At 29.7% G+C, this 60966-nt stretch overlaps 6 protein-coding genes and 1 long non-coding RNA gene across 13 annotated transcripts; 5 read left to right on the top strand and 2 right to left on the bottom strand.

Moving 5' to 3' along the window:
- The first annotated feature begins 2646 nt into the window (after positions 1 to 2646).
- On the top strand, positions 2647 to 3168 carry LOC112687234. Its single transcript, XM_025559825.1, has one exon. The coding sequence runs from the start codon at positions 2647 to 2649 to the stop codon at positions 3166 to 3168; it is 522 nt and encodes a 173-aa protein (XP_025415610.1).
- A 1353-nt stretch (positions 3169 to 4521) lies between these two features.
- Positions 4522 to 6590, bottom strand: LOC112687223 (tRNA-dihydrouridine(20) synthase [NAD(P)+]-like). Its single transcript, XM_025559812.1, has 6 exons — positions 6306 to 6590; positions 6106 to 6244; positions 5702 to 6034; positions 5348 to 5635; positions 4718 to 5038; positions 4522 to 4632 (listed from the first exon to the last, which is right to left on the bottom strand). Exons 1-6 carry the CDS (start codon positions 6481 to 6483, stop codon positions 4527 to 4529), a joined length of 1365 nt encoding a protein of 454 aa, XP_025415597.1. The 5' UTR covers positions 6484 to 6590; the 3' UTR covers positions 4522 to 4526.
- A 1975-nt stretch (positions 6591 to 8565) lies between these two features.
- LOC112687226 lies at positions 8566 to 11414 on the top strand. Of its 7 annotated transcripts, none has more exons than XR_003148947.1 (5): positions 8566 to 8891; positions 8958 to 9533; positions 9593 to 9665; positions 10463 to 11154; positions 11251 to 11414. It is a non-coding gene; the product is annotated as an uncharacterized LOC112687226 (long non-coding RNA). The 7 variants fall into 7 exon arrangements; XR_003148949.1 differs by having other exon boundaries at positions 8578 to 8891; positions 10463 to 10806; positions 11034 to 11414; XR_003148945.1 differs by having other exon boundaries at positions 8600 to 8891; positions 10463 to 11414.
- A 9034-nt stretch (positions 11415 to 20448) lies between these two features.
- On the top strand, positions 20449 to 23333 carry LOC112687222 (mitochondrial Rho GTPase). The gene is made up of 13 exons (XM_025559810.1): positions 20449 to 20653; positions 20714 to 20925; positions 20992 to 21042; positions 21100 to 21201; positions 21269 to 21310; positions 21375 to 21543; positions 21733 to 21853; positions 21910 to 22099; positions 22177 to 22309; positions 22368 to 22501; positions 22568 to 22771; positions 22847 to 23040; positions 23177 to 23333. Exons 1-13 carry the CDS (start codon positions 20449 to 20451, stop codon positions 23331 to 23333), a joined length of 1914 nt encoding a protein of 637 aa, XP_025415595.1.
- Positions 23334 to 27929: 4596 nt separating this feature from the next.
- Positions 27930 to 31707, top strand: LOC112687232 (male-specific lethal 3 homolog). The gene is made up of 11 exons (XM_025559822.1): positions 27930 to 28236; positions 28306 to 28374; positions 28467 to 28576; positions 28640 to 28880; positions 28951 to 29099; positions 29228 to 29377; positions 29453 to 29535; positions 29602 to 29671; positions 29734 to 29903; positions 30684 to 30768; positions 30899 to 31707. Exons 1-11 carry the CDS (start codon positions 28132 to 28134, stop codon positions 31002 to 31004), a joined length of 1338 nt encoding a protein of 445 aa, XP_025415607.1. The 5' UTR covers positions 27930 to 28131; the 3' UTR covers positions 31005 to 31707.
- On the bottom strand, positions 31693 to 32556 carry LOC112687233. The gene has a single exon (XM_025559824.1). The coding sequence runs from the start codon at positions 32200 to 32202 to the stop codon at positions 31738 to 31740; it is 465 nt and encodes a 154-aa protein (XP_025415609.1). The 5' UTR covers positions 32203 to 32556; the 3' UTR covers positions 31693 to 31737.
- An 11204-nt stretch (positions 32557 to 43760) lies between these two features.
- Positions 43761 to 58160, top strand: LOC112687231. Its single transcript, XM_025559821.1, has 4 exons — positions 43761 to 44094; positions 52575 to 52808; positions 54448 to 54636; positions 56617 to 58160. The coding sequence occupies exons 1-4, from the start codon at positions 43776 to 43778 to the stop codon at positions 57330 to 57332; spliced, it is 1458 nt and encodes a 485-aa protein (XP_025415606.1). The 5' UTR covers positions 43761 to 43775; the 3' UTR covers positions 57333 to 58160.
- The last annotated feature ends 2806 nt before the right edge of the window (positions 58161 to 60966 follow it).

Below are 60966 nucleotides of genomic sequence, written 5' to 3'. Positions count from 1 at the left end.
TGTTCTTTTCCAATCCACATTTAATAGCCAAACTTTTCAATTTAGCTAATTGAGTATAGAAATCGCCCAGTTCATTTTAACAAAATCTTACAGGATAAATTACACCAATTTCAGCTATATCCCTTTCGATTTCTGCTAACAAATCCATTTTTGATTAATATTTGATAAACATATACTAGCAATAGTAAATAGTATGTTTATCTTCCACGCCGAGCACTGATGAAATGAATTATAACACTAAAAGCATTAGCTTTTACATTATCAATATGAAAAAAAAAATGTGAAACAGAAAAATACACAATGAATTTTGGGCTATCTAGTTTTTACAGTTGAACTAAAATAATGAATAAAATAAATAAAATAATGTGAAAAATTAAAAAAAAACTTCAACCTGAATGCGGGTTTCGAACACAACATCACCTTGTAATATATTAATATTAGTTATTTTTTTTGTTTTAAACTTCATACAGTCTAATTGTTAAAAATTGCACAAAAAAATGTGATATCATTAATCGTAGTAAAATGTAGTCACATGGCTAAGACGACAATGTTAACGTCAACAACATCGTAAACGATACCTACCTTATCCTAAATTTAAATTATTTTTATTATCACTGACGCCTTAGCCCTCTAGCCCATGTGACTACGAAACTTAAACTATCAATTACTACTATTTAAGTATGAATTGAAGTAAGATTTTATTTCATAAAAGAATATCGTGTCATACTGAGTCCAAAATGTACAAAAAAATTATATATGTAGAAGGACATTCTTCATCAAATTGTTGTTTTTCTCTGAAATAACAAAATTATTAATTCTTAGTGCTGTGATCCATTATGTTATACATGATCGTTGTGTATGAACTCCTGATACTGTGCTCGATTATGTTTTTATGAACTCCTGGCACAGTGTTCGATTATGAAAAAACAGACTCAAAACTTTCAAATAGGTTTTTGAAAAAATCATGAGCCGGTAGAAAATTTAATTCATAAATGTTGCTCTGATTTTTCCTCAATTACATTTTATAAATAAAAAACGTTTCATTTGAGTGTAAAATTAACGAAAAAGGTTTGTTTGAATTTGTGTAGATGAGAAAAACGTGACATACTGAGTCCAAAATCGTGAAAAAGTGTCATATTGAGTCCAAAATCGTGAAAAAGTGTCATACTGAGTCCGTAATTTACGAAAAAGTTTTGTGCGAATTTGTGTAGAAGGGAAAAACGAAAAATCTGAGACGGACTTTCTACCTAAATTTGGTGAAATTACCGTGCTATGACATTTTTACATTTTTGGAATTACAGGGAAAAACGAAAAAAGTTTACCGTGGTGCCGTCGGTCAAATATTTTGAATCTCCCTGTAATGGAAAAAATTATGGACTCAGAACATACAAAAACACTCTACTAGGGTGTCACGGAAATAGGTCTAAAAATAGATGGGTTTTTCTCGACGTAGGCTGTGTGTGAGTAAGTCGGAAAGATCTCATTCGATCCGTTAGATAATGCCATTTAGTTTTCATAATGGAGCAGTGGAGTGTCGTTTACCGCGTGTTCTCGTACGACTCATTTGTCAAAAACAACGAATCGGTAGTAAAAGTACAGCGTACATTCAGAATTAAGTTTAACCAGTGGCGTAACCAGAACTTTTAATGCCCGTGGCAAAATAATCCAATCGAGCCCTTAGTTTTATAAATTTGGAAGAACGAGATATGAGGAATATCCTTCAAAAACTAACCACCTATACAATTCTACCCTTTAAGGCTACAAACAATAAAAAACATGTTTAGTGTAATATTATTTTTATAGTAAAATTTTACTAAACATTTTTTGGTTTAAAAAATATATCCGTGAAAAATATAAACAAATGTCAAGTTTTACAACAAACGTTGACGAAATCGAGCTACGATCACTTTTTGGATTATTATTTTACACTGCTGTTTTTAAGTCAAACCATGAAAACTCGGAACTTTTATTTATTACTGATGGTCGTGAGATATTTCGTTTAGTTATGAGTCAAAAAAGATTTTTATTTTTAATCAACTGCTTACGTTTTGATAATCCGAATACAAGAGACGAAAGAAAAGAAGAGAATCCCATTGCTGCTATTTCTGAAATTTTTGACGAATTTATAAATAATTGTAAATTAAATTATTCACTAAGCTCATGTGCTACAATAGATGAAATGCTAATTAGCTTTCGTGGGAGGTGTAAATTTAAAATGTACATGCCAAATAAACCTGCGAAATACGGGATAAAATTAATGTGCATAACCGATTATCGAACTCATTACTTACATAATGCATATATTTATGCTGGTCAAAACACTGATGGAATTACACTAGACCCAGTGGAAAGAAAGTTTCCAAAACCTACTCAGGCAGTTTTGAGATTGTCTAAGCCAATACAAGGGACACATCGAAATATCACAGCAGATAATTGGTTTAGTTCCATTGAACTAGTCGAACATTTAAAAAAAAGGGGGTTAACGTATGTTGGCACTCTGAGAAAAAAATAAGAGAGAAATACCACCAGAATTTATACCAAAAAAAAAAAAGTATTGTAGGTACAACGACATACGGGTTTACTAAAGATTTAACCCTTATATCGCACGTAACTAAACCAAGTAAAGCAGTTATATTAATATCTTCTATGCACCATCAAAAAGAATTTGATGAAGATATACAGAAGCTAGAAATTATTTCATATTACAATAGAACTAAGGGAGGTGTGGATGCATTAGATGAAAAATGTTCGGTGTACTGTACCGGTCGTCGTACTCGCCGATGGCCATTGGCAATATTTTATCGTCTTTTAGATATCTCTAGTGTAAACTCATTTGTCTTACACAATTCATTTAAAAATAATTCTATATTATCAAGATCTGATTTTATGAAAAAACTTGCATTTGAACTAGTGAAGCCTGAATTAGAACGGAGATACGAAAATGGTTGCATTTTGCGAGACATAAGATTTAGTATAGGAAGAGTTCTAGGAAAGAGTAAAAATCTAAAAGACACGCCATTATACGAAGGTAAATTGAAAAAACAAAAAACTTGCCGCATATGTCCGCCTAAACTAAAAAGGAAAACGACATTCCAGTGCTACCTTTGTGGAGACCCAATATGTCTACAATGCTGTAAAACAGTTTGTTCTAAATGTATGGGATGCTAAACAAATTAATTCCATGTTCTTGTTTTTTAACATTCTAAATTTTTAACAAGAAATTTATATTTTTATTTTTAAATTTAGTTAATTACCATATATTATATTCAGTTATTTATTTTTACTACTATATCTGAAGTTTCTTGTATTAATTTTTATTTTCAAAGGTTTAACATTTTGTTTATTTATTAAAATAAACATTTTAATTTAAGTTTGGTCTAAGTTATTTTTACCTAAAAAATGATTTTTATTGTTATTTTTTTTTTTTTATCTTATTCTACAGTATGTCTTCTACTATAATATATAGGTTTTAACTTTAAAAACTAATATTGAAAAATTCTAGAATAAAATAAAAGATTCAGAAATAATCGTATTACAATTTTTTTTTAGTCACAATTCATTCAATGAAACACAAAATATTCATTTTTTTGAAAAAAAAAAAATCAGAATGATTATATAAACTATAACTATAATTAATATGATTAAAAATATTTAAGAATTTAATCTGAAAAGTTCCAAATATTGTTATCAAATGAAGCGGTATGCTACACCGCACTGTAACAGTAACGTTTTTGTTTTTCACTATACCAGTTACGGGTTAATATCTTTAATCAATGATGCGAGGTATGACATTATATATCATTAATAAACAGTAGAAACTTATAGCAGTTCTAGGCTTAAGTGATGATGGTCAGCATTAAAATTAATTTTTAACATTGTTATTATCATCAAACATAACATAGAACAGAGTATGGAAAAAAAAATTTAGTAAAATAATAATAATAATAATAATAAAATTAACACTTCTACAAACACAACAAATGTAAAATATAAGACGGCATAAAACTTTTAGCCCAACTTATATAAATTGTATGAAAGTGAGTATAATAACCTATAATACAATTTTTTTATACCACTAAGTGAAAGCAGTAAATTCATGAATGGTAACAGATGTATGCTCAAATTAATATAACCTTTTTAAATAGGCGTACCTAAATTATATATTAATGTATTTTTGTATCTATTAGATTTCCACTGTTGTATGGAATTTAAATCTGTATTCTATCTACATATACCTACTAAACATAATATTTACATATTATGTCTTGTTCATTTTTGAAAAACAAATTTTGATTTCCTGCCAAAATAATCTTTAATTAAAATGTTAATCACTGAATACCAGTAATTTATTATAATTTATGTTAGACGTGGGATCATGAAGAAAATTGTGAACATTTATTTTAAATACATATAAAAAGTGATGATCTCAAAAGGTAAATCAATACAAACAACTAAAAAGTAAAAACTGTAAATAATATAAAATATTTAGTTAATTTATTATTTATTAATCATCAAAAACTATTTTACTAACCAAGAATTCCATTTAATTTTAAATAATCGGTATCATAAACATTTAAATAGTGTAGACAAACAATTGCAGAACCTTGTTCTGCCCATCGTTTATTTTTCTCCCTGAAAAATACGAATACATTGATTGTTTATTACATACAATACTAAATAAATAAAAAATAATAAAATTAATATACACACGGCTTACCAAAAAGATGATGAATATTTTTTATCATCAAATGTTACAGTACTTTTGAATAGTTTTTCAAATTGTTCTGTATGGTACTTTGGTAATGATTTATGGTGTTTTTTTGCCCAATTTAACAATTTTGTTTTTGGTAAGTCTTCAGGTCTTGGGAACAATGCTCTTATATACATACACTTTAAACTATTTACATCATTTGAATCTTCTACTGGATTGGGTTTAATTCGTTTTTGATCACAACACGCAACATCTCTTTCTTCAAAACGAAGACAATTCATTTTTTTCTGATTTTGACGACAATAATCGCCTAATTTCCAGAGATCACTAAAAATTAATACAAATATAAAACACTTGAAAAAATGTATAATCCACAAAACAGGTTCACATTAGTACAGTATTTAATGTAAGCAGTTAAATCAACATATTATGGGTAGTTTATTGTAAGTACTATTAAGACCCTAGACAAAAAAAGTAGCTAATGATTAAGATTTAAGATCAACAATGTGAAGACAAAATATTTAGTAATGAAATTAAGAATGGATATGAACAAATAATATTTGTTGTAAACATTTACTTGCCATAAATATAAATTATAAATAAACCGATCTAATGTGAACCAGATTTTAAACAAACCATATTTGTTGCAAGGTTGTAGACTCCAAAAAGGTTTTTCCCTGCTCAGTTTCTTGGATATTTCGTAACATATTTTGAATACAGTATTTTGTATTTGGAGCAATATTATCATAGTCAACAGCATGACGCAAATAATCTCTTATTATTGTAGCTAATTCCAATTTACTATCATGTTTAAATATAGAACAATTTTTTTCAGCTGTTCGTGCTATCATAACACTAGAACAGCCAGTTATATTTTTAAACTTTGCAATATCATCATATACTTCAATTTCTTTAGATCCTCCACTAAAATTTATTTTTAAACACTATAAGTATATTTTCTAAGAATTATAAACATACATTAATATTAACTTGGCAATGACTGGTATATCTAATGCTTCCGAAATGGCTTTAATGAAATGGTTCCTATTAGGATGCATGGGTCTCTCTTTAACAGTACGGCCATGTACACCAATGGCAGCAATTCCAGTAGCCGCTAATTTTTTACACAATTCAACAGTTTCGTGAACATCAGGCAACACTCGAATTTTGCATGTAACAGGTATACTAACAGCGGAAACTACTGCAGATAGAATTGCACATGCTTTGTCAGGATGAAATAAAAGAGCTGCCCCCATTCCTCCTTTTAGTGAGAAATCTTTTGGGCAACCCATATTGATATCAATCCCAGCTACATCTTGTTCTCTAATTATGATAGAAATAAATAGTTAGTGTAATTAATAATTATAACTTGCAGAGGTTCAAATTGTACTTACACTACTTTAGCAGCTTTAGCTGCTCGTTCAGGATTGCTTGTCCCGATCTGAAGAACAACATAAGGTTTTTCACGTGAGCATGTTCGAAAGACTATAGTTGCATCACTTTTGTCAATAAAATCTACACTTTGTAAAGTGTCTAATAGTAAACAAAAAACAATTACCCAATGTGACTACAACTATTTAATTTAAAAAATTACCATTTTCCTTACGACAACACCGGATCAGCCTATGATCTATCAATTCTTCAGTAAAAACAATATCAGCTCCATAGTCCAATGCTAGCAAACGCATCGGCAGTGTGTTTATTCTAACCATAGGTGCTAATATAACCTTGTTTTCGTAACATAATTGCTTATTGTTTTCCATGCAGACCATTTATAAGCAACAAATACAACTCAGAAGACTTAAAAGAAATATTGTACACAAATAATAATTATGGATGAGTAAAGTAACTAAAACCATTAATTTTATACTAAAACTTGTGACATGAGTTAAAATTTAATATTAATAACTTCTTACTCATTATCACCAAAGAACAAAATAATTTTGTAAATATAAATTTTGTTAATAATTATTATCAGGATGTATTTGTAACTGATAATTATATTGTGGCGGACACACTGCCACATATTCCCTCACCACGCTCGACGCCGCCGGATTGGTCACACTGCCTGATCCCAGCACGACCGTCCGAGGCGACCATTGAACTATATGATAACTGGAATGCTTACTATAGTCGGGGACACGAAAAGTGGCGTGTGACCGACGCGATCCAAGCGGTTAAATCGTCTAATGGGTTCTTAAACGACCAAAGCCAATTGCCGCGCTTTTTAAAAAATATTTTCATATTATTTATAATAATAAAAACCAAAACAACAAAATCGTACTATTAATATAAAAAATTTAATTTGAAAAAATCTTATCATTTATATGCTTATGCTATATATTTACAAATTATTATTTTAAAAAAATACTATAAACATTATATATACAATTTTAATTTACCTAAGTAAAGTCGAAATTAGTTACCAAATATGTCTTATATAATATATATATATATATATATATATATATATATATATATATAAATAGCTTAATCATCATCATTATCTGTGTCATCATCACTCGAATCACTATCACCTTGTAATATGGTTAATATAATGGGTTCTAATATGGCATCCCTGTGAACTTCTCTTTCATAGTCTTGGATTGAATACTTTCTGCATGTCGTACACATTTCTCCCAATCTTTTATAGTCACTGAATCTAACGCTTCATGAGTCAAACGTTCAATGTCTACCATCTTGAAACTGTTATTTTTTTTGGCAACTTCATTTTTAACTTGAGCCTAAATCAACTCGATAGCGTTATACTGGCAGTGATAGGGAGGAAGTCGTATCACCTCATGACCTCTTTCTAATGCCAACTCATCAAGGAGATACGATTTTTCACGTGGCATCATATTTTTCACCTTCATTTTGAGTTCGGCCTATGTTTCTAAATTATTGTAGGGAATATTTCGTTCAAATACTATTAGGTTATTAGAATATAATATTTTTTGCTCCGCAAATATTTGTTAGTTTTTGATTGGGTGGTAATGAGTATATGAGAGTATATGTATTCAAATAATTTACAAATATTTTACAAACAAGACTGGTTTTACATATTATGAATTTTTTAAATCATTACCTTGAAGAGAACAAAATTTTAAATTTATTACTTCTAATCCTTCACTTGATGACATTGTAATTTGTACTAAATAAATTAATAATTAATATCTTTAATATCTATCTATCATATTAAAATAATTCCCCGACCGGTGATTGGTCGGAAAAACTTTTAAATCCCGCGGACGCTTTTTCCTTTCTCCGTCGACCGTTTCCCGTAGACTTTTGTCTTCTCTTTCCATTTCGGCGGTCCGTTTGATTTTCCGACCCACCGTTTTCCCGATGCGACCGGATGAAAATCCAAGATGTCCGACCATTAAGCACCAGCCCAATCGGAGCGTTCTGTACCTATGCCCCTCGCGCCGCCGTGACGTTTCACCCGCACGTGACGTCACCGATCGGTCTTCCGTCTACCTTACGTCCCCGTCGAACGGTTTAAATGCCCAAATCTTTCTCATGGTTTCCAACTCGATAGATAGGCAAGTCGTAGGTATAGGTCCTATTAGGTCCCCGTATGTCCAGGTTCAATTCCGAGCCATCGCCGCCCGACTTCTTTACAGGATTTTCCACTGCCGCCGTCGATTCGTACGGGCGTCGTTTCCGCTCCCGCGGAATCTATTTTCGTTTTCCGTCCGTCGCGTCCGATATTCGCCGCCGCCGTTTGTTATCAACTACCGCCGCCGTGTCTTATCGACGGGGGAGCGTTGTTGATCCCGCTCGCGGTTTCTTTTCTATTCATTTTCCGCCGTCCGTCAAGTCCGTTTTTTTCTTTTCGTTTCAAACTTTTTTTTGTGAAATGTTATTACATATTCGATTTGTTTTACCGAAAATTATTTATCCGTTTTTCTTTACTCATGTTGATTTGATGTGTAACGTTATTGTTGAACGCTTACACATAGCTGTGAAACGAAGAAAACATAATACGTTTAAAATATAGTTTGTTTTTTATCAGCGTTAAGTACGTTCAATACGATTTGTTTTGCCAAACGATATAGGGAGATAGCTGTTGTTTGATTTATTTATACTTTTTTTGAACGGAAAGGAATTGAATTCAAAGGGTCTTCGGTGCTAACGATACTGTTCAAAACGTTCACAGCTATAAAACAACGAGTACTCGGTATTTATTACATTTTGAAACTTTTTCGTTCCACCGCTTATTGAATGTTATTTTTTTCGGTTTTAGTTATGAGTGTTACAACATCAGTCGTTACACTTGGACGAAAGGAAATCAAAACTTTTGCGATGTAATGTAAATAAAAAAACCCGGTGAGTTCTACCTTTTTTCTTTCCACTGTACATGTTTTTAAAATTTGTTGATTACATAAATTTTTATTCGTCTTACCAAAAAATAAAAAGCAACGTGATTGACGTCAATGATATTTTTATAAACACAATCGGATATAAAAAGTATGTATACAATACTTTTTAGAATTCTGTTGTTCACGCCTATGTTTATTAGGTCTATCGTTCGACTACGATTTAATCGTGTCTTTATATTACGTTAAACGATTGGAAATTTGTTTTTTTTAAACACGTTAAATACATTCAAATTGATTTATTTTTCCAATTCGTTATGAAATAAATGTACCGAGTATGTTGGTTCTCTACCTTTTTTGTAAATTATCTTTTTCGTACTACATTACATTTTACATTAATTACTATTCGTTTTTCCAAAATATATTAGAACAGAGCTTTTGTTTTACCGAGAAATATGAGGAGATATAGGTAATCGGATGTTTTCATTACATACACCTGCAATGTATGTAATATATTATATTACATATTAATACAATATATAAAATATATTTTGTTTACCAGATTGATTTGATGTGAAATGCTGTAATGATATTATAAAATGCACACACAGCTATAAAATAATGAAGTAAACATGGTATGTATTATATTTTAAAATAATATATTTGTTTTAGTAAATGAGTCTTATAGTATTTTTTTGTAAATCATTTTTTTATTACTTCAAACAGTTATAAAAATTAAAAATCAAATTATATGCAATACTTTTTATAATTCTATTGTTGACGCATATGTTTATTAAGTCCATCGTTCGACTGTGAATCAATTGTGATTTTTACCTCCTACGTACTATATGCTTTAAATGTGTTTTTAATATATTTATTAATTACACATTTATTTTTATATGTTTTACTAAAAAATATTAGAAGATATCTATTGGATGTTTTCATTGATATTGCGTCTTTAAATCATGTTATATTATTATATATTTGTTTTAAATACATGCGATTTGATTTATATTTCCACGTTATATAGGGAGATGTCTGTTGTATGTTTTCATTAAACATTTTCTTTGTTAAGGAATAATGCAGTTACTACTTCGGTACTAATGATTAACTAATAAAAACAAACACAACTATAAACTAAAGAAAACATGGTATGCCATGCATTTTTCAACTCATTCTTTCAATTATATATGTTGAATGTTATATTTTCGGTTTGTATAAATAAATCTTATAGTATCAGTTTTTACACTTGGATGAAAGGAAATGAATATAAATTAAAACTTATGTGATATTATAAGGATAATAGTAAACCCAGTATGTTTTAGCCTTAATGTAAATTATTTTCTTTGTACAATATATGCTTTGAATGTGTTTTTAAAACTTATTAATTACATTCATTTTTTTTTTTTTTTGATTTACCATAAAATATTAGGGGAGAGCTATGGGATGTTTTCATTGAGAAGGAATGTGATTGACTTTACTGATATTTCTATTATCACAAACAGTTGTAAAATTTAAAAATCGAATTATATGCAACACTTTTTATAATTCTTTTGTTCACATTTGTTAATTAAGTCTATCGTTTGACTATGTTTTAATTGTATCTTTTAATTATGTTAAATAATTATAAATTTGTTTTTTAAATATGTTAAATTCATTAAATTTGATTTATTTTTTAAAATAATATAGGGAGATAGTGTTAGTGCGATAGATGTGTGTCAATGGTTCTATTGATACTATTCAAATCAAACCCAGCTATAAAATAAAGAAATCGTGGTACGGATTACAATTTTTAACACTCTTATTCCATTATGATACAAGTGTTTTTTTTAAATATCTTGAACTGTATTGTTTACTTGGCTCATAGTGTTTCGCAGAGTAATTAATTAACAAGTGCTCGAACATGAGTGTAGTACTGTTGCCCTTCGTTCGACTATGACTCATTTGTGTCTTTAAATTATGTTAAATACATTCAATTTGATTAATTTTTCCAAATAATATAGGGAGAGAGCTGTTGAATGTTTTCGTTGCACTTTATTCTTTGGAATGGAATAGAATTCAACGTGTTATTGGTGCTAATGATAATATTCAAATCAAACCCAGCTATAAAATAAAGAAAACTTGGTATGTATTTATACAATATTTAACGCTCAAGTTCCTCTATGATATAAATGTCTTTGTAAAATATCTTAAACTATATATTGTTTATTTTGCTCATAGTGGGTTGCAGATTAATGAATTAACGAATGCTCAAACACCAGTGTAGTACTGTTGTACCCAAGAGCTTGGTTATTATTACACTTTTCTCCTAATATTATAAGAAAAATCTTGGTATAGTTTATTTATTTAAACCGTATCATACTGATATGACTTTATATAATGATAAAAATATTTTCTTTGATTATGTTATGTTTCATATTTGTATACATTATCTTCACATATTTTTTAAGCTTAAAAGCACAAATATGCTATGATTACAAGAAACTTTCACACTCTGTCTTTCTTAAATTATTTATGTTTTTATAAATTCTGTTGGCGCGGCAAGTGTTTTAAATAATATAGAACATACTTGTTCGCCATAAAATAAATTAAACATAAATTGAATAATAAAAACTGTATAATTGAATAATTAAATAAATATGTGGCCCTACAACGGCGCAACAATAATAATAAATAATTCAAGGGTGTGGCCCACACGAAACAATAAATAAATATACAATTATATATAATAATAATAATGCTCTTGGCGGATAGGCCCGTCGGCCTTAAACAAATAAATAACACAAATATGGTCGACCAATACTCACAATCACCAACGAAGTCTACAGCGCTGACGAAGAACAAACACGATGAAACCACGTTTTGCACAATGGCTGTTGGCAAGTGACCACCCTAGAATATGGGACAATTAATGAAAGGCAATACAAATTGCGCTGAACGACACTTACCAAACAGCCGACACGATACAAAACAAAAACACAGAAAAACGTGGTTTGAAGAAGATGGCTGTAGACCAACGCCCGAAACAGCAGCAGAAAGAATTGGTGTGCACACCACGACGAACACGAACAGAGAGCGAGCTGGTGCCGACGACATTCACCACGAAGGCTCAGGTCGCCGAACACCACAATGAAGATAAATGTCTCAGTGCCACCACACTAAAACAGAAACAAGAGAACTTAAGAACTTTTGTGGCACTGAGAGCATGACTAAACATTAAAGGAAAAACATAACCGAAAAACGCGAAAACGTGGAATAACGAACATTTACGCACGACGATAACAGCGCGATTACGTACCCGGCCGGTCGCACACGGAGGCTTATCACCACCGCCGACGATGGCTACGGATACGCAACGCACCGCTACACATCGCACGAAAATGATAACAACAACAAAAATTACACAAACATAATCACATATTTAAATTAACATCAACAAAGAGTTTGTTCTCTTCGGATCTCAGGAGGAGCTATATTGCTCAGTACTGGAAACTATTTTAAAGGGGTAGTTTTTAATATTACTCCTATGATTCTCATTGCTGAGTTGAGCTGTGTATCAAGTTTATTGGTATGCGCACTATTTATCCATACTGGGGTGCAGTATTCCGCAGCTGAATATACTAGTGCTAGTAGTCGGTCGCGGTTCTAGGACTACATTTTCGTATGGACAACAGTAGATTTATAATTAGGTTTTAACTGCGAATAATATTCCTCATTTCCTCCCCCTTCCCTAAAAATTTTTTTTAATAAAATATTTATCCTTAAAGCTTCCACAAACACCTTAAATACTAGCAGTAGGTACATTATAGAGTATACCTTAAAATCTTTATATTAATTATAATAGGTCGGTAATAAAGATTTAAAATATTAAAAAAATTGAGTAATCCTTAGTTTTGAACTAATTAAGTATAATTATGTTTATTTAAATATATTTAAATTTAACTGTCAAAAGAGTTCAGACTATTTAGACTTATTTAAAAAAAAATAGTAAGCTAAATTTGAAATTATATTTTTCATGCTTGCAAACATTTCAAGGACAGCAGTTGGATCCTTTAATAATTTGTCCGATTTTTACCTGTGTATTTGTAAGGATAAACAATGTTTGGTTGTACAGAAGGTTGTTCATAGTTTAAACTTAAATCTAACATTTTTAATGATTTTATCAATTGTTTGGTCGATTCCGGGTTAAAAGCAATACTACTATTTACACTGATGTTTTCACTACCTGTAGAATCATTTGTATGCACTGATAGAGATTTTGGTGTGTCTCCTTCAATTGTTTTTTCAACCTTAAGTTCAGAAAACTTAGTTAAAAATATCTTCATTATATTAAATTAATAGAAACTAAATTCACAAATTCACATTGAGAAAAAAACAATACAATAGTTATATATCTATACAATATGTTCGAAATACCGAGGTTTCACTGTAATCAAGGTCGATATATAGAGGTGTAAACACTTCGATAATAAATTGATTGAAAAATGTACACCACTTATGATTTCCACCGGAAGCGCTGCCTACCCGATGAAGGCTCAAAATGTTCATATTTCTATACGAAAATACGATGCACAATGCTTGCAAACTATAAAAATATGATTTATGAATTTAATTTAATTAATGAGTAACTTAAATGGATTTTAATTAACATAAATCTATCTTCAATAATACAATTATTGTTAATTAATTAACCGCATTTTTTGAGGGAAATAGTGTTTTGTGGAGCAGATATAGACATGCTGCCTACTTGTGTTATAATTACTATTTATTGTAACCATTTTCATATTAAATATAAATTAAAGTAATGGCTATTTATTATTTCCTTGATTTACTACATATTCTTAGTCTCTTTGTCATGATATGTTTATTTTTGTAAAAATATATTGTACTTATAATAACTAAAATTAAATAGAATAATTCTATGTGTTGTACAATATTGAAAATACTAGGTATTACTAAAATATATATTTTAAATACTAAGTATTACTATATAAATTTAAAATATTATTAATCAATAGAAATATCTGTTGATGTATATAATAACCTTTGTAATCCCTAAATATATTAAATATTATGTAAAAATAAATGCTAAAATGTATTACGTGACATACAAACTGTAGTATTTATGAGCCCTCATCGGGTAGTCAGTGCTCCCGGTGGCAATTACAAGTGGTGTATTTTTTTCGGCCCACTATCATAATGGTACAATATAGGAAGTGTTTACACCTCTATATATCCACCTTGACTGTAATAATTTGTTATCAGTGATAACTTATCACGTTATGTCTGGTATTATCAGGGGTTGGACACAACACGCGACAACGAAATCAGCGGCCATTTTAATTGAGGTACTTTTGTTATCAAATTATAATCAGTGATAACTGATATTCGTTATTAATTGTAATTTCAATTATGGTAATTTTTCAATATGTGATCTACCAAACAGTGTGAAACATGGTGACGTACTGGGTATCAAGAAATTTTTACTTGTGGATCATTTTTTAGATAGTATGTCTACCATAATATAGGCCCATGTGCAGGATTTCAGAATGGGAAGTGTTTAAAAAAAAAAAAAAATTATAAAATAGATTCATCGATGATTAAATAGTTTTATACAGGTATTTATATAATTATTTTAAGTATATTAAAAACGTTTATATCGATATAATACTATAAAATGCAAATCATTGTTGTAGTAAATTTACAAATAAATTGTAATACATTTACAAAAACACAATTTATATTTTTTTGGTAATGATGGGAGGTTGGGGGTTGACCCATGGTCATACGATAGTATAAGACTTATAAGCCCCCCAAATTTCAAACTCTTATTGCACCTAATACCTTGAAAAATAATACTACTATTAGTAACATTTAAAAATGCGCAGTAGCTTATAAAGAATATTACTACCGTTTCATGATGGAATAAAATGTTACTAACTTCCTACTGTACCTCAAATAAAATGGCTGACTGATTTCATTATTGTCCTATGCTGCCCATGTAATTTGTTATCAGTGTCCATTCTGTTTTATTCTGTGGTATTATGAATATATTTAAATTACCGAACTTCTGGTGACTTTCGAATCATTCGAAATGTTCAATTGAAATATAATACCTATATAAATATAATATAATTTTATTTATAAACGTTTTTGTTGTTCTGTGGTTAAGTAATTCAAAAATTATAGCTATAGTTAATATAAATCACTAAGAATAACCGTATACCCATTGATATTTGTCTAACAACCAGTCCACGAGTAGCACGAGTTGAAAATACAAAGACTCAAAGAGAACAACTAGTATTTACTTATTCGATTATGAAGATTAAAAATAGTATTCCTCCCTTAATCCTTCGTTTCATGAAAATCATTCGAATTATTTTTTCATTCGATACACATTTCGAGATCAAGAATTTATTGTTTAAGAAAATTGTTTAATTGTTAATTTAATTTAAATGTTTATTTTTTTAAGAATTCATTGTTTTAATAAACGAAATATCACTCGAAATAATCTCTCGGTTATATAATTGAATTATTATCTCGATTGTATATCTCGATTAAGCCCATCACTACTCTGTACTAGTGATGTCAAGTCTCGTTCTTTTCCATGATCTAGTTCATCCGTTCATCGTTCTCAGTAATGAACTCGTTCAGTGAACTAGTAGTTCACTGAACGATACATGATTTCGTTAATACTTTAATGTTAGTTCACATGAATTCAGATATAATTTATCGTATACATATTTATTTATATGTCATAAACGCTAAAACGTGGAACGGCGGAACATTGCATATGCCGTTATGGCGCTAGTGTTGTAAATAATTTAATACCCCTTGGCGGTGAGCCCTTTAGCCGCCCACTCTATATCTTTTCATAGACAGCACCCCTCCTCACCCGCTATGAACTAGTTCATAAAGTGTCATCGTTCATTCACTGACCAATCGTTCACCAACTACTCGTTCAATAAACTAGTTCGTTCATGAACGATACATCTCTACTCTGTACCAACATTATTACATGTATAATATTTTAGTAAGTTCGTCATCGATTTAATTATAAATTATCATTATAATCAAATTAATAAAACATCTTATTTTTGTATAAAAATTTCATTTTTAAAATGAGGGGCATCAGAAATTTTGGTATGGGCAGCTGCCTACTCTGCCCATACGCTAGAACCACTACTGGCTAGTATTCGTAGGGTATATGCATCAGCTCCCCATGACGTACCATTCAATTTGACAATTATTCTAAGACGAATCTTTATTTTCGCTGATAGTTTAGTTAGATGGTTCTTAAACGTTAGCGTTCTATCTAGTACCACACCCAGGTCCTTAGGGTAAGGGTAAGGGGTACAAAGGTAAATCACTTCCGCGTAGTATATCCCAGGCAACGTTTTTAAACGGCTAAAGATTTACTAAAACCGACTGCTGTACTGTTTCTATCACCTCACAGCAAGTATGAGCAATAACACTAACATTAATTTTCATTCGATTCCATACTAAGTAAAAGTGTCGATACTTTTCTCTCGCTTCTACCTCCCTATATGTCGCACCTTCGCATATTTGTTTATTCGTCCAAGGTGCCAATGAGTCAACACTGGTGCATACTGTATGCAACATAGAACCATAATATTGTATATTATTATGCACCTAATTCATCATATTTTTGCAGCGCGGTTTAAGTAAGATATACTGGTTAGCTATCATATATTTAAATTGCATTTAGTTGATGGTCAGAATGCGTTACGGGTTTAGTACACATTTTCGCCATATCTGTAAAGCGTTAATAGTACTAATTTAAAATCTAAAGGAGGATTAACCAATCCAAATTTACATTTATTTCACTTTCATCACAAAGTAGAAGAGTGCTTTGCTAAACACTGCAAATAAAAAACCGTATTTGATCTTACAGTTGAAGATGCTTTAAATATTTCTATTATATTTCCATGTTTCGAATATAAAAATAATATAGTCATATCTATTCTGATAAATTTCATTATGATGCGAATGCGCCACTCTGCATTCAAGATAATTTAAGAAATTAAAAAGAGTAGACAAAAGAAAAAAAATAGCCAAACTAATCTCAACTTGAATAATTCAGATTTTTGCTTATTTTTTTATTAATATATTGTTTCTTGTATTGTTTAACTGCATTATTTGAAAACATTTTAATGTATTTAGATATTTAATTTTAATTTTCTTTTAAAGTATTATTAGCTTGTGGCCTTTGCAATTATTATAGATTAGATACAATAAGTAATAAAAATAATTTGTAACTTTATTGAATTTATTTGAAATATTTTGATACACTTTTGAAGAAGGTAAAAGGTATTTTGGATGAAAACTTCTTGGGATTTTAAATTAGTAAGCTCAACTTCTGGCAAATCATTTGAATTTGTCATGTGTATATCTACTGTCGGGTCTACTGTAATAATATAGCCCTACATGCTACCATTGATTATGGGTATTATAGATAGCTCACTGGATGGCTTTTCGGTGGCGTACTATTTGGTCGGTAACGTTATGTGGCGCTGCGGGCGCAAGTTAGTTGTGGTCGGCATCGTTATTATCGTTGTAGTCGCGTTGATTAGCGACGGCGCAATGTGGGAAATTAATAATCTTCAGTCGTTTATTTTTAGAAGAAACTCATTAGATCTGTATTTGATTATTGTAAACTGGTTTTTATCTTTGTACGTAGTGTACAAGATTTATTTATTATAAGGTCCCCACACACTGCCGCGGTGGCGGTGGCGTTAAATTTGTACACACGTATTGTAATGGGATACACAATTATTGTATGTAATATCATTGATTATAAATATTTATAATCAATGGTTATATATAAATATATTATGTTTATATTGGATAAAAATCGCCATTGCCACCGCCGCAATGTGTTCAGGTCTGCGATTTTAATATCGCCACCGCCACCGCGGCAGTGTGTGAGGACCTTTAATATTATCTAATTTTATAAAAAATTTTTATGAAAAATAATTTTGTGTTTGCGCTGATATTGCAGTGTATTATACTAGCTGACCCGGCAAACGTTGTTTTGCCATATATTTAAAAGTACACTTTCCTTTATATTTAAAATATATATGATTATATACGATTAATGTGTTTAGTGTGTAACTGAATAAAATAAAATGTTTATATTTTACAAAACTTTTGAAAATATTGACCCACCGAGCACCGGTAGTCAAATTGGAATTGTGTCAACAATAACAAAATTAATTATGGCTAAACTAGACAAAAATACAATTAAAATGAAAAATGATCAGTGTCAGCAACATTTAGTCTACATGATAAATCTTTTATTAACTATTCGCGTGTTTAAAGAATGCAAATGGCAAAAAAATCATTTACAATACTCAACTAAAAGAATACCAAAATTAAGAATATTTGAACATCAGTAAATAAATATCTAACTATGTTAAAATTACCAATATTGTATGTTTTGATTTTCTACGTTGATTTAATAATATAATTATTTTCTAAAATATTTTAAAAATTGTAAATCAATAATTTTTGTATAACAATAAGTTAATTGAAGTCATGCTTAATTTGTTTTTATTTAGATCACATTTACTTATGTACACAAGGTGTAAAATTATATGAAATTCAAGTTTACGAAAAAATATGTTCTTAAACTGACTAATAAGAGATTTTAGAATACAATAATACAAAAAAAAATTCACTTTAAAAATTGTAATAATCAGTAATTAATTAAATTAAATATAACAAAGAATAATAAGTATTACAATAAGACGGAGGTAAGTACCGAGCATATACTTTAAAAATACTATAATTACTTATTTCTATTAAACTAAATGAATTATAATACAAAATATATAATAAACAATGATTACGATGCGATGGTACGGAAACAGCTCGGCCTAGTTGTCTTCGCCCGTCGCGCATGGGATATAATATTCTTATCTAATAAGTAGGGAACGGATTTATATGTAAATACATATTTTTATTAAAACGAGATATTTAAGATTTGATAAGAAATGTTTATGATTTAAATCATTCCTATTAAAATGATGATACTTTTATTTTACATATTTTTACATATTTTAGTATAATTACATATTTTTACATATTTCACTAATTTTTAAATATTTTTAATCATATTTTTATCATTTCATTATTCATACGTCTTTTTCGTATGAAAATACAAGAAATTATTTCAAAATTAGATCCAGAAACTTCTATCGCTATTGGAAAAGCTCAAAATATTATGCTAAATGAAACATTGAAAATAATTAAATTTTAATTAAAAATAATTTAACAAAATTATTAATAAAAAATATGTCCCCAAATGATAGTATGCAAATTGTTGAATCAGCGATTAAAACTCGTAAGCGGACCAATAGATGTTGTAAAAAAGAAAATTCATGCTGTTACAGAAAAAAATTCCAGGCAATATTGATTTTAAAACAATCAATGACATAATGAGTGGCAGACACCCTTCTAAAAATCTGGAATTATCGCCTTCTGATAGTACGCACTTGAAATATGCTTTTATACATCGGTTGATATGAAACGATAATTTCGCCGTTTTAAAAATATTTTGATACCTAATAGGCGACATTTAACATTTGATAATTTAAAAGATATTGTAATAATTCAATGCAACAAATCATTTTGATAATTTAATAATAATAATCACTTTTTTCCCCCCACATATTTGGATGTTTTTAGCACATATTTTATAAATTATACTTACATATATATGTAAATATTTCTGTATTTTTATTACATATAAATCCGTTCCCTACTAATAAGTAATAGAAAATTATCTGTTTCTCCCACCCGACGCACACCAACATTGGTTCGATACGGAGCTATACGGGATTATTTTATAAATATCAATTTAAATAAATTTATTTTTTTTATCGCTATCTACCGGCAGTTATATTCTACGCCATCGAAAAACCATCCAGTGAGCTATCTATACTATCTATAATCAATGATGCTACTAACGCTTTATAGATGTGGCGAAAATGTATCTTAAACCGTGATTTGCAGCAAGGTGGATATATCTTATATATATATATACTTGGTTCGCAGTCTCGGGAAATTTGATTCCATGTTTAATTGGTCATACTGTATTGGAGGTTTTTTCTTATCAAATTCTATTATCATCATCTTACAATATTTTTTAGCGTTTTCGCCTTTCGGTCATCGAAATGAATTACGAATGAGAAAGTAAATTTAAATAATTTAGAATCTGGACATTGTGCATAATCTTAATTATTTATGATCCCATAGATTTTTTTAAAATCATTGTACAATATTATTATATATTAAGAAAATGTTCTAGAAATTTGAGAAGTGACTTGGAACTGTAATTCTAAATCTCAGTACCTATGTTAATTTCAAACTATTATTAAATCATTTTTTCAGAATATGTCTTCCGAAATTGGACCCAAACAAGCTGGTCGCTCGGTTCGTATTCTGTTGGTTGGTGACCGAGATGTTGGAAAAACTTCTATTATATTGTCCTTGGTCAATGAAGAGTTTTTGGATGAGGTGCCAGGAAGGGCTGAAACAATAACAATTCCTGCTGAAGTTACACCTGAATTAGTGCCCACAGACATAATAGATTATTATGGTTAGTATTGATCTGTTTTATACGTCTTGTATAGCTAACACTTGGTTATTATAATCCTAGAAAACGAACAAGATCACGAGGAATTGTGTGATCAGATTCGTAATGCAGATGTCATATGCATGGTATTTTCTGTTGTGGATGATACTAGCCGACTGAATATTAGAGATAAATGGATGCCATTATTAAGAGAATGCCAACTAAACAACGATATATTTCACCCTGTTATTTTAGTTGGTAATAAAAGCGATCTCATTAATAGTATATCAATGCATGTAAGTTTAACATATAATTCTTAGTTATATTATATTTATTAATAATAATATTTTTTAACATTTAAGCTTGTTGAAGATGTTTTATATGAATATCCTGAAATTGAAACTTATATACAAGTAAGTAATGTATGTACTTTGAAATTGATCTCTATTGATTATACAAATGTATTTTAGTGCTCGGCTAAAATGTTAATGAACATCAGTGAAATGTTCTGTTATGCACAAACAGCAGTGCTACACCCTACAGCTCCATTATATTCTGTTGAAGATAAAATTGTATGTTTTATATGAGTTTTTAATTTATTATCTTTGTAAACATTTGATATGTTAATTTATATTTCAGCTAACAGAGAAGTGCAAGAAATGTTTGTGCCGAATTTTTAAAGTAAATAAAATATATGATTATAAAACTATTAAATAGGTTTTTTATTAATAGAAATGTGTTTTAGATTTGTGATGCAGATAATGATGGTTTGCTAAACGATGAAGAGTTAAATAATTTTCAGCGTCATTGTTTTGATTGTCATTTGCCATTGCAACAATTAAATGGTATCAAGACTATTATTAACATGAACTGTGAGCGAGGAATTTCACCATCAAATTGTGTTACTCTTGATGGTAAGAGATAATATATGGATTTTAATATTTAAATAGAATATAAAGTAGTTAAAATTACATGAATTAGTATTCATATACTGATTGAACTCAATAATTTTGTTTAACATATAAAAGTAATCTTCTTAAGTTAATTTCTAAATCTTTATAAAATATTTTTATAACTGTCTTTTTTATTAATTTTTTATTTAGGGTTCTTGTTTCTGCATATGTTATTTATACTCAAAGGAAAAGCACAAACCACATGGACTGTAATTAGAAAATTTGGATACAATGATAGATTAGATTTTTCATACAGTTATCTTCATCCTAAGTATATGACACATTTAAAATTAGTTTTTTCATTTTTATAATATTTTTATTCTCTAGTTTAAAAGTTGACAAATATTGTACCATTGAGTTATCTCATAAAGGTGAACATTTTTTGTCTCGTCTATTTGAAACACATGATAAAGATAAAGATGATTGCTTGAGTCCAGTTGAGCTTAAGTCATTATTTTCTATGTGTACAGAAGAACCACAACTTTTGAGAAAATGTCTATATAATACAAATCACAAAGTAATTTAAATTAAAAACTTTAAAGCAGTTTTGTGTTTTTATAATATTTATAACATATTATTGTGGAATACCAATAGGGATGGATTACTTCTCAAGGATGGCTATCGTTTTGGTCTTACTGTACTTTGGTTGAAGCTGATACCACACTAGCTTATCTAGCTATGTTAGGCTATAACATGAAGACAGGAAATCAACTTTCAGGTGTTCAAGGTAAGATAAGTGAAAATTAATATTTCAAGATTAATTAAAAATTTTCATTATTTTACAGTTACGAGGAGTAAGAAGATTGATTTGCAGAAAAAACAATCTCATCGGTCGGTGTATATATGCCACGTGATTGGTAGTAAGGGAAGTGGTAAATCAACAATTTGCAAAAGACATGTGAAAACTACAAAAATTGATGTAAATAAACTGTAATATTAGTTATTATAAAATTATCTATATTTTTTCTTCTTCTAAACTTTTAAGGATCATTTGGAAAATACTATAGAGCCTAATATATCAGTTAATCGTGTTCAAGTATATGGCCAAGACAAATATTTGGTACTAAAAGAAATCAATCCAATTAGTGAAAATCATTTAATTAAAGATGACATTAATTGTGATGTTGCTTGTCTAGTATTTGATTCTTCACAGAGTTGTTCATTTGAATATATTGCCCATGTATATTTAGTAAGTTGATTCTATAATACTATGAAATAATTATTTTTAACTCGTACATTTTTAATTTATATTATATAATTACAGAAATATTACCAGAACAGAAACATTCCTGTTCTAATTGTGTCAAATGACAAGGGTAAACCACTAGTGAAACAAGACTATATATTACAACCAGATCAATTTTGCAAACAAAACAAATTATCAGCACCATATGTGTTTTTTAATTCAAGTGAAGGCAAAAAACTATATTCAAATTTAGCCACCATGGCTTCACTTCCGTATGTATTATTTAAAAATTTAAAACGTGTGTATTTAAATTCTATTTTATATCCTTCAATATAATGGAAAATGCTTCTATAAAGATTGCATAGTATGGTCTATAAACATAAGTTTTAACGAGATTTTAATTTTTAGACATAAATACAGCCCTCATCAATCTAGTCTTATACCGAGTTTACGGGAATCAATTGTATTCATTTGGAAAACAGGCATTGGTGTTGCAATGGTAGCTCTATGTGGCCTTTTGGTTGGTAAATGTCTAGTGAAGCCAAAAAAAGATCTGCTAAGTTAAAAAAATACTCCTGAAATAGTACAATATTGTTGTTTTTAGATTTATTTTATTCCAAACGTTAATACTTATTTTTATTTTTAAATTATCAAAAAAATGCATAGTGTTATATTTGTATACATCATATTTTCCAATAATATAAAAAATATCTATGCATATTTAAAATATATCAATTTTTTAACAGCATAAACAACATTTTTAATTAATAACTTTACATTGTTGATACAATTTTATTTTTATGTATATAACCTATCATAAAATGTATTACTTAATGCAAGCTTGTATGTTTAATTAATTATTGTTATTTTTTTTTTTAATAAAATGATTATCTTTATTTTAATTTTTGTTCACTGTAATCTCTGTAATCTCTAATGAATGTTTGTTCACATATCCATATTACATTATCCATTACAATATATATCCATCCATATAAAACAGTCTGTAGTTTTAAATTATTTATCTTTAAAAAAAAAACTAAGTTATTGTATAAAAAGCATCTTCTGAGTTTAGAACTATGATTCCTATAATGTGTCCTAGGAATCGTACCTCATCTGGTTTAAAACTGAATTTTTCTAAGGTGATTTACGTGCTTTACTATAGATTGATCATAGTTCCATCGAACACGTATGATATTATTAAAGAAAGTTATAATTTATAATCAAATTTATGAAGGCAAGAAAGAGAACATATGCGTAAAATTGGCCCCACTAAATCAAGCTAGTGACTCCAAACCTTCACAGACATTTTGCAATTAATTTGCTATAATTTGCTACGTAGTTTTCAGAATTTGCATACCCATAGTTTTTCCGGAAATTCATATTTTCCGTTCGGGGGGCCAACTTCACCACAGCCCCCCAATTTTAAACTAGCGACTCCAAAACTTAACAGGAATTTTGCATTTAATTTGCTATAAATTGCTAGGTAAATTTCAGAATTTGCATACCCGATGTTTTTCTTAGTGGTTAAGTGTAATAAATTTAGAGATATGAAGAAAATGTAATATTTAAATATGAGTGTTAATATTTACAAAAATATATATATTTTAGATCATAGAATATTTCCCGTTGTAAGATGCTGAAAATATTCGGATGTTCAATATAATAATTATTTATTTATTACAATAAATTTTATTTATATGTATCTATATTCATAACATATCAGAATCAGTGCTACAATAACCGTGTATATAGCGTGTATCAAATACACGGGCTCATAGCTCCAGCCTATAATAGGACCCAATGATAATATTTGAAAAATATGTAAAAAGCAAGAAAATAAAACCATTTTTTAATAATAATTATTCATGGAGATTAAACAATAATTGATTGATTTTGTTTTTTTACACATTATCGTACATCAACGTTTCTTTGACGGTCTCTATAATCAAAATTCAAAATAATTTAGTTATAATTGATTAAATCAGTGGTTCTCAAACTGTTCTCCGTGGAGCCCTAGGGCTCTACGAAAGAAGTTTAGAAACAAATCTAAATTAATTAAATGTAAATACTATTCTATTTCTTAGTTATCAAGTAAAAACACTTGTACGATTACAATTTTACATATACCTTCTCATCCGATCAGAGTGTTTTAGATTAATTTGGAGAGTACTAGGTTTTTAAGTCACAAAGCACTCTTTCTGGTCAAAATTGTATACACAAATTAAATCAATCCTTTTGTAATTCAAATACATTCCACTTTTACTCAGAATTTGAAAATGTTAAATAGAAAAGTGATTGAACGCACTCAATAATATTATAACACACTGTGTATATAATATATTAATTTTAAATTCATTCTGAAAGACTAAAAAATGTTTTTATTAAGATTTAATGTTAAACGTTTTGAAGAAAACAAACTCATAATTTTCAAATAATTCCTAACATGCCCTCCTCCCATTTTCAAAAAGTTTTAATATTAAAATTAATTTAAGTAGGTATCATTTTTCATGTCTTGTTTCTATATTTTTTCCATTAAATCTGAAGTAAACTTAGTTTTGTCAAAAAAGCCAATATTACTTTTCAATTATAGCAATACTTTATGATAGAATTCTTAGTTATTTTTTAATTTTGTTTTAGAATTGAATCATACAAAATCTTTAAAAATTATCCTATATTCAAGCAATGAATTAAATTATGAATTGTTTATTACTGTTTTTCTTATAACATTTTTTTTTTCAATCATAAATCATTAAACATATCTTACACGATTTAGTTTTTTAAATATTTCTTATATTTATTTAAAATTAATTTAAAATAATTATTAAAAGAAACAATTTTTAGATTTTCACATATATAATTAAATGTGGATTTATATGAATTCTTTAAGGATTTGAAATTTTTTGAATTTTTTAAATTAAATCATTATGTATTTCCCAGCATCTATCTGATCGTCTTACATACGCGATATAATGGACTATTCTTCGGAGAATATACCTACAATGAACAAATTAAACATTTAATGTAATTATATGTGAATAAGCTGAACATTGATGTTTTAATAATTTAATTTATTTTATAAGTTCTTAATAGGTAGCTGTAATTTATAAAACAATAATATATTTATAAATATTAAAAGAATTAAGATGCGATATTAAATTTATTTATCAGAACGATCACATAAAATAATTTAATGAAAATTGATGTCCATCAGCTACCATATTAGTTTCAATAAATAAATGATTTTCAATTACTCTTGTAGATGTTTTTATTTCATCGTAGTTATCTTCAACGCATGTATAGTGTTATTCTGATAAATATTGATTCAGATCATTTTGAAAATTGGAAAAATAATGCTTCATTTTCAATATAATTCTTAGATTGCAAATTTTCCTTCTATTATTTTTGCATTCTGTTCTTGGGCATTCAATACTTTCGATGGCATAAAGTGCAGTTTTTAATAAATTAATTATAATAAATGAAGCATTGCATCTTGAATCAATTAATTTTACATAAGTAACACTTTGTTCTTGATGAAAAATTTGTTGAAGTAGTAAAACTCTCGTATTCAAACGATTATCTTAATTTCCAGAAAAATCATCGTTATACAAATTCTGAAAACTATATAGCAAATTATAGCAAATTAATTGCAAAATGTCTGTAAAGGTTTGGAGTCGCTAGCTTAAAATTGGGGGGTTTTGGTGAAGTTGGCCCCCCGAACGGAAAATATGAATTTCTGGAAAAACTATGGGTATGCAAATTCTGAAAACTACATAGCAAATTATAGCAAATTAATTTCAAAATGTCTGTGAAGGTTTGGAGTCGCTAGCTTGATTTAGAGGGGTCAACCTCACGCACATAAAGAGAACAGCTCTTTTTATAAAATGGAAAATATAGTTATATCCTAATGACTGGCAATGTTAAATAATCAATTTTCAACTACAGAATGAACGTCTCATGATAGAGTATTAACCGTAATAAATTAAAAGTAATCTGCATTATTGGAGACATTTGAAGAAATTTCTGGTACAAAAAATGTTGACCACAAAGCTAATAAAACTGATAAAAATATATTAAATAAAATAACATAATTTCAATTTATTTTAATAATGTTATTTTTTTGGAAAATTATTTGTTATCATATGTTATCTACAATAGATATCTACAATTTAAAGAAATTGATTTTGTCCATGCAATAATTTGATTGATGTTGCAAAAAAAATTGTTTAGTATATATGAGATCTGAACAAAGGTGTAAATATTTAGTAAATCAATCAACAATTTTTTCAAATTAAAATAATCTTGATGAAACAGATTTTTGATAGGTGAGACTGAGGAGAAAAAAATATGGCTGAAGAACAAGCGAGAGATAAGCATCTTTTGTTGATAATTTCCGGACACTTTTTTTATAACATTTTGAACACAATAATTAGATTTTTAGAGTCTCAAAACAAACTAAGGATTATACTTTATTTTTACCTAAACGTTTAAAGTTGATAAAGAATGAAAATGATTTACTCAATAATGCTTTTAAATCCATCTCTAGTTGGATTTAAATTGAAATCATTCAATTAAAATGTGAATAATATTAATATTATATTTATATTATGTTACATATAATAGAAGTTAAAAAAATTATTTAACGGTTAAACATAACGCACCAACATTTTGACTAACAAAAAAGTGATTTTTAATTAAGTTTGATTCAATGCCGGGACAGATTCTTCATAATACTCATAGATGTATACAATTCAAAATTTAAAAAATATATTTTTATATATGTGGCCTGTGCATTGTATATTTAGGTGTGATTAAAAATTATATTTACACCAATTTGTCGGCAACAGCACGCACGAAATCGTAACACGTAAAGTTTTATTGGTGGATTATGTTTTTCGAGGGCTTAGAGTATTCGTATAACCTAACTGTAATAGAAACGTAGATGCAACGAATTGATCGTAAAAATTACAATTACGTTATTTCACTATATCATTGGACCATTGTGAGTCGAGGACGTAGAATAAGTCACGAGTTACGTTTGTTAGAAAAAAAAAAATCTTTCATTTATTCCTTGAGATTTTAAACAATAACGATAAAAATTGTTTATATCACTGGTTATTATGGACATTTTGAATAGCGTCCTTGATAAATGATAGTAGCGCGTAGTGATAAGGAATTTAGTGTTTTCAAAAAACGAATTAATTTATTTACATTATTGTTCTTATGATGGTAATGTAAAAATAATATCGTATTTGTTCGTTGTTTTCGTGTTTCATGTTCGTGCCGAACACGATGGCGATCTGAGAAGTAGGAGCTGTTCGATTTATTCATCGTTGACTTCTTTGTTGCAATGTCGATCGTCAACCATGGCTATGAAAAAAGTATTAACTAAATGCAAATTTGACGAAGGCGAAAAAGTTTTATGTTACGAGCCAGATCCTGCGAAAACCAAAGTTCTCTATGATTCAAAGGTAAATTCAAATCATTCTTGTTAATTGTTAGTAACAGATTTTTTTCTTTTTTATCATGCGCATTAATAGGTTTTAAAAGTGGTTCCTGAAAAAGATGAACAAGGTCGCAAATTCTTCAAGTTTCTCATTCATTTTCAAGTGAGTCCCCGAATTCTGATTTTCTCTCATGTTAATTAATTTGTTTAATTTTCTCTCATTTTTTTACTGTTTTCATGAAATGTGTTTTTCAGGGATGGAATTCTACATGGGATCGATATGTTACTGATGAATTTATTTTAAAAGATACTGAAGACAATCGTAAACTTCAAAAAGAACTGGCTGAAGAAGCTCAACTTACGCCGTAAGTATAATACTGTCATTTTTTCTTAAGTTCAATAACAAACATTTGTAATTGTTCTTTCAGTGGTGGCCACTTGTATAGAAAAGAACGGAAAAAAAAAGTGAAAACCGAATCAAAACCAGTAGTAATATTAGAGCCAGAAATAAATCCTATAAATGAAAAGTCTATGATAGAAGACGATATCATACCAGTGCCTAGTGATACAATACTGTTACCTAAAAGAAAGTTACCGATACTTGAATTTCCGGATAATTTAAAATATCATACGGGATTGAACTGTTATTTAGCTCATGAAAAGAATACTGTAAGAACAGATTATATTCAGTTACAGTAGATTTGTTTTTAACTTGGAATTCTTTTAAATATGATTCTAGTTAGTGAAGTTACCTTGCCAGCCTAATGTAGTTACACTATTGGAAAATTACCTAAAGCATTTAGCTAGAAATAACTTTACAGATAATAAAGTAACTACTAAAAAGATCCGTCAACCTGAAGTACTTGACAAACAACAACTAGAAAAACGGTTAGTTTTTATTGATATAGAATTCTTAGATTATGCACATTGTTTTTAACTCTGTTTATCATAGCATTTGCTATGAAATTTTTGTTAGTTATTTGAAATTTACTATATTTTTTTTTTTTTTTTTGTAGTTACAAAATTTGTGTAGAAGTATTAGATGGTCTGCGAATTTGTTTTAACACTTACTTGTTCAGGAGATTATTAGTAAATGAAGATGAACAAGCCCAATATTATGAGGCATTAAAATGTGCTGTTCAACCACCTGTAAATTCTTCATCCCAGTATGAATGTTATTTTTTAATTGCTTATCATTTTTTTTTCTTTTATTTATTTATTTAAAATGTTTGACAATTAAGGAATGGTGAACAAGAACATTTTAATATTCCAAATGGCGAAGAACTAGAAAATAATGTTCATGAAAATAAAAACTGTGTTAAAGGTTGTTTAAATGATATTGTTATTAAACTTATATTTTATTAAATGTTTATATTTTATTTAAAAGTAGGCAAACGAGATAAAACAAGTAGTTCAAACAGTCAATATGCTCAGTCCCAAAAAACATGTTCAGATTGCAGGTATTTCATTAATTATTTTATTTTATTCTACAAAGTTTGATCAAATTGTATATTTTTGACAGTTTAACAAAATCTCAATGTTCAAAAATTGTTCAAGATATGTTTGAGAAAGTACGTGATGAGTATGTATCTAAAGCAGATACATGGAAAGCTGTTCCAGATAGTGCATATGATGAAGAAATAAAACAGCCAGCAATTATTTATGGTGTTTACCACCTTTTAAGGCTTTTGGGTATGAATTTTATTCATAATAATATTTTATGGATTAATATTAATTTTATATTAAACTTAACTAGTTTTGTTTCAACTTATATAATTAAAAAATATAATAGTTACTATATTTGAAATTGTATCAAGCAGATCAATTGACTTGCCAATTAAACCAAGTTTAAAAACCAAACATGTACACTTTGTCCATAATGAAATAACAATGGTTGACCATACAATGCTTATTACTTATTATACTCTGCACTACTAAATAGGGTTAAGTGGTATTCATAGGGACCGGAGAGGCAATTTAAACATGAATATTTTTATTGATCCGTAATACCTATGCCTATAGTTGTAAAATTAGACATAAATACATTTTCTGCATTTATCTCAACCTTAATTTTAAGAGTGCTATAGTAGTTGATTTGTTGAAACGTTTAAATGGTATAAAAAAAACTATTAAATTTAAAGAAATTTTGAGCTTGTAAGTTTTTTATGCATTTTTTAAAGTATTTCTTAGGGAACAGAATTAATATTACTTAACAAGTTTAAAATAATGTAAATTTAAGTAAAATAACACATTTGTATAGAATGTAGTAAATTTGTTTCTCAAGTTCATATTTTTAATTAAAACATGTGTAGAATTTTTGTCTAGGGATATACAATATTAATGTTTTATTCGTACATTTGAAGTTTATTGCTGATGACAATTTCATTAGTGTTTTCATTATTCTTTTAATCTTATATATATATATATATATATATATATAATGTAACATTAATTTTTTTTAAATTTTTTTAGAAAATTTGCCAAAAATATTGGCATACACTGAAGTGGAAGGTGAAAAACTAACGGTTATTTATTCATACAGCAATGGACTGTTAAAGTAAATATATAATTTTAACATTATTCTATAAAGTAAACAGTATTTTTTTAAAACCTTGTCATCAAAATTGTAATTTTAGATTTATAACCATAAAGTTCTGTTAAATTATATTATTGATATTTAATTTCAGTTATCTTTCAACCCAAACTCATTTGTTTGGGATGCAGTATTATGTGAAAAACGAGATGGATGACTCTTTAAAATCAATTCGAAATCACAAAAATCAGAAAATTTAACTTATTTTAAGTCAACTATTATATGTTTATATACATTAATATATGTACAGAGAGTGATCCACAAACCAACAATTATTTCTAAAAATATTAATTAAATATTATAATTGATTCACCTTAACAAATAATAATAATTTAATGTATAATATTTATGTTATTGAAATTTAATTTTCGACATTTGACTCTTCTCCATTAGTGTTCTAAAAATATTAGCAGTTCTTATTCACTTTTATTATTTTAAATGAAACTATAGCCTATTAATGAGTTTGTAATAAATAATAGTTAACAGTGATGCTCATCCCTACCTTCTGTTTCACTATTACAACCATAACTAAATAACTAATATGTTCAAATTGTAATATTATATAATAATAACTAATTGTAAGACTATGGTTGATTTATGCTTATAGTATTAAACCAATAACTCTCCCATGTATATATATATTTTAAGGGTAATATAAACCATTGACAGTAATAGTTTTAAAAATTTGGATGGATTCCGTTGTTACATTATTAAATTTAGACACTGTTAACGCAAAAAGTAGAAATTTTCAGATATAATTGTTGGAACATCACTTTTAAATACCTAATCAGTCTCAGAATTATTGTTATTGTTTAGGTATAATAATAATAATTATTTTTTTTTATTATAAATTTTCCATAAATGTAATTAAAATTAAGCAAACACACATTTGTAATTATTGAACGAGTACTTAATGTTTATTTTTAATTTTTCTTACAAAATACTGGTTTTTATCATTTGATTTCTTACATTTTTCAAATTTGAAACACATTTTTGCAATTTTTCCATTTTTCTTTGTACATTTGTAGCTTCTACAGCTGACTCTAAGCATTTGCAAAACCCTTCTTGAGCTATACGAAGACTACCCGGTACAAGCACTCCAAAACGTTTGATTGGATCATCACCATCTTTGTTTGTTACTAAATGAATGCTGTCATTTTCATTGTCATTCTCAATTTTTGAGCGGGCTGTATACAGTCTAACAGTTGGGAGTTGTAGGTTGGACACGCTGCGATTGCCCATCAAGTACCTGGACTTGGCAAGATGAACACATCCGTTACGTAAACATTGTTCAATCCGTTCAATACATACAAGATAGTCGTTCATCAACTGGACCATTTGTACACAAGTCTCGTCCAACTCGTTGTCTACTTGTTTTAATGTACGCTCGTGGCCCATTGCAGTGGATTTCGTTGAACGATAAATTGGGCGTCAACGATTCTGGACCAAAATGTTGTCAGTAGTCGTCTGATCGTGTTGTTTTTATGGTATCAGATGATAGTGGGCAAAAACTATCGATGTTTTCGTTATATATACCGATGTTTTACCTTTGATTTATCGAAGAAAATGTTGAGGTATTACTTTGAAGTATTAAAAAGTTTGTATTATAGTATATTTTTAAAATAATTTGTATAGCAATTTTGACAATATATCCTGTTTGAGCCGTAGATAAACAAGAGATTAGCTTGCGCAGTTCTTATCGTGATTTGTGGAATTCGGGATCGCCATTGAAACCCATATGAGGTATTCTAGAATTCTAAAGGTTCTAAAATCGAAAACTGGACCCCTTCCTCCAGACTTATAAAAATAAGCGATTGATTGTTATTATTGGATGACTTTTTTCTCTGCTATTTATGCTATGCAAATATTGTATAACATCGAAAAACAATCGATATTTTCCTCGGAAATCCGACATCGATACTAATGATATTTAAAATGCCATATATCGAAATATCGATTTTTAAACAATTTTATCTATCTCTAGATGATAGTATTTTATCTATTATATTATCTATAAACCTTGCTGCAGTTGGACACTTTTAAACACTTGCACAGAAAACTCTAATCAAACAAATTAATTATAAAAGTTAAATATTCGTACACGGTGGTTACTCAATACAAAAGACTCCTTTATTAATCTGATGGTCGGTGCGCGTGCACTGACGATCTGAGATCAAGAGTCCCACGCACTCGCCGGTGGCCTAGGGGCAAGAGCTCCTTGTGCACGCACCAACGGTCTTTGTGTAAGAGGTTCGGGAGAAAGTTGTATATCCCTGTTATTTAGAGGGGTATGACCGGATGCACTTTGGACTGATCGCTTCAAGATATGTCCTACTTATGATGTCAATGGAGTATTGAAGGGTTAGGACATTTTTGTTTGATTTGCGTTGCCCATGCAGGTATTGAAAGAACCATAATCTATTATTTTTTAAAATGTTTTAAAATCGAATGGTGTATATTATTATAATTTATTTGTGCAGTATTTAACAGGCTAACAATGCACATCATTACAGTATGGTATAACTATTTTATAATAATTTACCTGATAATAAATTGAAGACTGTGGTGTATTTGTGTCTTTGCGTATGTTAGTGACAGTAGGGGATAACAGCAAACATTGAAATAATGAAAAACAACTATGTATTATTTTGTCTTAAATATTATATCTGTGTTAAATTTAAAATGTTTATTCCACTAAAGTCCACCAGTATTTAAAACTACAAAAATTTATTACAAAAAATATCAATAACATTGATAAAAAAATATTTATAAATAGTTAAATAATAATAATTTTTGATAGTGCCTTATTTTAAGTACACAAATAATGTTAACTACATAATCAGAGTATTTATTTAAAATAGTACAATGTTAAATAATAATAATAGCTATGTGGTTAACTTAATTGTTTGTGAATTTTAAATAAGGTACCATTAAAAGTTATAACATTTTGGACTACTTATAAGCAATTTGCATGATTTTATGAAGTTACATATTTGAGGGCCTATTTAAAAAATGCATCCAGAGCCCTTTAAGTACCAGGCTAACACTGGAATGATGTACATCATTATAATTATTTTATGACATGGTATATAGTCAATTGATGCACATCATTGCAGATAATACAAGGTTTGATGAAGCCAACTGATGAGTTTTTTGGGTACTATAAAAACTGAAAGGTAAAATTAAAAGGAAAAGTTCGAACTGGATCAATAAACTACATTATCGGCTAAAACTGGGACGGATTGGAATTTTGGACCAGCCCGGTAAAATACAATTTTATCGGCTCACTATTTGTTGTGTGACTGGGAGGAGATCAACTGGCAAGTGTACCATATGAAGTAATAATTTTTTTTAGCCTTTTAAAGGGGTTGAAAATATTTATTAGCATTTTATTATGTATTCATTGTTCATATAAAAATGATTACCTATATTATTTTTTATTAGTGAGGTTTGCATAGGCAGATATAAAATCCTAGTTGTTATCAGATGTAATTTATAAATAAAAATCATTTTTCCTACTTTAAATACATAGGTACTATTTGAAAAATTCTACAATATTACTATTTACTTACATACTAAAACATATATCTTACCAGTAGCAATAAACAATATTAAAAAAAATATATGTATATAAAAGAAGCTGATTACTACTGTAATCAGTGTTATTATAAAATCAACCTTTAACAATAAAATTTAATTATAAAAATAATATTAATGGTAAACAATAGTATTATCTACATATAAATGTTACATAATAAAATATTAGTAATTTTTTTTTATTTGAATAAAAAATGGAACTTTTAATTTACAATGAAAGTTTTTATTTTAAAAGAGAACTCCATTTTTGTAATTCTTCTATAATTTTATCTGAATCTAAAAGTGTTAATTTATGTTTTTCGATAGCCATTAACATGAATGCTTCTAGTTTTGGATCTGAAAGTTGACTATGAAGTCTTGATTTAATATTTTTTTAAGAAAGAAAAAGATCTTTCACATGATACTTGGGTTGATGGTAAAGTAAGTACATATTTGTATGCTAAAAATAAATTAGCATATGCATCACAATATAAATGATATTTTTGTAAAATGTTCTAACAACAAACAACACAGTTTATGCAACACTTGCAAGTCATATTTTGTGATTCAGGGTTAATTTTAGATTCAGTGTCACCATCTTATTCTTGTTTTAGCTCCAAAGAGTATGAAGTAGCAAATGATTCAGTAACTTTTCTTTAATGTATCCCAATTTTTTGCAAAACGTATTAACTCATCTTTTAGACCGTTATAAGTTATATTTGAATTCAAACTTTAACTTATCATACAAAGCAGTCAATGCTTGATCAGGCAAACAATTTTGAGTTATATATAAAAAATAACTTGGTGACAAACATGATAAATTTAAACAATTTTCTGTGTTTTATAAATCTTTTTTTAATACTCTCAACAACTATATCTAATATTCTGTTATGAACTCCTATTTCAAACTTTTTTAAAGGATTTTCATATAGCATATTGTTACTAATTTCACCTGGTAATATTTTTTTTTTCTTGTTCTTATATTAGGTAATATTTCATGTATATAATGTATATTTTTGAAAAGTTTAATTAAAATTGTTATGATAGGCGTGAAGTTGGCAGTTAAAAAATAGGGGTTCAACAAATTCGAACAAGTATCCAACAATGTCCAACAAATCTATTTGGAAATTGTTGGGAGGTTTTTGAAAAGTTCTGCTAACATTGTAATGCTAACTTCAAGGTTCTTAATTGATTATTCGAAATGTGACAAAAATAATTTGTGAACTTCAGAGATCGTCGACAACAAAGTATTTATGTTTTTTGTCGCCATCTTGAAAGTATCGCTTTAAACAAATAGTTTAAAAAATGGGATTCCTTACTACTAATTGTTGTAAAAAAAAACTGTTTTCCTGATAGCACTGCGATAAATCTTACAAAAGTGTAGTTGTTTGTCACAATTTGTGCAGGTAGTAGACAAATGTGACTAATTTTTATGAATTATAATAATAAAAATGAAATATGACATCAGTTTAATAGGCGCTAACTCAGAAGCCAGAACAAAATTATAATACTAAAAAAAAATTACTATTAGTCTTATAATGACTGACATTAGGGCGCCCAATATATATATAACCTGATATAGTTAAGGAGATCACAAAAAGAAGACTCATGTGGGGGGTCATGCCTGTCATAAGCAAGACCTTTAGGAAGACTCAGGTTGAGGTGAGAAGACTGTGTGAAAAAGGACATAACAACGATAGGACTAGGAATAAGATGGAAAAAAATCTGCTTATGACAGGGACTGGTGGCAAGATTTGTATTTAGCGGTAATGTCTTAAAGGTCGAAACCAAAAAGAAGAAGAATATATGTATAATATATATATATTATTCTTCTTCTACATATATTATATATAAAAAGAGTAAAAAAAAAAAATTGATATTATATGCAGTAAAGGGTTTATAAATAATATTACAACGCGTAAATAAACAATGATAATATTGAAAAATTACACATTTAAAAATAAAATAATAATAATAATGGTAATAAAAATAATAAAATCAATTTGATACACGTATGCTCGATGTCATGTTGAGAGTTGAAAGTACATTTCTTAATATTTCAGTAAAATTTGAGTATTTGACAAAGAACTAGGTACATAAAAAAACTAATGTTAATGTCTTAATCGTTAATTTACTGTATGAAGTACAATAATATATAATTCATTTTATTGATAGAGAATGAGAGAAACAACATATTTTGCAAAATATATATAAACATATAAATATATAATGTTTTAGGTATTTTATTTTTTTTCATATGAAAATATACATTAAATTATTTTATTGTGATATTTAACTGATACTTTTAAGAATTATAGATAATATATATATATTTTTTTTTCAAAGAATTTCGTTTATTTAAATGAATATTTACAATCTGTACTAGGGGGTACACTAAGTAAAATGTATAGCACAATGATGAAAAGGACAATGAAAGACATGAAGGATCATCAGACATGGGATGTCTGCTGTGAATAAAGTATAGAGAAAAGAAGCGATGTCACTACTTTGTGGGACGCCTGCTGAGATTTTTGTAACTAACTGGAGAATGATGTATTTATTTTTCAAAAGTTTGACTGCCTTGAATGCGATTTTTTAAAAATCCTTTTTTATTGCACGGTGGAAGTATTAGAGGAACCACTATTCCAAATTTCAAGTTAGTACGTTGAGTAGTTTTTGAGATACAGCGATCGGTGAGTTAATGGTATTTGGATTTTATATGTATAGATTTAAAGTAGCATCGATGTGATTTCGGATGTTCGTGATGGCGCCGTGTCTTATCGTATTCATGAAATAATTATAGAAAATGATATAATAATATTATGTAGAAGGCAAATTATAAGTAAAATAATATAATTTTTATATTGAACACATCCAAGTAGGTAGGTCATTTACGTGATCGAGAGTTGTTTATTGACGACCGTGAGTTGCCTGTAGAAGGTGTTAGGTTTCATTTGCAGTTATGCCTATAATTTGGTTACCAAAGACTTGTGCCTGCGTCTGGATCGGAAGTAGGTGCGTGTCGCCACAGAAGTTTTGCAGTCCCTCGTATACGTTGACCGCAGCGATCTCCATCATCGAAACGGTTTCACGTTTCGCGTGACTGCTATCCGAATTCATTACGATTGTCGTCTTTAGGTGATCGTGAATTATTTTTTGTGCCCGTGCAGTTGTTCATTTCGATTATCTATCTATCCTTAGAGAGCATCACAAACGCAAATCATTAACATATTATTCGGCGTTGTAGTACATCCGTTTGTGATCGTTGCACACCCGTGGATAGCAAAAGTTGAAAGTGGTGCGAGGGATTTTTTTTCTTATAAGTGCTACTCCATACATGTATCACAATCGTGAAATAATAGTGTGTGTAGACGGAGGGGTGAAATTCCGGAAACAGAGCAGAGCTGATGTAGAATACACGCATTGATCCGCAGTAGATCTCCGCTTCCATACATTTTCTCAGCGCGTACTTTTCCATTTCGCTAAAACATTTTTCCACATACATTCCGATCGTTACATCTTCTTGTGCCGAGCTGCAGTTTCGCCAACTATTTGCCCCTGACCATATCACAGAGGCCATAGTTCACGTTCTTGAGGTTCATGTCCGTTGGTTATGTGAGCAAGCCCAGGTCCCATACCGATGTGTTTTGTAGTGAATCCATGGTTAGATTACGTGCATGAGTATACTAACTATTTAGCAATGCATTCGTGTATCTTGAAGTTTCGTTCTGGAAGGTTACATGAACCGACCAGAGACAAACGTTCGCGATGCACAGAAACTTATATTGATAAGTATATGTGTTATACAGTGTCGTCGTCGTCGTAATTTCGAAACATCTCGGGTAGTCAAGTTGATGGTAGATAAAAAAAAAAAAAATCTAATTAAAGAATTATTGTATGTTTAAAAATAATGTTGATGAAAACAAAGAATTTTCATGTCGAAAATGAAGAGAGCTAACATTCAAAACCCGTAAGAGAAATGTAAATGAAAATGAGGAAGAAGAATTGCTGTATTAAATAAGGTAGTTACAATAAAAATTGCAGATAAATATATCTGTTAATTGAAAATATAATTTTCTTATTATAAATATATATTTTACTTTTCATGTTGTTAATAATGTTTGCCCGGCAGCAATTTTCTAAAGACGCACTACGCAGTTTTTAATAATTGTTTTGTTTTCAACATATTCGTTATTTGATTTTCACTGCACGAACGTTGGCTACTTACATTAATTCTTAAATATGACTTAATAGCCACAGAACTTTGTTTTGTTGTACATTAATATATATTTAATATATTATTTATATATATAATATATAATAATAAATATAATATAATTATTTATATATAATCTTAAGTATAAAAATTTAGTTTTATGAATTTTTGACTACAATAATGTGCGAATTTTCTTGATTTTTATCGTTTTGTTTCAATTGAATAATGAGTGTTTAACTCAATTTTTTTTTTCATTTTAAGTTTAATTTGTTTCTTTCGTGATGGTGGTTGATCCATATGAGAAATGTTGTATTACATATACATTTTCAAGACTATTGCCCAATTAAAATAATTTTATCAATATTTTGGAAAAAAAAGCAAAAAATAAAAACAAGAAAATTTCAATTTTCTATAAATTGCTTAGAAAGAAACATATAACATCTATAGCAAATAATGATCTAAGCATTCAGTGTAAATTTAATTTTTTATTATTGTAATTATTAAGAAAATTATTGGAAATTCGTAATTTATCCTCTTTTACATTACTGACTAGATAACATTTTTTATTAGAAATGTATTATGGTTGTGATTATCGGAGTACAGGCCCGTATTGAGGTTTGGTGGTACCCCTGGCGAATCACTGTATTTTCACCCCCTCCACCCCCAATGGGAAATTTGCATTTTTTTTACAAAAAAACATTTGAGATTTATAAAGCATGTATAAAAACCTAGTATACAAGGTAATTATTATCAATAAACTTTAATAACTATTCGTATTACTTTAAAATATAAACAACCAATGCATTATAAATACATGTAATTTTCTTCAAATGTTTTTGTTATATAATTATGTTAGATGATTTTAAATTTATTTTAATACAATGGTACTTTTCTTGATTTTATAGAGGCAAATTTATCAAATTAAATCGTTTTAACTACATCTTTTTCATATTTCGTGAAAATGATTACATGAGTAGTGTTGAAATTTTCGTCCTTCTTAGAATTGCGCCTCTAGCCCATACCCTTTTGCTCTGCACTGAATTCGGTCCTGTCGGTGCAATCTTTCCAGCGGAAATAGTGTATAGTCTGAAAAAAATTTTCATGATAAAATAATATGTTATTATCAGTGATTAAGGTTCGAATCTCGGATGAAATTTTAAGACTGAAGTAACATTGTCTCGCATAATATTTTCAACTTATAATTGATAATAGATAAATATTCTTCTTATTGTGTATAGGCATAATGAGACGTATAAAATAGTTAAAATATAAAATAAAAATGTTAAATAGTCTTACGGAACATGTATGATTTTGTTAAGTTACATGTGTAATGAGTGAGACAACATGCAATCGACGTGCTTACAATTCTACATGAAATATTTTATTAAATAATAATATGAATTGAAAAAATTATTTACTAAATATTATTATATTGAAATTATATCAATGAATAGAAACATTGTATTTATGCACGTGAACACAATAGCATTATTATATAATATACATACATATATCCGTTTGTATGGGTACATATTATTATAAAGAGACAAATAATACATATAATACGAGCACAGTACAATGTATATAGATGTATTATTCTTTATAGACATACGTGAAATTAGATATAAAAAACAAATCATAATTATTCTGTATCAAAACAAAACACGTGAACGTTATTATATTGCTATACGGAACAAAATTATTGAACATTTATAAAATATGTTACCTAAACAATGTGAAACAAAAAAAATTACATGATGATATTGCAATTTTGTGTACCTATATATATTTATAAGGGGTATGACTTAATAAATTGTCGATGTGTTAAACGTTTAAAATCTTGCTTTCTTTTGATTATTTTAATTCATAATCACATCAGAATATTGATATACTTGTTTGTGTGTATTATTATATGTATATTATGTATATTACATAAACGTGAACTCGTTTTGTTTGCTTCGGGCAAACGGAAATAGCGTCGATGACGAGTAGGAAAAATGCCAAACGTATGTGTGTACATATGATTACAAACAAAAATTATAACTAGGAAGAGTATAAGAATTACGAAACTCGATTCTTGAGCATATTATTTTAACGCACGTTCCCAAAACGACGAAATTCGACGAATTGCTGATTTGAATTAAATCTAATTTTTGATATCCAAACACTTTTTATCAAATTATTACATACGATTAGGTACATTCTCTGAACGCAATAAATTACGGAGTTTAATTATTATTTTTCCTTACAAAAATGTCCTAATTTTGTGTACATATTTGGTTGTATTTTCATAGACATTTTGACGGTATATCAAAACGAAAGGAAATAATTTATAGAATTGTTTTAACGGTTTTTTGTTTGCTGAGCGTGAGAACAAAAGAAAAGTACAATCGTCGTACGATTATAGACGGACCAGTTTGATACGGGCCACAAACTGAACTGAACACAGACAGTCTAACTTAAGCAATTAAGAATAAGTAGTTTATAGCCATTTGTAAAAGTCTGTGTTTTAACTATCCGAGTACATTTTATAGACGAGTAAATATTTTTTCGGCTGATGCGTGTTATATGAACTATAATTTGTACGCGTATTATTTTATACTTAGCCGCGCTAATGTCAGTGTTTATTATTTTTTTAATGTAAGAATACATGTCTGTGTTTTTTTTAACGTACATTCCTTATTCGAAATAGTTTTCCAACGTGATAACATTTTGCTGCACAGGAATATTTAAATCTAAAGTAAAATTCTTAAGTATGCGTTCAGACTACATCTACAGTATAGATAGGTTATGCTAGGATACGTGTTTTTTAATGTTATGATACGAGCGTACATGGTAATATAAGATCGTACGAGTATATTATATTTTATTATATGTTAACATTATGAAACCAATAAAGTTAATATAAAAATATGTGATAACGATTTTGATAAAAAGAAAAAAAACTATTTTTTAAAAACGTAATTTTTTTTTCTCCGTCATTGCACTATTGTTTTAGAAATTTACTCGACGAATGTGTATCAAAAATGTATCCCTTCTGTGATTTTGATTAATTACTTCGGAGCGTATAATTTTCGCATAATTCGTACCTCTGCTTTGAATAAAGCGTTTGAGTAATCCTCTGTTACTAACTAAATACTTGATGATGAACCGTGATACTTACGTATAATATAGTAAAATGATAAATTATATTTTCTTCTTCTAAAATATAATAGCTTCTACGATAACTATTAATTACTTTTACCAGTAATGGTTCCTCTATAATGTTATAAATATATATAAGCAATATAATCGGTGTATTGTACAATACTAGGAGCCAACAGCGTTATAATTATACTAACCATTTTAATTTGTTCACTTTCTTCAATTCTTATATATACATAAATATATATATATATTATTACCATTTTTCCGAGAAACATTCGAGTAATACTTATACATTATTAGTCGTTATAAATTGTATATTTATTTGAAAATAACGTAGAAAGTTTTTTTTTTTAAGGAAATATATAAACTGCTGTTACGTTTAATGTAATTGATTTTCGACTTATTTTGAGTTCACGAACTAAAATTGTTATAGATATAAATGCATGAAACACGTTTAAATTCAAATTATAGCAAGGTTCTCGAAATTGCCTATTTTTATTTAAAATTAATGCCACTCCGATGTGGTGAAGACTGAGGAATGTTTTGATTATTTCTAATTTGTCCCGTTATATTTATTTGTATCCTTAGACAAACAGTCAGAAACAATAATAATGAAAAATAAAACTTATGATAAAGACAATGAAATTTGCGTGTTCTGTACTATTGTACTAGCGAAAATTATCGCTGTTATTGGTTATTACTTATAAGTTATTACATCAATAATATTTACTGTCTACAACGTTAATAATGTTACAGGCATATTAAAAATGTAAATCTAAAATTTGGAGTCTAAATATTTCAATTTTTGCTATCATATGATCACAGGTCAAAAAAAAAGATCGGTTGTGATTACAAAAATACGTTCATCTAAAAATAATCGAGAAAGTTCATGACGTGTTTCAGTTCAGTAATTTGCATTCATAAGATAGTTCGAGTATTATGCAGGTACATAAACTTGATGGCTATATTTTTTTATTTATTTTTTTTCAATCTGCATATTATTATAGAGAGTACAAATCATGCATGGAACTTTTAAGTTTTCAATAATTCAAAAATTAAATAATGCACACATTTTCCAACAAATCTGTGAAACTATATAATAGTAGATTAATTATTATTTTAATTAATAAAAAGTGAAATAATTAACTAATAAAGTACTTAATAGCAAACAAAAAATACATTTTTATTTTAAGTATCATAAACTTCAGTAATCATAAAATTACAAGTATTATGTGCCTATATACAATAAAAATAAAAATAAAATAATTATATTTTATTGATTCAAATTTACTTAGATTTTTTTTGAATTACACCTTTTAAATGAATATACACTACGTATTGATAAGTGAACTTTATTATAAGGCAACTCAAAAAGTGAGCAGATCGCTTTTTCAAAATTTTCAAATGAATCCACTAAGCTGTGCGAGTAATCATTATAGGGGAGGGAAAAATCGCGTTATCTAAATATCGTTGCAATTAATTGGTTAACTTAACCTAACCTTTATGTCCCTTCCTGTGGTATCTAGCCTAACCTGATCAATGCATATATATCAATGCATACCCCATTGGGAGCGATGGAACATACAGCGACGGTGGCGTTTCCCCGACGTTCAATGTTTAATCGCAATGATTATACATATATCTATTATTATAATATTACATTGAATTATTATTATTATTATTATTATTATTATTATTTGTGGTGCTAAGTTTGTCAAATATACGAAATCTGCGTAAAAAATAATACGCGGAAGGTGTTTTTTTTTAATATATATATTATTATACGTACGAAACGCGGTGCACTTCCTAAAATCCCGAAAGTTATTCAACAATATTCGAAATAAACCTAGTACAATTTAGCCAGTATAGTCAGTTTTTTTGAATATTACACACAGCTGTATAATGTATTCGCGCGTTTGTATAATATGGCTAAATCCAATGCATAATATACGCCATGCGCATATGGATATAAATTACAAAAGTTACACAGATGTTATAATATTATTATCTAGTTACAGTACAGGACAAGGAGATGGGCCGTGGGATCCGGTGTAGTTGTGCGAACCCGCCAAGGTCTCTCACTTTCATCTCTTTCCCTCGTCTGACCGGTGGTGGAAGTGGCGGTGGTGGCGGTAGCGGCGTCTTCAGCTTTATTATTTCGTTTTTCCTCTACCTTGCCGGCGTTCGTCCTTCTCTGCTGTCCAACGTCGCATTGGTCCTCGTTGTTGTCGTCGAACACGATCACCTCCTGCAACACACCGTCAGTCATCGTACTCGCATTATTATTGATTCCGATATGAAGCGCAACACATGTCTCTGGGTGGTTTTCACCATTTACTTCGTCCAACAATGTAAGTAAAAACTCATTGCACCATTTTAATGTATTGTTATATTTTATTCTATACATATATTTTGATTGTGGTTTAATTTGTGCATAAAAATATTCCGTAGACCGTTTACAAATGACGCAATACCACCTGGTAAAATAATGTTCCGTAAACTTCTTCGGTATTTCCAAGACCAAACCCCTAATAGGATTACCTTCACGATTTTCAATTTAACAACGTTGAATGCACGAATTTCATTTATTCTGTAGTCATATATAGGTGCTTAAAAATAGTTGAAAGTGTAAAAACAAAGTAATACGACTACGACTTGATGTAAATATTATACTTGATTTCAACAAGTTACAACAATAAAATGCTGAGAAAATACAGGACTCTTCTAAGTCATGATAATACGAAGCTTTGATGAATTCGATTTGTTTGAATTTTTATCGTTCAAATTATTGAATGTTGTATAGCGTATTTTATTATAATTATTTCAGTTTTATGCTTTATATTTAAAAAGTGGTTAAAACGAACTAAGTTAATTCATATTACTTCACGTGTATGTGTGTAATATTATGTTGTGTTAATAATTATGATAATTGTAATATTACATTTGTTGTGAAAATAATTTTACTAGATTAAGTTTTTACTTTTAAAACGCACAAAAAACTCATTTGATTTTGTTTTGTTGTTTAGTTAAATTTTAAAGTAAATTATTAGAAAATTTAAAATAATTTTAATTCATACTGCACAGCCTTACGAATTTTTGCGTTGTCTATTTGCGTTTTAACAATAATATTCTTATAATTTAATGCTTTAATAAAATTATAAAACATATAAACAAATTTTCTGAAATAATTAGGTATAGGTATTAAGTATACACCATATTTGGTTTAAATTATGTAACTTTAATTTAATTTATTTTTGAAATTCTAAGTTAATGTTAGTGTTTAATTTTTTAAACATCCAACAGAAACGTTATACCTATACTCTTAAACTTTATAAATGAGGATTAAACGAGTTCTCAATTAAATAATAAAAGTTTACATAGTTATCAAACTTATTGCATTTATTTTATACTAATAAAATCGGTTCATCGATTAGTGTTCAATAATTGGTTGTGTACAAAGTAATCAAAATAATTATTGCCGTTGCTACATTACATATTTTAATACGTTATTTTAAATTCACTCAAATTGAATTTCTTTTCATTTTAATGACTTTTTTAGAATCTATTGTTTTACAATAATAAACTTTCAATTATTACTTGACCTTGTATAAAAAAATACAATTAATTTTTTTTTCTGTTTTAACTAAGGCTAATTAATTTATTTTAAATATTCTTTTTATCAAATAAAAGATAGTACAATTTTGTATTGGTAATTTATTATAACTTGAAATATTAACAAAATAGTTAAAGTAACATACGATTTAGCTGATAACTTTGAAAATAAAAATCTTTTGTAAATCTTTTATTGTCTACTGGAAAAGTTAATTTATTCTTTATTATTTTTTATCTAACATATTTTAATTCAAGTTATTTCATAGTTAAACAAAATAAAGTTATTTCATAATATCATTTAATAAACTATTTGGTTTTAATTATAACGATATTTATCATGGTATTTAATGAATGTCTGAGTTTTTTATAAGATTTCGAATCAATGGCTTTATTTCTGACTGTCGTTACAAATTCATTAATAAATATCCAACAAATTTCAAGGACAGTAAATGTGCGATAATTATTGATAAATGTGTTCACTTTATGGATACTCATAGAAATTAAATTATGTTTTCATGATTTCCATTAGACGTTGAATAGTAAGCATTATATGATTCGTATAATCTATTGAAGAATGTTTTTCCTGTTAAAAATTTCGTTGATAATCAACTAAAACCTATAAGTAACAAGTTGTATTTAAAAATACAACGTGAGGTTCATATAATTGTATAATCTATATGATTCTTTATGATTAGGTTTTAAGAAAATTGACTTACAGATTAACAATTTTTTATTATTTTTTGAAAATACTTATGCATTTTATTTTACAAAAGGATTAGGTTATACATTAAACTTCTATAAATATCTAATGTGATGTGCACTTTGATAAATTCTTGAAGATATAACTGTTTGCTAACATTGTGGAAATAAAAATGGAAGAAATAATTTAAACATAATGAAATACATTTTTTGATAGATCTTCATATTAGGGAGCTTCATTATCTTGAGTATTAAGATAGATTACCCATATATTGTATAGACGTCCGTGTTTATCACTCACATAATAATGAAAATAAATTTGCTTATTTATTAAAAACTGCATTTTAAAATAATAATGAGACACATATTTTAAGATGTATTTTCCAGTCAGGTAAATTCGATTTAGCCATTACAATATAATCACGAGTATAAAGGAAAAACACGTCCGCTTATTTGGGAAACATATTTATTAATTTGACGTTAATGTTTTTTTGTCGCGTTATAGACGTGTTTGATATGTAAATGTGTGTGTGCGGGTGTCATTATGTTGTATACATTTTTCATTTAAATATCATTAGAAACATATTTTGTTTGACAACGTTCCGTCAAAGACCCAAACTTTCACTTTCGACTGGTTTCATAAAATCGTTCCTTTACAACAACACATTTTTTACGTCACATGTTATAGCTGTAGAATTCTATGAGAACTGTCGATTTCCTTAGCTCTCGGAATGCAACGCGTGTTTCCGTCGTGTTTACACATTATATTATTATAATATAATATGTAACATATAGGTCATTAAGTGCCGTTAATGTATAGTACGTCTTTACATATATTTTAAATATTAATGCTTGACAAATCCCTCCAGTCTTACACCGATCAAGTGATGAACGCCTTATGTAGTGCACGCACGAGTTTTCAGAATACGCATTGCATTATACTGTAGTAATTTCATATCATTGTACATAACATGTAAAGTAATATTTCTGTAAACAATCGTAAACAATATATTTTCTGTTAATACAAGACGACGGCTGGTGTTCGAAACGATTTTCGAGAACGAGATAATAATTTCGAGTAGATCAAACGATGAACGAAGACTTAACTCCAAACACCATCATCACCTTTATCGTTATTTGTGACTAATAGAAACTCCTCGGGTGTCTATTTCGCGAAATTCGCTCCGACAACGCGACGCCCCAACTCGATCATGAGACCTCAAACATATTATACTCGCATGAAACATACGCATCGATGGTATATTATTTGCACGCAAACAATAAGGGAATACAATATAACAATATAAGAACAATGATTGCTATACCGATTGAATTATATTTTATGCACCCCGACGTACATATATACACGTGCTGCAGGTATTAAGTCCAAGCAATCGCGACCCGATGAGATTGTAGAATTGAAAAATAATGTATGTTCGTCGGTTTATCATTGTATACGCGTTTTTAGCTTGCGGATTACGAAATTCGCGTCTTGTGTGGCGGTCGAATATTGCAGCGGAACAGTAATAATATTATAATAACGTCGAACGGGTTGTGTGCTCGTGGTTTATTTTTTCGCACGATCCTCGCGGCTTGTGAACGCATTCAATTTCCTTTCGTTTCTTTCGAGTAAAAAATCATTGCCCAACAGCCAAGACGAGTCGTGAAATGGGTTCACATGGCGGCACGCGCGCACGTGGTTACAATGATTTAATATTCCGCTGTATTAGATTAGTTAGTTATTAGTTGGTGTTATTTATATTCACCACGAAAGGCCAAAAACGAATGAACTCGATGGTCTTACGGTTCACTCTGTAATTAAAGTTATATGTAAACACGTTGAATTCGACGCAAGACACTCGGACCGTATTATATATGTTCGTATACATACATATTCATTACTTTATCTCGACGGCCTCGACCTTTTACTAGTGCGAGATGCGTTGTAGACCGCGTATTTCCCGATTGCTTATTATAATGAATATATCATAATTTATAATACACTTTAATGTTCTTCATTTATTGTTAGCGTTTTTTTTTCTCTCGTGAGTGATTTTGACCTTGGAGACAAGCTGAAATACTCGTGAAAATGAGCCTAGCGGGAGGCCTTCTCTATGGATATTATACGATTTACGGTGTATATACAGTGGTGTATTGACCGCGAGAAAACCATTATCATCTACCTGCTGTAGATTGATATACTCGCGCGTCTAGTATATAAAGGAAAGAAAAAGTGAAAAAATAAATACAAACATTATTTTGTACGGATTTATGAGAAAGAGAAAAACTGCGAAGGCTGATCATGGAGAGTTTAACGACTCGAGCGGTGCGTAAAAGCGAGAAAAGTGTATTGTATACGGGCTGATGAAAATAAATCCGAGCCGTCGTAATGCAGTTTACACAGATTTTAGTTATTATGTTGTGAAAGTATGTACTAAAAAGGAGAGCGGCGTGAGGTCAAAGTGCGTTTAAACGCGTACCGGGGTAGTTGAACGCATTCGGTGAGAGAAAAGCCATAGTGCTGAAATACTACAGCGCGAAAACACAAATTAATTGATTGACATAAGATGTGATGCGCATTGTATTGTTATGTGTTTTTCTTTACGGTCGGGATTTCGTTCACTTATTCGAATGTATCGCGAACGTGAGTTAAGATCGGTAAACATATTTGCGATATTAAATAGATAATATAGTATTTACACGCGAAAAATAGTAATCACATGTATACACGGATTACTGAAAAGAACGTTGTATTACATTTGTACGCTGGACATGAAAAAAATTATGTAAAAATCGTATATAAAATATATGTTGTCGTATTAATGATACGTTGGTGACGTTTTTACTGTTTAACAAGTTTGTAGAATACGTACAATTATGGTTTCTGACTGTTAGACGGGATGAAATTGTGAAAGTGCATTCGATAAACCCTAAATTTTTCCGACGACGTGATTGGACTTATCTTTAACTTGCCACGAACAAGATGACGATAAAGTTTAATTGTACGCCAAATGGTTTATCTTAAAATTAGATTAATTAATTTGGAAAAAAATATCCGTGTTTGATTAATAAAATAATAAAAAATTAGATAAAAATTAAAAAAAAAAAAAAACATTAAATGGTAAACACTCGTGAATTAATTTATTAATCTGCGCTCGCCTGAAAATATATGTAAATAGTATAAATATACTTTTCAAGCATAGCTCATATAGCATTTGAACACGACAAAAACATACTTGTATTTTAGTTTGTTAACAAATTCGATACACTTCGTGACGGAACATCAGTAAAAGTGTTCACATCGAATCTTACGGTTAGTTAAGCAGGCGAATCAAAATTTGTGCCAGTGACACTGTTGTAAGGCCGCGTTGAAAACTTGTGGTGTCCGCGGTAGGCGAAGTCAGAGACCCGCGATTACACGTGATCTGCGAAGAATTTTGTCTCCGAGAAGCGACAAGAACGGCGTTTGTGATCTGATTATGTTATTGTATTTGAATCTACGGATCGTACAACGCGGCGACGCGCATATCATCCGATTATTATATTGTTGGACGCGACGGGATTGTTGACGACGACCTCGGGCCGGACTATTATTGTGTCTCGGGACTCTTGCACAGTTACGCCACGAAACGATTTGTCACACATCAGTTGAAATCATCGTGACTTATCTCGTTCGTGTGTCCGACCATGTTCCTTTTGTCCACGCGATTGTCCTGGCAGCGACGCGAACATCCTACGCTTCGACTGATGTCTGCGCTCCGTACTAGACCGTGCACCGTACAATTATTGTTACCGCGACGATACGCCGATGACAATACAACCTCAGCGATGATGAAACGTAATAATCGTGTATCCGTATACGACCGTAGAACGCACGCAAAGAAAACCAATAAGGGCGTAATAATTTTAAATAACAATAATAAAACATACCATATTATCGTCGACGGTAATAATATCGGATTGGTGCGACAAGCGTTTCGTAGTCGGGGACAAAAAATAAAAACGCGACACGCCCTGCGCCGCCCTCACGTCATTGTGTCATTGAGTTCAGCTTTCTATTTCCTATCTACACACACACATACATATATACGTATAACATTATATAACGTTTTTATGCCTCATAACGTGGTATATATGACTCTATATCGGATACACCATACTAGTCGACTGACCGGGACAGCCTCCGCAGCCTATTCCAGACGATACGAAAGTTCAACACTTTCGGATGCATTCGCATACAATACGGTTCGCGTGACCGACGGTATCTTCCAAGTTATATCGCGCCGCGTACAAATGCCGCCGTCACTTTCTAAACGGCGTCCCGCGCGATCGCGTTAACACAATAATTACAATAACAGTAACGAAAACAACAACAGAAACTGCAGCAATAACAATCGTAATAATAGTATTATAATTCATTGTTATCATTATTCGTATAACGCCTGATGGGTTATCGCATCCGAATGAAACTCAAAGCAAGGTTCGTTGCTGCTGAAAGTGACGTAACCCGGTCATTTCTTCCTAAAACGAAAAAAAAAAAAACCGATCACGACGGTCCGTATAGTAGTTATCTTGTCGCTTTCACCGCGGGATCCAAACCGTACACACACCGGGCCTATGTACGATCCGAGAGTTGCGTACACGTGCACACACACATACACGTATACGTGCACAAACCAATCTGTACACGGTAATTATCGTGTAAACGTTACTGCCGTATAAAGGTCACGCTCGTGATGTACAGCGTTTATTGTTGCCGTGTTTGCTCTGGAAAAATAGCTATGCCCACTACTCCTACTATAGAGTTACGTTATCGATTCATGAAAAAACTATCCGATCAAGATAATCGTTGCTAAAGGCGTATCGTTTACGACGGTATAATATCGTTATCTCTTCGTATACGCTGCTTGAAAGACTCATTTTAGGACAGCATAAAGTGAATCTTGTAAGCGAATTTTTTTCAATGTATTTGGATACGTCGGGACCGTTCCAAGCGATTTTGAGTCCGATAAGCGGCTGAACCTTATACCCAAATGTATACCCGTGCAATCGACGACATTTATGGTATTCGGCGAGTAAGGATATCTTTATTCATATCATGGACGTAATCGGGGGGGGGGGGGGGGAGGAGCAGGGGAGAGAAATTGTTTCCTCTGACCATAGCTTACAAGTATATCGATTTTTAACAACATTTTAAATTGATCCATGTATGGCATATTATTTAAACTCCTCATAAATTTTCAATTTTTTATTCTTTTAATATATATTTTTTTTAAATTAGTATTCAAATGATCATTTTCTATTTAATGTCAGAGTTTTTAAATTTTTTTTCTCTAAAAATGCAATTCTACAAGAATTATATTAATATATTATAATTTTTTTTTTTTTTGTATTTTCCTTGTAAGTTATAAAGATAATAAAATATAATAAAACATTTGACATTTGTAAACATTTAAAAATACACTTAATTAATGACACATGAACATGAACATGTTTTGATAATCGGTTACTCCTATGATGATATTTCTAGCTATGCTCTTGATTCCTATGGTCTTAACTCTCCACCGATTCGTTTTTTTCCGACTACAATAATTCCGGTACACATTTAAGTTCCGGAACACAACCAAAAAGTCATAGTTGGGCTTTAATAATAAAGAGTAGCCAAGTTCGATATGATTTTTAAATTAAATATATTTAATTGTTAATGGTTATAACGCCAGTATCGAATTTAATGTAAGTGCTGCCATAAGCTCTCACTATTATGTTGCCTTGAAACCAAAAACAATTTATTTTTAATGTAGTAGAAAATATGACACTCTGAAATTATGGTTGCCCTTAACGGACTAAAATATACATCGTTATGTGATAAATGATGAAACAAATAGATTTAAACTACGTTTAGCATAGGAATCTTCGATAAATCATCGAAATTTAGCGCGTAATTGTTACCTACGCATCTATCTAGGCATCATAAATCACTTTGTTCAAAAATTGTGCGAGTCAAAAGTTAAATACCATTGTGTGATAGTAAATTGCGTACAGTTTTGATAATGCAGTTATTAGTTGTTATAGTATTAAGATAAATAATATATTATTTTAAATTGTTATGTAAGCTTCAGCGGCGGCAAGTTACGGCTAAATGTGCCATCGATCGAACAAAGCTCGGTGAATCTTACGCATCGCAGGAAACCGGTTATTATTATTACATTATTATTTTATCATCGACTGCATTATATATATAGAGGCTGTCGGTCGAGCCGTATGTCGGTAAATAATAATATATCGACTTGAATAATTAAACCCATCGTGTGTTTCATAATGTCACATAATGATACGAAATAGAAAAAAATAACAGGCATACCTATTATACAGACAAAATAAGGCGAGTTGTATAATATAATTTACACTCGTAATTATCAGTATACGTATATATTAACTGTTTAATAGGACCACTGATCGTGAAATGTGAGAAACATTAGTTGAAATTGTTGGTATATAATATATGTATGTTGTGTTTCAGGCGTTTGTCAACAGCAACTCAAGTCTTCTAACGTGCAGGAAGACCCATGCAAGGCCAAGAACAAGGTGGCACCGGACGTGGCGTACTGCGACCGTTATTGGGAATGCGTGGACGGACAGCCCGAATTGTACGACTGTCCGAACGGTTTAGTGTACTCGGGCAAACATAGGGGCGTGACCGAGGGATGTGACTATCCGTGGAGAGCGGACTATTGCGAGGGCAAAACTCAAGTCAGTAAGTCGCTTAGGCAAATATTTAACCGCGTCACGTTAATTAAAAAAATATTATCGAAATAAGGTGACTACAGATTCGAGCATTTTAATTATATTCGCAGATGTACGTGAAAACGTGCAGCATATAACGTACCGCTTCCATTTCAACGTAGTACGTCCGTGAATTATAACAAGACGATTTTGGTTACGGTGTGAAAAATTATAATATAATACAGACCTGTCATGGATTTTCTTGTAAAACTATTTTCCACACGTTGTCGACAGATGTGCGCGACGGGTACACGGGCGTAATAATAACACATTAGGCCAGACACGGAATAACAACAATACATAATTTCGTGGGTGGACGACAATGACGACAGTTTTCCGTATATCTGTAATGTTTAATATAAATACGAGTAATGCGAGACGGTTCGCGGAACCAATTACACATGAGTATCGGTGTTGCACAACAATATCCAAACGATATTATTTTCGTTGGTCATATATAGGACCTAATTGTTCATATTACGCATTTAATATTAAATATACTTTTATATCCTATAGCTTAATTTTTAGAATATTAGCCTATACAAATAGAAAATTAATTTTAATCCATCATAAAAGTCATGTACATTTTTTTGTATAAGCATAAAACAATTTCACGATAATTGTTTATGTATTTATGATTCCAACGACTAAGATTTTATTTTATTTTATTATTATTTATTATTATTATTTCATTTTAGTACACACTTAAATGTTTGTACTACGCTTAGCGCGTATGCACAATTTTAAGGCACAGTCATATGCTCGCGGGCAATCGCACAATTTTCCTGATGCTTTCGTAATGACGCGTGTGTATTTTCTCACTGCTGCGAGTGTTTTACGTTTTCAACGATTAAAACAACCTCAAGCCCCACATTATGCGACCTTGCCTACGTTTCTTCTTTAAATTAACACTTTGTGAAAGTCTAATTTTTGTTTACTATTTATCATATATATTTCGTAAAATGTTTTATATTTATAACTCCTTATGTAGTAGTGTAGTAGCAATTCTGTGGAGAGAATCGCAAATCGTAGCTTTGACCTCTTTGGCACATTGACTGCAATTTTTAAAAAGTTTTCGGCTCCGACCTAAATACAAGGTTCAACGCATATCATACAGGTACACATGACTTATTGTACTCGTCCGCATAAGATTTTCGTCGGAGATATTGCGACCTCGTTCGTATCTAGACGCGTAATAGTTCAGGGTGATCCCCGGGGGCCGTGTGACTTCATTCCGACCTGGGGAGATTACTTTGTAGGTATACTCGGCAACGGCAAAATACATAATTGACTGGCGTGGGACGATTGAACTCACGACTAGAAGGAAGTCCGACGTAGCAGCCGCGACTGTTGTACAGGTGAAAGTGTACACAAGTACGCACACCCGCGGCAATCACCCACCCGGAGAGTCGGAATCGCGCACACGAGAACCGCGACAATCGCACGTTCGACGTGCGTAACGTGTTCTGTACGACGCTTTAGCCCGGGTTACCGTAACGATCAATAGTGTTACACACGTATAAAAAAATATACGTTTGTTTTATACATAATGAACATATTTAATGTACCTTATCTATTGTTGTTGTAGTAATAGTAATTACTTTCCGCAGATGGACCCATTACCCGCGATCACTGCGACTGGCTGTACGGCATATTCGGCCATGAGACTTCGTGCACGCGGTACTGGACTTGCTGGAACGGCACCTCCACCGAACAGCTATGCATTGGCGGATTGTTGTACAACGAGAAAACACACTCTTGCGACTGGCCCGAGAACGTCGAGGGTTGCCAGAAACACCGTTAGTGCCTCACATAATATTATACACTATTGTTGAAGTGATGATGACGTCATTGGACTATATTTATATGGTTACTGCATGTATGGAGATCACGGTTGTGGAAATGGAGCTGTTGATTAATCGCGGAACACCCTGTAGCGGTGGGGTGTGATTATCGGTGACCATAGTCGGGGTAGGCCCGCGTGGCTCAAGCGTAGAAAGATATATAAAAAATACCGAGAGAAAGAGAGAGAGAGAGAAAGAGAGAGAGAGAGAAAGAGAGAGAGAGAGAGAGACACAGAGAGACAGAGAGAGAGGTTTCACCGAGCTCCTGAATGGTTCGGTCATAGACGTACATTGATGCTGCCGTGGTCAGTAAAACTCGATTGATTACTGCGAACACCGGTTGAAACATGTTAAGCTCACCATAATAATCTACAACGAAGTTTGTGTTGCATAAGTCATTTATCGAAAAAAAAGTCACTGAAATGCTAAAAAAATACAAACTTTTCTGCAACTACTATGTTACGTCGAGATACTTATGAATATGCTTACGACATATGAAATGAGTGATCACACATAAAGGTGCAGCAATGTCGGAAGACGTGAAGCTGTTCCCGCGTTCGTATAAATTATACAGATAAATTCCGTGTTACGAATTTCGGGTTTTTCTTCCTTCATCGCATCCCCTATCATATATTTCATACTTGTGGCAATATTCTCAGCAATTGATGTAGGTATATGTATATATATATATAAGAACTAGTTTTATAGATGTAATCGATATTTTTCTCCAAATATTTACAACAGAACCAGTATAAAACGTATCGTCGTTGCGCAATAAACACCGTATTTGATTTTTGGTGAATATACGTTATGTAGGTACACGTTATAATATATATAAATTATGTTAAAAAGAGAAATCTCGCGTGTTTATATACATAGTATACTTCGTTTGCTTATAGATTATTCGATTCAACCCAAATATTTATAGCACTACCAGTTACATAAGTAGCTTTAACATAATTCATATGTAAAATATTTTATCCGGGCACACATTTCAATACGTTTAAATATAATATGTATATATTTAATATACGAGTACAGAATAACGTATTACATAATAACAATGCAATTTTCCTATTTTTCATTGCATATTTTTTTACTTTTTTCGCTGTCAAGCGATGTATAAGAAAACGTTCATAAATTATTTGTAGTAAAAACAAATTTTTACGGACTAATAGCATAATGCGATTTCCCCATGTGAAGGATATAATAAAAAGCGCTTATCCCACTATGGTGCACAGGATGTAATATTTAGTTCTTAGCTAAACGACTTCTTGTCAAGGAACGAATCTGAAGCTTGTTTAAGGGGTAGGATACTAGAAATATTATTACTATTATTATTATTATTATTATAACTATGACTTTATACCTATGTCAAAAATATTAAATAAATCTATGATAAAAATGCCTGAGGGGGACAATTGACACGTCACCCCCCATATTCGTATCAGACTGAAGTATTTCGAGGGACATATTACTTAGGACTTTACATAATAGAAATGGTTTAAGTATTATAAAGGGAAGAGTAGTTAAATAGGGATTGATCTTGAATACAATTCAAGTTGATCTTCGGATAAATAAAAATTCCGTACTACTATATGTTATTTTAGAGTTTAATGGACAAGAACAGAATAAAAATAACAGAGGCAACAGGAAGAGGTTAACATTTTAGAAATCTGCTTAATAGACCTTAGTTATTTAAGCAGTTTATACTAATCACGATATTTGTATGATACTTAAAACTTATAAAAATACTGAATGAAAAGTGCAAAGAACTTTACAGAGAAAAAAAACTATATGGGAGTGATGGGATATAGTCTCACGAGTTAGTTCGAGAAAGGTCGTGTTTTCTAGTTATTTTTTTATTTCGATTTTTGTTTTTATTTTTTGTTCCTATTTTGTAGTTTATAATTTCTTGGCGTTTTGAATTTTCAGCTCTTTGCAATGAAGATGCGAATGGAAACGTGCCTTTAGGAAAATCGTGCAATAGGTACTGGCAGTGTCAGGGAGGATACCCGCGGCTTCAAAGATGTCCGGCCATGTTGGTGTTCGACAAGCGCACTTTGAGGTGTGTGGTGCCGCCCACCGAGGATTGTGAGGTGCCGACCACGCCAGCTCCATCTCCGGACGATCTGCCGTCCAATGAAGAAGATGGTGAAGAGAACGTGCCACAGCAGCCACAACAGCAGCAAGCTAAGATAACCGCTGCCGCTACACCCACGTCACAGCGCCAACAACAGAGAGCACAGCAACCGCAACAACAGCTACAACCACAGCAACAGACACAACAACAATTACAACAACAACAACATCGGCAAGGTGGCCAACAACAGAGGCAGTTCCTACAGCAGCAACAGTCCGCTGTTCAACAACAGACGCAGCAGCCGCAACAACAGCAGTTCCAACAACAATCCCGCAGCCAGTTCCAGCAACAGGCCAGGAATGTTCAACAACCACAACAATCACCACAACAATTCCTGCCACAACAGCGGCCTCAAATCCAGCAATTCCAACTGCCCCCGTTGCCGGAACAACAACAACAACAACAACAACAACAACAGCAACAGCAGCACATCGTTCAAAGAAGAGAAAACGGAGAAGAGTCGCAAAAAGGAGATGCGGATGTTGAATATGATGATGTATCGGTCTAATTTTCCGAACATTAATCACTCATAATTAGCAATTATACACGCATTCTAACACCGAATTTTCGGTTTTCACGAACCATATATTATTTAGTGCAAAACCAAGATAAATAATCGAATTCGGTTCCTTTGTTAAAAATAATTTTATTCACAAATTCGAATAGTAAATATAATAATATTATTGTTTTTTTTATTTTTAAATTTTTTCTCGATACAAGGCGATTTTTCGTGAATGCAATGGTTTACAGAGTTATATAATCAGTTGTTACAATTAAATTTATTGTGATAAAATATGTATTTCTACACAACTAAACAATAATAGGGTTGTGAACATTCCATAACATGATTCGATTTTCAGAGGCAAACCCACAGGTTATATTATGTAATTTTCATTTTTTCGCACTTGTTTTAGTAATTATTTATCTATTCGTAATCAGGTAAACATCATAGTTAAGTTTTTTCATCAAGAAATTCCATCGCTGTATGTTCTGTCGGATATTGATAAAATTATATCGTATTTCAATATTTTCACGTACTTGCGCTGTATCGTATTTCACCGAGCAGTGTAAAAACATCGTTTGAGCAATTTAGGTACAAAGATTAGGCAAAACAAAAAAGATAAAAAACAATAAAATATGAGGATTCTAATTTTCTTTAAACGTGATTTAAAAAGTAAATAGTTTTCAATTTCTACATTACACTAAAGTGAATTGACAGTCAAAGGGGACATGTGTTAGTTTGTCGATGGTTTTTTATAGTATAAATCAGTCAAGTTATTTCAACTTGTATAAAATAATACCCACTGAAGCGCATTCATGTTAAATCACTTTGTATCTTATATTTTCGATATAAATGTATGTTTAAGAATATAATGTATAGATGTTAACGTATTGATACAAATTTGAAACTGCTTGCCAAAGGACTGAGTTTAATGCGTTTTATTTTCTAATAATAAACAATAACTTAACATTAAAAATATAAACGTTTAAATTTGAATTGCTACTTCCGTTAATATGTTATTATATCATACGATATTTCTTTAACTATTTTTTAATGAAGTTCAATATTTAATTATTGTTTATTATTAAGATAAATAATTGCCATTTAAAGGTAAGATTTTATATTTAGTATACTTATACATATACACATATTATAAATCATACGTAGACCACTTATTTTCCATATAGTGTTAATATAATAAATTTATGAAATACAATGATGTGTAGATTATATTTTAATTGTATAATTATATAATCATAATTATAATATATATATATATATGTATTATTGTACTCCAAATTTTAGTATTTTCAAATCATTTGACCAGTTAACATCCATTTCCTAGTTTAAAATATACATCGTTTGATGTATCATTACGCCACGTCCTAGAACTATATTAATAATATGTATCAACATTAACACATAACATTACTTTGTATAAAATGTAAGTGTAAAATAATGTATAATAGTGTAAGCTATTTTCTGTAACATTTTACTAGATTGGTATATAATATATACTAGGTTTTATTCTAACGAGCAGTACGACCCAAATTAGATAGTAGAAAAAAATCAAAAAGGCAGTTGACTTTATGAATTTGGGCACCTTACAAAAATATAATTTTCCCTAGAATGATTGAATTTCTACTGAGTATTTGAAATTTGTGTAATTTATAAACCCAACCTAGTATCTAATAAGCAGGGCTAGGATTTGTATGCAATAAAAAATTGTAAAATATGCATTTAAATTTTTATAAGATAAACACAAAAATATAGTAACAAAAAAAATAAAAATAAAAATATTTATTGAAATAAATCAGTGGTTGGCTGTTTATTTTAATATAATATAATTGAGAAATAAAATAAAATTTATGTTTGATAAAAAAATCAAGTTTTATATTTTAATTGTAGGGCTATAAATGAATACGAAATATTAATATTAAATTATAAACTTTAATATACTATAAAACAAACTACGAAATATACTATAAAAAATTCATTTTTCGCATTCTTATAATCGAAATATGCAATAATATTCATTTTATTCAATATATGCAATAATATGCATCCGAAATAGGAAAAAATATGCAAAATAAAAACACCACCATTTATCTCATCCTAAGGTGATTCTTGGACATTGCTGACAAAATCAATAATCAGAAGTCGCAAAAAAAACATGCTGTTGCATACAAATCTTTGCCCTGTTAATAAGTAATAATTGTGTAAGTTTACAATCTTTGCTGTTTCATTGATTGATTAATCTATAAAATTTAATATTAAATAGTGGTATACGTATAACGGAAAAGATTCAATTTTTTTTTTAATATTTTACCATGCGATGGTCAAAATTCAAAAAATATTAATATAAAATTTATTTGGAGAGCGGGTAAGTATTATAATTCAAATAAATTTCATAAAACAAACTTTTTAGTGTGTTTGGGCAGTAAGTAAAAATTCTTAGAATAAGTCCCAATATATACAATTAATGAAAAACCTGATAGCAATGTTATTTCTATTGGGTAATATATTATTAGTTAACTATTATTAATGTAATGCAATTTTAATTGAGCATTTCGAAAAATATTTTTAAATTTTTTCTTAAATTATCAGTAAATTATTGTATAAGTTAATAACGTTATAGACATTATAATATTTCTTTGTTAATTATAGATAGGTTTTATGATTTTCTCAAAAAATAATAATTAATCATAAATATAATAAATGAAAAATTTCCAAATAATAAATATAATAAAACAATGTACAACGTATAACGTATTGTAACAACGTTATTGACGTTTATTCTAATTAAAATTAAAAATTAATTTGTCGAAAATGTTTTTTGAAAGTAAATGTATTTAAATTATATTTATTATTTTGTCGTTTTGCTCACATAATCAAATGAAAAATGTTGGCCCTGAGAAACATTTAAGTTAATTTTTTTGTAATATTGTCAACTGATCCTATGATTAATATTCAGACGATATAGAATTGTATGTAAATGTACTTCATTGAAATCAAAATTAATTTTGATAATGAATCTCAATGTTTCGAAACACATATGATCTAGAACTAAAAATTTGTTTTTCTGCGTTATTCAGTGAAAATAATACATATTAGTTGCTTGTATTTTAATATTTGTACTATCTATTTTGCATATTTTTCAGATTTCACATACGTAATGTACTGTACATAGTTCAAAAATAAAATTTCATGTTTTTAAATGTGAATATTAATTATATTCAAATGGTTTTCAGTAAACATGATTTTATTTATATATTTTCAAATCTATATAAATAAAAATGAATTGTCCCATGTACTATGTAAGAGCATCACTTGAAAACGACTTGACTGATTTTTTTTGTACTAGGAATTGTTTGGACAAGGTTTTAATGAAAGTAAATTTTTAGAAAGTCTACCGGATAAGTCGATAAATGTTCGCAAATTCATTATTATTATAATATAATACATGACGTGTTCGATGGTTTATGTCCAATAGACTTCAAAATTACTTGACTTTGTTTAAATTTGGCACAGAGATAAATTAGTCCTTGGAGAAGAATATAGGCAACCTTTTGTCACGGAAAAAAGGAAAGAAAAGGGAAGCATTAATTCACCTGATAAGGTCCGAACGGTCAGTTGTTGT

Source organism: Sipha flava, unplaced genomic scaffold (genome assembly GCF_003268045.1).
Source record: "Sipha flava isolate LNK unplaced genomic scaffold, YSA_version1 337_pilon_pilon, whole genome shotgun sequence".
In the NCBI taxonomy this organism is placed as follows: Eukaryota; Metazoa; Arthropoda; class Insecta; order Hemiptera; family Aphididae; genus Sipha; species Sipha flava.
This window is presented reverse-complemented; position numbering and strand designations above follow the sequence as displayed.

Excerpts from the sequence above, each read along its gene's own strand:
- LOC112687234 (XM_025559825.1), top strand. The coding sequence starts at position 2,647 with ATGCACCATCAAAAAGAATTTGATGAAGATATACAGAAGCTAGAAATT.
- LOC112687223 (XM_025559812.1), bottom strand. The coding sequence starts at position 6,483 with ATGGTCTGCATGGAAAACAATAAGCAATTATGTTACGAAAACAAGGTT. Across the intron at positions 5,636-5,701 it reads GATATACCAGTCATTGCCAA|TGGAGGATCTAAAGAAATTG; the intron begins GTTAATATTAAT and ends AATAAATTTTAG. Across the intron at positions 4,633-4,717 it reads AAATATTCATCATCTTTTTG|GGAGAAAAATAAACGATGGG; the intron begins GTAAGCCGTGTG and ends CGTATTTTTCAG.
- LOC112687222 (XM_025559810.1), top strand. The coding sequence starts at position 20,449 with ATGTCTTCCGAAATTGGACCCAAACAAGCTGGTCGCTCGGTTCGTATT. Across the intron at positions 20,926-20,991 it reads TTAATAGTATATCAATGCAT|CTTGTTGAAGATGTTTTATA; the intron begins GTAAGTTTAACA and ends TTAACATTTAAG. Across the intron at positions 21,043-21,099 it reads AAATTGAAACTTATATACAA|TGCTCGGCTAAAATGTTAAT; the intron begins GTAAGTAATGTA and ends AATGTATTTTAG.
- LOC112687232 (XM_025559822.1), top strand. The coding sequence starts at position 28,132 with ATGGCTATGAAAAAAGTATTAACTAAATGCAAATTTGACGAAGGCGAA. Across the intron at positions 28,881-28,950 it reads TAGCTCATGAAAAGAATACT|TTAGTGAAGTTACCTTGCCA; the intron begins GTAAGAACAGAT and ends ATATGATTCTAG. Across the intron at positions 29,672-29,733 it reads AAAACATGTTCAGATTGCAG|TTTAACAAAATCTCAATGTT; the intron begins GTATTTCATTAA and ends TATTTTTGACAG.
- LOC112687233 (XM_025559824.1), bottom strand. The coding sequence starts at position 32,202 with ATGGGCCACGAGCGTACATTAAAACAAGTAGACAACGAGTTGGACGAG.
- LOC112687231 (XM_025559821.1), top strand. The coding sequence starts at position 43,776 with ATGGGCCGTGGGATCCGGTGTAGTTGTGCGAACCCGCCAAGGTCTCTC. Across the intron at positions 52,809-54,447 it reads CGAGGGCAAAACTCAAGTCA|ATGGACCCATTACCCGCGAT; the intron begins GTAAGTCGCTTA and ends TACTTTCCGCAG. Across the intron at positions 54,637-56,616 it reads CGAGGGTTGCCAGAAACACC|CTCTTTGCAATGAAGATGCG; the intron begins GTTAGTGCCTCA and ends TTGAATTTTCAG.